General features: G+C 40.5%; 10 protein-coding genes across 19 annotated transcripts in view; 3 read left to right on the forward strand and 7 right to left on the reverse strand.

The window, feature by feature from the left end:
• Nucleotides 1–2,125: 2,125 nt before the first annotated feature.
• Nucleotides 2,126–32,050, reverse strand: LOC115743919 (auxin-responsive protein IAA16-like). Of its 4 annotated transcripts, XM_048282072.1 has the most exons (7): nt 32,014–32,050; nt 22,910–22,926; nt 4,291–4,609; nt 3,156–3,400; nt 2,897–3,032; nt 2,719–2,780; nt 2,126–2,599 (listed from the first exon to the last, which is right to left on the reverse strand). In XM_048282072.1, the coding sequence occupies exons 3-7, from the start codon at nt 4,593–4,595 to the stop codon at nt 2,562–2,564; spliced, it is 786 nt and encodes a 261-aa protein (XP_048138029.1). In that variant the 5' UTR covers nt 4,596–4,609; nt 22,910–22,926; nt 32,014–32,050; the 3' UTR covers nt 2,126–2,561. The 4 variants fall into 4 exon arrangements, with proteins under 4 accessions (XP_048138029.1, XP_048138023.1, XP_030534788.1 ...); XM_048282066.1 differs by lacking the exons at nt 22,910–22,926; nt 32,014–32,050 and adding an exon at nt 8,960–8,974 and having other exon boundaries at nt 4,291–4,622; XM_030678928.2 differs by lacking the exons at nt 22,910–22,926; nt 32,014–32,050 and having other exon boundaries at nt 3,156–3,287; nt 3,348–3,400; nt 4,291–4,621.
• LOC115743921 (auxin-responsive protein IAA4-like) lies at nt 16,216–17,650 on the forward strand. The gene is made up of 4 exons (XM_030678931.2): nt 16,216–16,645; nt 16,746–16,945; nt 17,049–17,148; nt 17,261–17,650. The coding sequence occupies exons 1-4, from the start codon at nt 16,428–16,430 to the stop codon at nt 17,316–17,318; spliced, it is 576 nt and encodes a 191-aa protein (XP_030534791.1). The 5' UTR covers nt 16,216–16,427; the 3' UTR covers nt 17,319–17,650.
• LOC115743918 (transcription factor UNE12-like) lies at nt 18,731–22,902 on the reverse strand. 2 transcript variants are annotated; one of them, XM_030678920.2, is made up of 7 exons: nt 22,623–22,902; nt 22,123–22,251; nt 20,715–20,807; nt 20,413–20,478; nt 20,128–20,193; nt 19,492–19,569; nt 18,731–19,203 (listed from the first exon to the last, which is right to left on the reverse strand). In XM_030678920.2, the coding sequence occupies exons 1-7, from the start codon at nt 22,893–22,895 to the stop codon at nt 18,973–18,975; spliced, it is 936 nt and encodes a 311-aa protein (XP_030534780.1). In that variant the 5' UTR covers nt 22,896–22,902; the 3' UTR covers nt 18,731–18,972. The 2 variants fall into 2 exon arrangements, with proteins under 2 accessions (XP_030534780.1, XP_030534778.1); XM_030678918.2 differs by having other exon boundaries at nt 20,715–20,822.
• LOC115743923 (sec-independent protein translocase protein TATA, chloroplastic) lies at nt 24,926–26,974 on the reverse strand. The gene is made up of 2 exons (XM_030678934.2): nt 26,398–26,974; nt 24,926–25,286 (listed from the first exon to the last, which is right to left on the reverse strand). The coding sequence occupies exons 1-2, from the start codon at nt 26,782–26,784 to the stop codon at nt 25,161–25,163; spliced, it is 513 nt and encodes a 170-aa protein (XP_030534794.1). The 5' UTR covers nt 26,785–26,974; the 3' UTR covers nt 24,926–25,160.
• LOC115743914 (light-inducible protein CPRF2) lies at nt 27,706–32,092 on the reverse strand. Of its 2 annotated transcripts, none has more exons than XM_048282029.1 (6): nt 31,550–32,092; nt 30,383–30,425; nt 29,295–29,496; nt 28,695–28,770; nt 28,475–28,600; nt 27,706–28,226 (listed from the first exon to the last, which is right to left on the reverse strand). In XM_048282029.1, exons 1-6 carry the CDS (start codon nt 32,006–32,008, stop codon nt 27,828–27,830), a joined length of 1,305 nt encoding a protein of 434 aa, XP_048137986.1. In that variant the 5' UTR covers nt 32,009–32,092; the 3' UTR covers nt 27,706–27,827. The 2 variants fall into 2 exon arrangements, with proteins under 2 accessions (XP_048137986.1, XP_030534775.2); XM_030678915.2 differs by having other exon boundaries at nt 30,383–30,476.
• A 3,420-nt stretch (nt 32,093–35,512) lies between these two features.
• LOC115743916 (GDP-mannose 3,5-epimerase 2) lies at nt 35,513–39,278 on the reverse strand. Of its 5 annotated transcripts, XR_007199165.1 has the most exons (8): nt 38,260–38,491; nt 37,487–37,897; nt 37,283–37,376; nt 37,046–37,175; nt 36,818–36,950; nt 36,126–36,333; nt 35,744–35,957; nt 35,513–35,707 (listed from the first exon to the last, which is right to left on the reverse strand). XR_007199165.1 is itself a non-coding variant. In XM_048282041.1 (7 exons), exons 1-7 carry the CDS (start codon nt 39,261–39,263, stop codon nt 35,802–35,804), a joined length of 1,164 nt encoding a protein of 387 aa, XP_048137998.1. In that variant the 5' UTR covers nt 39,264–39,278; the 3' UTR covers nt 35,513–35,801. The 5 variants fall into 5 exon arrangements, 4 of the variants coding, with proteins under 4 accessions (XP_048137998.1, XP_030534776.1, XP_048138000.1 ...); XM_048282041.1 differs by lacking the exon at nt 38,260–38,491 and adding an exon at nt 39,232–39,278 and having other exon boundaries at nt 35,513–35,957; XM_030678916.2 differs by lacking the exon at nt 38,260–38,491 and adding an exon at nt 38,930–39,063 and having other exon boundaries at nt 35,513–35,957.
• Nucleotides 39,279–40,982: 1,704 nt separating this feature from the next.
• Nucleotides 40,983–44,789, reverse strand: LOC115743917. The gene is made up of 5 exons (XM_030678917.2): nt 44,588–44,789; nt 44,190–44,382; nt 43,130–43,324; nt 42,356–42,537; nt 40,983–41,540 (listed from the first exon to the last, which is right to left on the reverse strand). Exons 1-5 carry the CDS (start codon nt 44,687–44,689, stop codon nt 41,238–41,240), a joined length of 975 nt encoding a protein of 324 aa, XP_030534777.1. The 5' UTR covers nt 44,690–44,789; the 3' UTR covers nt 40,983–41,237.
• A 942-nt stretch (nt 44,790–45,731) lies between these two features.
• LOC115743857 (ammonium transporter 2 member 4-like) lies at nt 45,732–47,944 on the reverse strand. Its single transcript, XM_048282709.1, is given in 3 exon segments — nt 45,732–46,302; nt 46,389–46,671; nt 47,206–47,944. Coding segments are annotated over 3 exon segments (1,437 nt in total). The 5' UTR covers nt 47,794–47,944; the 3' UTR covers nt 45,732–45,736.
• A 7,429-nt stretch (nt 47,945–55,373) lies between these two features.
• Nucleotides 55,374–57,833, forward strand: LOC115743985 (neo-calmodulin-like). The gene is made up of 4 exons (XM_030679043.2): nt 55,374–55,552; nt 56,088–56,245; nt 56,363–56,443; nt 57,400–57,833. Exons 1-4 carry the CDS (start codon nt 55,465–55,467, stop codon nt 57,532–57,534), a joined length of 462 nt encoding a protein of 153 aa, XP_030534903.1. The 5' UTR covers nt 55,374–55,464; the 3' UTR covers nt 57,535–57,833.
• Nucleotides 57,834–66,054: 8,221 nt separating this feature from the next.
• Nucleotides 66,055–68,102, forward strand: part of LOC115743856 (calcium-transporting ATPase 12, plasma membrane-type-like) — a 3,251-nt gene continuing 1,203 nt past the window's right edge. The window contains exon 1 of the mRNA XM_030678836.2: nt 66,055–68,102. This exon is cut by the window's right edge and continues 1,203 nt beyond it. Within this exon, the coding sequence (XP_030534696.2) occupies nt 66,055–68,102 (2,048 nt within the window).

Consider the following 68,102-nt stretch of genomic DNA (forward strand, 5'->3'; position numbering starts at 1 on the left):
TCTTCCTTTTTCTCGTCTCAACTTTGCCTTTTTCGGATGATAAAGAAACATTGAATGCCTGGCTCGAGGTCAGGCATTCATGAATGATTTTTTGTTATCTTTTGAAATCTACAAATTCTGAAGCTTGAAATGTGGTGTTGAAGGTTATGACTTGAAGTGATTCTGTGTGATTCCAAGACTCAAGTTAGGTAATAATGTGATTGATGAGAAAACAAAAAAGTCGGGGGCTAGTCCTAATAACCATGTTTTCGCATCATAACGGATCCACGGGGACCGCAACAGTCAACCCGATTTTGCTCGTTTACGTGATGTCGATCACCAACATTTGCTTGTCGAAAGTCTCTTACGCAGGTAATGAGGGAATTCGATGTATCGACGTTACGTTGAGACAATTAAGACAGAGCCTCATCCGGTTCCTTAAGTATAAGGAAAGGACTCTGTTTTCTTAACATTGATTGAAATGTCTCTATCTCTTAAGCTACAAGGCTAATGACAGGTTTGATTCTACTATTAGGAAGTGGGTTCCTCAAAATTGGGGACCTTAACAAAGCATCCATCATAAGCCAAGATGGGAATGTTGTGAATTCACTTACGCACGACGATCGCGAGAGCCGAAAATAGTGGTGAGCACGACGCGGCTGGAAGGCCAAACCAAGCCGAGACCGCATAGGTATGGTTTCACAAAAATAGGGTCCGGAACCAATTCGTTGTACATATCGAAATCAAATCGAACCAAACAGTAACAATCGGTACGGTTCAATTTGACCCGCACCAAATCGGACCAAGAAAGAGATTTCGTCCACTTCAAACAACACCACAAGAGAAGAGTGGATCGTAGTTTTAATCCTGTGGTTCAAATTGAATTAACATGTGTACTTATATAGATAGATTGGCGATTTGGTTTGGTTTCAAAAATTCTCAAGCCAAACATAAACCGCACTATTGCTCTGTGTTGTGGAGTTTCTGAACCATTTTTGGAAATAACACTCAGAAGTATTTTTTGCTCATTGTAAGGGTATCCAACATGGCAAACTGAAAATCGCCAGTAGGAGATTGTTTAATTTAAGGCCGTAAACCTTGCCATGCATCATTACTCATTGGGGGTGTCAAAAATACCCGACCGGATTGATCGATCCGAAAAATTTCGAGTTTCTTCGGATCAAGTCTCGTTTCGATTTGGGTTATGGTTAAGGAAAATAGATAACCGTCGGTTCGAGTCATATATTAGGACCGACCCGAAGCACATTAAACAGAAAGAATTCTGTTTCATGATCCGTCCATACCCATGTGTTCGACTCTAGAACAAGTTACTAGGACTGAGATGTGGAGAGGATGAGGAGGAAATAAAAATAAAATAAGCCGAAAACATTCTCGAAAACCCGAACGAGCACTCCGGTTCGGATTCTGTACAAGTCGAGTCTCAAAATATGTCATTCGTGTCTGGATCAATTTAGTTCTGGTAGAAACCGGACCAAACCGGCCCGTTGATACTCGTGCTACCTACTAGGTAAGCCTATCACTCCAACCCATCACAATACAAGTGGGAAGTCAAAACCGACGACAACACCCAAACTCGTGCCCGACTTTTACAGACTAAACTAGGTTTTTTTTCGGGATCTAGGATTGAAATAGATTGTTGAACTTGTGATCCTCAACTTGAAGTCCTAGGTCGCCTCGATCAATCTTTGGAGTGGTACCTGAAGGCGTAACATAGCTTTTGGTTCCATTTTACCCATCAAGTCACACCACATTCCAAGAGGGGCAAAAAGGGAAAAACAACAGGAAATGAGAATCATAATAAAATAGTCTTCATCCTCCATAATTGAGTCGGATTGGTCCCCAATTTCCCATCTTGTCGCTGAGTTGCGGCCTGCTGTTTTTTTTTTTTTTTTTTTGGGTGGTGGCCCACGTTCTCTTTCAATTATGGAGGCTGAGCTGTTTATTTTATTATTATTTTTTAAAAAAATCTTTTTAGGTGGAGCAAAGTGTTGAAAAGTCATGACAAAATTATATGAAATGGGTCCCACTAGATGGTCCAATCCACATGGACTTGCCTCCCCACTGTTCATGGATCTTGTCCAATTGTCAGATCATAGTAAGTAATAAAAAATAAATAATAAAGAAATTTACAAAATAAGAACAATAATTAAAAAAAAATATTGACAGGCAGGTACAATACACAAGACTCTCATAGTTTCATCATTAGTACAAAAATACATGGCATTACAAAATGGAAGGAACAAAAAACACCAAAGAGGTTAACACTTACGCATGAACATGTCTTATAAACATATTACCAATTTCACAGGTTCTCTTTTCTTCCTTTCCCTTGACAGATCATTCAGTTCTTTCTTCTCAGACTTAATTGAGATTTAAGGAGGAAAAAGAAAAAGAGAGAATAAGGTGTTAACCAAAAAAAAAAAGGGGCGCGATAAGAAGAAGCGTCCAAACTGCGTGCTCGATCCCCCTCTCAAGCCGGTCTGATTTCCCGGTTTCGGCGACGATCGTGAGCACGAGGGGGGACTTCAGCGCAACCGAGACACGTCGGAGCTCGGCGCCCTTCAGCTTCTGTTCTTGCATTTCTCTACCGCTCTTGGTGCTGCAACCGATAGCAAGTCGAAACAAATGTAAGCAAAACTCAACCGGGTTAGCCACGAAATAAAATAAAAAAAAAGAGTGCGAAATCTCGAGTACAAAGCGTAACAGCGGGTTACTAACCAAGTCCGATCGCCTCGGATCCTTTCATGATCCTCAGACGCTTGCACGAATCGACAAACATACTGCAAATTAAACAGGAAAACTTATGTCAATCGTCATCATATATCCACATATGGTTTTGAGATTATGCAAAACTTTTGTCTCAATTATTACAAGCATAGGATGAAGAGGCACTCACTCCCAAGGCACGTCTCCCACAAGCATCCAATCACCATCCTTATCCTCATAAGTGGGGACATACTCAGACCCATTCAAGAGGTCTATCAACTTGCTCTCATTCATGAAGTCCTTCATTCCTCCAGACCCACAATTACCTTCCCAACAACAACAACAACAACAAAATCAGAAAAATACCCAACTGAATTTCTTGAAAAATCAGTGAAAATTTTAGATTATTCTGATTTTTTTCCCCCCCAAAACAAGGAGAGAATGATTACCAATGGTGAAAGAGCTGAACATCTTGGCCAAGGCATCAGAGAGGTCTTGATAGCTCTTGTACAGCTTGAGGTCCACCTTGCGCAGATACGGCGCGCCGTCCATGCTCACTTTCACGAACGCCGCTCCGCCGGTCGCGGCGGCAGAGGCGGCGGCGCCCTTGTCCGCCTCATCGGAGCCGCTCTTCTGGACGGCCATGATGTTCTTCCGGAACGACCGCACGGGTGGCCAACCCACCACTTGCGCCCTGGCGGAAAAGTCAAAAGTGCCACGTCATGCGGTTGCAAACATAAGTACCTCCACCTCTATATTCGAACAAAAAAATAAAAATCCAAACTTTGAGCGGAAAATTCTGAAAATTTCGGACGGAATAAAATTATGGGCATTGGGTAATTTTGATGGTGGTGGTGTTCATGTTCTCTCTCTCTCTGCTTTTTTTTTATATCGAGTCATTTGGCCTTTTTCTTTGGATTATTGTTTGGTGGTCGACGGGGGGTCGAAAAAGAAGTAGATAAAGCAAAGATTCCAAATGTTTTGTACTTTTCCCATGTCTCCCCGACAATCGGCCAAAGCCACAGATGTCAATTCTATCAGGACTGCTTTGTGAGGCTTGGAATTGATGCCAAACTGCAAAAAACTCTTTTTTTTTTCCTAAAGATCCCTGGAAAAAAGATGTTCAATGGATGAGGAATAGTAACTCAAACTTACCCAGAAAGAGAAATTTTCTTGGCCGAGGAAGACCCATTTCCTTAAATTTGTCGCAATCAATAAGATAAATTAGATTAATTTGTTCGATGTTGCTTCATGATTCAAGTAACACGTGCCTAATTGTAGATAATGATCATCATCATCATCATCATCAACTCCTCCTAATCACGCAAGAACAAGAAGGAACTCTCTCGCTCTCTCTCTCTCTCTCTCTCTCTCTCTGAGCTGCAAAATCAGATCTTCATGTAATGATGGAGCTACAAATGAACACGACCTCTCTCTCTCTCTCTCCCCCAGAAAGCTCGCATGAATTCAGCTTAAAAAACACCCTTTATCTTACGATCGACCATCAAAAGGGAAAAACTTTGGAATTAGAGCCGTTAATCAAGCAAAATCACAAGAAAAGAACAAGAGAAACCAGCAACTTACTTGGCAGGAGGCTTTGCAATCTCGCTGGAGCTCGGAGCAGCAGCGACGCTCTTCTCCTTACTATCGTTACTGTTCATCTTCTTCTCCGCTGAGACTGGCGTCCTGATCTTCTCGATGCTCCCATCATCTTCCTTGGAAGAGAGATTGAGCTTCAGATCAACAGTCTCCAAGAACACCCTCTTCCCGTTGCTCCGCGTCGAGCTCTCACCATTGCTGTTAACCCCACAGGCCTTCCCAGGCAAGCCTAGCCTCAGCTCTGTCTCCTCAAAGTCTATAGTGAACTTCGCTGCAGTCTCTGCACTCATGGTGCTTTCTCTCTCTCTCTCTCTCTGCTCGATTGATCCCTCACTCAACCGAATCACCAAAAACCCCACCAAGAAACCTTGGATCACTCCCCAAAAAAGGCCTCAAAATCCAGCTTTCTCTCTCTAATCTCTCTCTCTCCCCTTGTTTTTTATGGATGTCGCTCTGTTTTTCTCTGTTCTGCTCTGTTTTGCTAGAGAGAGGACGAGAATTAAGCAGCGCGTGCGTACAATAATGTCACGAAAGGAAAAAGTTTCGGAGATGCTTGCAATGACCAGGAAGCAGAGAAGAGAGAGAAGGCCCGAAATGGCCTTTTGGCAGATGCTCATAGTGCCGGGGGGGACTGGACGGTTGAATATGGCGACGCGTGGAGGGCTCGGTCGAACCTGGACCGTCCGCTGCTTGTCGGGGGAGTGATGTCATCCATGACGCAATTCGGGGGGGAATCATTGCGTGGAGGCAAGTGGACAGACTATAGGTTGGGGGCGTTTTGTTTGCCCTTTTATTTTCTTTGCCTAGGCTTGGCTCCACCAAACTTGTCCATCTTGTTCCAAAATGATTATTACAATTTTTCATGTTTAAAAAAGAAATTGTACTTTGAACACTTACTAAATTGTATTGAATTTAGAATAATCTGATATATGCTCACATGAATTTTCACTTTTTATTTTTTATTTAATGTTATCTTACGGCTCTGCGCACTTTAAATTCCTTAAATCCTAAACTCCTAAAACATTTACGGCAATCGCGTTAAGTGCGGACGCGTAGATTAACGTGTAATTTTTTTGCATAATCTCGTGACACGTGAATAACACGAGTCAATAGTATCCAGAAAGTTAAAAATAGGTTTGGCTTCTGTTTATATGCAAACAAACTCGCCCTTAAGTTGTCAAAACATCAATTACAAATTCCATTAGAAGAGCCAGTGCAACGAAATTCGTGTCATTTATTTAATTGATTACTTATTTAGATGTATCGCAGCGCTTGTTAATAAAATTCTTGTTCGAATACAAACGATGAATGAGCATGCTTCGGAAATGTTAAAATTTTCATTTGAAGGAACTGGATTTCTTATCGTGTTTGCTTCTCTAACTCTTAAAATGCATTAATAGGTGTTATTTTTAAGTTGACTTAATTGGTGCCTTGTGAACATTTGTTAATAAACTCCATTATAATAACAAATGGAAAATTAAAACATAACAAATTTCGTTGAAAGCGTGCTACTCCTTTATCTTTTGTCCCCCCTATGTTTCCCATTAAATATATGGAAAAGAAGATAAAAGTCCAAAACAAGTTACGCAAATATCTCAACAGAAAGTCATCCATGGTGTTCTTTCCAAACCTTAAGTCGTTATAAAATAGGCCGTGTGTGGTAAGATTATCCTGCTTTGTAAGTCGCACTTACGTGTGAAATACATCATGGAGATGCAACGGTCAATTTAGCTATAAAATTTTTCAATTGTGACAATTAGTTCCCAACCTTTCTACAATTTATCAATTTAGTCTTAAACCTTTCGATTGTCACTTTAATACTAAACGTTTTGAAGATTTGCCAAGTTTGTCTTAAACCTGTTATTTGGATAATTGGCTAAAATGAATACATTGGCAAATCGTCAAAAAATTCATGACTCAATTAATGCAATTGAAAGGTTTAAGATTGAATGGGCTGCCGTATAATAAGTTTAATATTTTTTGGATAATTTTCTCGTACATTACGAGAAAAATAATAGGTAAACATGTTTACAGGATTTGCTTGCCGAGACCCATATTTTGATGCCATACATGTTGTATAAGCATTTTTAGAGCTAATTTTTGAACTTCTAGAAAGCGCACCGGCAGTATATATTTATCATATTTAACTCTTCAAGGTTTGGACCGCCAATTGATGCTAGGACCTATCTTTGGTAAAAGAAAGGTCCATATGGACATTATCAAATAAAGTCACCTCATTTTATTTACGGTCCCAGGAAATAAAATATTTTGAAATGAATAATAGTGAAAGTCTTGTACCTTGCCTTCAATAAAAGGGCTTAATGCTAAAAAAAACTTTGACTTTAGCATATGTTCCATTTATATTCAAAACTTTTCTATCTCACAAAAAACCCCTCAATTTTTATTTTTGTCTCAATTCTACAGGCCTAATACCCAAAAATCCCCCAACTTTAACATATGTCCCAATTATATAAAAAAAAATTTATTGCATAAAAAAACTCCAACTTTTACTTTTGTTCCAATTCTACTATCGTCAACCTTCTGTCCATAATCACCATTCGTTAATCCTACGTTATTCGAATTTTCTCATCAAACTTATCAATGAATGTTCGAAATTAAGAAACAGCGGGCTTCACGGACGACGAGATTTGAGATCGTTCATCCGGATAATCAGATTTTCATGTCTAGCCGTTCTTTGGGCTGTTGAGTGCTAGGGAGAATTCGAAATATGCCATCTTTGGTGGCTCAATATCTCCAAGCAATGTGTAGGGGAATTAGACAACATAAGAGAAGTTTGGGGGATTTTCATGCAACTTATTAACGACATGAAAAGACTACGTAGGATTAACTAATAGTGATTATAGACGAAATGTTAACGGTAGTAGAATTGGGACAAAAATAAAAGTTCAAGATTTTTTATGAGACAAAAAAAGTTTCGGATATAATTGGGACATATGTTAAAATTGAGAGTTTTTTGGGTATTACTCCGGAAGAATTGGAACAAAAGTAAAAATTTTGAGATTTTTCATGAGACCAGAAAAGTTTTGGATATACTTGAGATAAATGCTAAAGTTTGGACTTTTATTGGGTATTGGCCCTCAATAAAAGGAGTTTTATGGCTCAAACCCCCCAAAAAGGTTCTTTTTGAATACAAAGAATTCATGGTGTTGCATGTGATTTCAACCTTATTTAACTTTTCGATAAAATTAAAATTCAGTGAATTATTAAGATGTTCTTGCATGCTCCCCACGTTCATGATTGATGCCACAGAGTGGACGGTTTTATAATGCAACTTGCAAGGATTCTCCCCGATTCTGTGGTCAGATGGATCGTCACAACAATTGATTTGATTTTCATATTTAATCAACATATTGCCTCAAATTTGGGAGGTTGTCCAACCACACCCCTTTTATTTTATGCAAGAATATTCCCTGTACCATTATGCAGCCTATAGTATATTGAAGGAGTAATATTTGTATACAAAGCATATGATAATATCTTTTTTTCTAATTTCTTTAGCTACCTTTCTAGCAAAGAAAATATCTCATTTTGTCTCAGATGAGACCTCCATTTTAGCGTTTCATATATGGATCCGAAGTTGACTAATGAGAAGATTATACCTGAAGTTATGGGAGTGTATTGCTCCTTTTGATGTGAAATATATATACACACACGCCCGAAGTTATGGGAATGTATTGCTCCTTTTCATGTGAAATATATATATACACGTATATCAAAGCTTAATTGATGGGTTCCAAGCGTTGACTTGACATTATATTAATTTGAGAAAATTATCCAATAAGTTATAACATTTCTAATTTTGTTAATTTAGTCCTAAACATTTATGTGAAATTCCGTTGTAATCATTCCATCAATTTTCACTAAAAATCGCCAACGTAGTGTTGCAATCATAGCCAGCAGGCCTACATAACACACCCTTACATTAGTGCTTTACAACAAAAATTGACCAAAAAGACTACATTAAAATTTCTCGTAAAGGTTTATGATTAAATTGATAAAATTAAAAATTTTATGATTTAATTGATAAAATTAAAAATTTTATGATTTAATTGACTAGAAAAACGCATGTATATGTATATTGTAGTCCATGCACCCAAGCTATGCTTTGAAGCTGGTTGAGTGAGTCCTCCAAACATTCTTTATGACACATGGTTTAGATTCCATTTATTTTACAAAAAATAAGTAATTTGCAAAATATTTTTCTGAATGTGACTGATTGTATTAATTACAAAATTGTTATAAATCATCATTTTAAATATTTTTTAAATTATTTATTTTTTTCGAAATAAATGGTTCTTTAATTTTTACCCACCCATCGGTGGCCGCAATGGTTTGAGCCCAATTTTTTTCACGAGAGGTCCTGGGTTTGAAACTCGTAGGCGTCGGTGATTTAAACGGGGGGTCGTGGCGGTGGGATGCTACGCTAGCCACCCCCGAGGACTAGTCGTACTTCACCGCCGATTTGAGCCATAGCTCGCCGGCCGCGCGGACACCTCGGTTATAAAAAAAAAAAAAAGGTTCTTTAATTTCTATGCATTGATTATATACCAAAACTTATGATCTTCTTTGCCCTACAAAGGACAACAACAATGGGAATTAGAGGAAATTAAATGAAAATGGAGTTAGATAGCGCTCTCTCTCTCTCTCTCTCCCCCCAAGATAGATCATGGCAATAATTGTTCTCCATCATAACGATCCGATCCTTATCCTCCTTGCCACTTTGTGTGGTGACCACTCAATGCTTTCACATCATGAAGCGCCTAGTGTGCCACTCTCTTGTCAGATAAAAATGGCAAAAGCATCAATAAGCTCCGCATATATATCCAGTTTAGATGCCCAAACGAGAAAAGAAAAAAAAAAGAAAAAAAAGAAGGAATCAAGGTGAGAGAATATGGAAGAGCTCCAAATATAACTATTCTTCCTCAGGGTGTCTTGGACAGAAGGGCAACGAATTCAACTTATACATCGAAAAGACAATTTGGAGAATGGAGAAAATCAAATTAAAGAAGACGGTAGTCAGTAGAGAAAAGCTCCAATGAGACGAGACACTTCAGTGAGACTTTATTCCATTATAGTTATTTTTTCGCTACGGCAACGGCGGATTTAACGCAAACATATATTATAGGGTACAATGCCTCGCAAATATATCACACGTAAAGAATTTACCATTAGTACATTTCAACCTAAATCTATTTGAAACCCCAATTAAGTTAATGGGTATGTTAATTTTAAAGCTTGCATCTCTTCAAATTTAACTTACAACGGTGCACCTTCTCAATAGGTTAATTAGATACTTATCAGAACACTGTCACTCTCGAGATTGCGCTTTTTGCAAAAAAAACTGTCCTCCTACTCATGCTCTTTCTCAACAGTCAACGTTTGGCCAACATATTCTTTTATCAAAATAAAATGTAAAATACAAACATCAATGATACTATTCATAACTAGTAAGAAATTATATATACATTGATATATATTCAACACAACCTTGTACTTGTTAAATGTAAATCGTATGATTTACATTAGAGAGACCCTTTTCTTAAGGTAATGACCCGGACGTGCATAGTACGAACAGTTTTGAAATAGAAATATTAAAGAGTGGCGTCAAACTTGGAACAGAAATGGTTAAACTCGATAAGTATTTAATAATCATGTTATTGACCTGTAAAATCAGGTACTAATCCACAAAGGAAACCAGTCCGTAAGATGATAAGCAAGTGAGCCCGTAAATAAATAGGACATAGAGACTGGATAAGAAATTCGCACTCAGCCCAATTGGTCAAACCGTACATATAGAGGAAGCTAATTACCAATTTTATATCCACTAAAGTCTTGTGTTAAGCAACGAAGGTCAAATTTTGATACAGAGAGCACTTTGAAGTTTAGTACATGGCGGAGCGTGCCCAATAAGATTGCATTGCGTTTTAGGGAGCGTTGATTTAACGAAAAACGAATGATTTGGAAAACGTTTTCTCAAAAATAATCACCCCGTATAGCTTATAAAAATAGATGAACGAAAAAATATTGTCATTGTCTACGAAGATGTTTAGACAATAATTACCGATGATAATAAAAAATATAATCTAATTATTTCAAAAGGTAAAAATGAATATATTTAACAAAAATATTTTTTAAACCATTCAAATTTTCCGCTAAACAAACGGATCTGCTTTTCAATTTTGGGGAGACACGTCGTCGTCTTAAACCCGTGCACGACAAGAGTTCTATATTTCAAAGGTACGAGGGCAAAGACCGGACTACCGGTCGATAAATTGCCGACCCATTTTTAATTGAAAACATCGACAGCAGAGTTTTGCTACAACAGCGAAATTAATATATATGTGTGTGTGTGTATGTATACATTTATATATAAAACCTTAAAAAGAATTGCTGGGAAATGAGAAAACACAGGCAGCGACGGGGACGATGACTCCTCCTCCTCCTCCTTGGCGTTTACCGAACTCCAGTCCAAAGATGTAATTTTCCCCGGGAGAGGGAGGGGCCCACGCCAACCAATCTGCAGCCGGATTCGCTCGTGTGGGAGGGCAAGACGTGGGCCCCACCCTCTCTCTCTCTCTATCTCTTTCAGTCTTCAGTATCACCATCGCCGAGCCCACACGTGTTGACCCCTTTGAGGGTGAGGACCCTGTCAACATCCGAGGGACACCGCACGTGTGGCATTTTATGAGGTCGACACTGAATGATATATACACATTTGTACGAAGAGAGAGAGGGTTTATTTATCTACCCTTCTGGGCTGCTCTGATGTGCTCGTCCGGGGAAAATTAGGGTTTTGCAGGGCCATTAATGGTGGCCACCCTGCAAAATTTTTCCCATCTTCACCTTGCATGCTTTCTAACATATCCAGTACTGTCCTTTGGACGGGCCATTCTCGTCGAATGAAAGACTTATTTGCACGTACGCATGCATGTGCATGCATGTGTGGAGTCGTGTTAATAGCTGCTTGAAAGAAATCACAAATTTTGCAGTACAATGTGCCCCTCGTCAGGGTCCACCCCTCGAGTCCTACTCTTGGTTTTTCTCGCTTCATACGAAGATATCAATGCCTTCATTCAATTCAATTGGCTTTAACTTACACCGTAAGAAAAATGTGCATATGAGAATGTGTGTATCTCATTTCACTTAGCTTCTTAAACTGATACATTTTAGCCCATCGGCGATCCGATCAGATACAATTGTACATGAATTCGGCGAATAAATGAAAGACGAAAACAAAACTCACAGGGTATTGTGATTTTTTTTTATGTCCATTGCGTCGTCCATAATTTTTCGAGCTTGTAGCCGGTAAAGCGATCTACACAAGGTCAAACTAATTATCTTAGATCCTCATCTTATTGATCACCGGTTCGGTGGAGATTTACGATTTTACAAATTGACATCTAGAATGTATCGGTTTTCTTAAGTGGGGAGTCAGTCGGGACAAACCCAATGTTGAATGATGCGACCGCGAGATGTGCATAAAAAATCAGACGCACGAGCATGGTTTTCAGTCAATTTAGCATGGCCAAAAAGTCAACAATCACTAGTCTCAGTCCAGAATAAATTAATCGGATTACGAATCCCAGGGTCGTTGTCCCTAAACTGTTTCCCGAAAGGTGAAAACGATGTGCGAATTGGAAATAACATAATAGAGGTGCCTCGTCAAGACCGGTCCCATCCGACGTCCTAGCAATCAAAAAAGCACTGGCTACTGCTGCAGTGTAGCATTCACGAGTGGATTGTCTCCCCCCCACCTTGCAGAGAATTAATGCGAGCGCGATGAGGAGAAAGACAAGGCTTGAATGAGTTGCCGGTTGCGTGGAATGTCCCGATTCTTCTTGCTGCGTTCGGGCTCGTTCGGACCGCGAACCGATCATCATCGGTCCATACGAATCATTAACTGCACACACCTAAGTTTCAGATGTCCATCAAAATTTCGCATCTTCCTTTCGTTTTCTCCTCCTGTAATTGCATCATTTAAACGTTTAGATCCATGACGATTCGATGTCCGACTGAGCTCTGAATTGCTGGTGATAATGAGGTTGATGTCGGGTTTGAGTTGTCTTGCCAAAAGGCTGAGAACTAACCTAGGGTTTGAGTTGAAGTATGTTTGATCTGAATGTTTTTGAGCAGGTTCAGATGCATATCTATCGTTGTTTGGGAAGTAAAGAACCCCACCAAGAAGAAAATGATCGGAACCTTATGCTAAATACCTACTTCGTGAATTCATTTATTAACGAGTTGAGTTTTCAAGAGAAATTGTTTTTCTCTAACATGGTATCATAGTATTAATCGAGATTTTGGATTAGGTGACTCCCTCCATGTTCATCGTATGTTTTTTCACCTTACTCGGTAGTTTTATCTGAAGTGATTATACTAATGCTCTCTATTTCCTAACAGAAATATTTCACACCACAGAATAGAATTTGAGAACCCCATTTCTTGAAAGTTTAAGCGTTTGAAAAGGAAAAAAAATTAGGGTTTATATAACAATGATGGGTTCACGTAGTTTTACTCTTCTTTTATGGTATGTATGTATGCTGCAGTAGTGTCTACCAAGGTTACACTTCAATGTAAGACCCACAGGAAGATTATCAAAAAAGTTCTAAACTTATTATAATTATACCAATTCAGTCTTAAACCTTATGCATTTGTACCAATTCAGTTATTCCGGCCAATTTTGACTAGAAATCGCCGACGTGGCAAGACCGGCATTGACGTGGCATTTTTTAAATATTTTTATTTTATTTTATTTTTTTCCCTTCTCTTCTTCCTAAGCCACACCTCCGACAGGCCGGAGGTGTGGTCTCACCCGCCACTAGGGACAGCGAGGTAGCCTAGCCACTAGCAAGGCCAACCTGGCCATCACCAGGCGAGGCTCGCCCTCACCAAATCCGACGAGGCTCGACCTTATTGCCCTTGGCGAAGTCGGCCTTGCCCGTGTGATGGCGAGGCCACATCTCCGGCCGATCGGAGGTGCTGTCGGTTAGAGGTGTGACCGAGGAAGAAGAGAAGGGGAAAAAAAGAAAATAAATTAATAAATAAATTATTTAAAATTATTTAAAAAAATGTAATGTTAGTGCCGACCATGTCATGTTAGCGATTTTCGGCTTAAATTGGCCGAAAGGACTAAATTGGTATAAATACAAAAGTTTTATAACCGAATTGACACAATCACAATAATTTTAGGACTTTCTTGGCAATTATCCCGAACTCACATTTCTAGAGTAGAGCTTGGTATGAAAAATAAGCTTGAGAACCCCATAAGTTTGGTTGGATGGTTAAACATACGTCTTGGATTTAATAGATTTCGTTTCCAAATAGCATCCCGTCGAGATTATCCGCGAGGACTAGACCCCGTTAACGCACGCGTACATCCTAAACCAATGAATATACACGTATACATATACCCGTATACATGTATAAGAACGTTGCATGTCCACATTGATGTCTTATACCATTGCCACATGCACATATGCACAAAATTACTTAATTAATTGGGGGGGTCCAAGCAAAAGCATTATGCAATTGGTAGGGTTGCGAAATAGCTGGCTTCATCGATTATCGGATGAGGAACTAAAAAACAAGGAAGACACCCGAGCAGAAGAGAAGTTATATGAGCTAAGAATGGGGTGTGTGCGCTCATGAGTCTAGCCCCAAAAAAATATTTTTCCGTGTTGGGTCTTTTCTGAAGCACGATAGTTTCCTTGCTTCTCTTTTAGGGTTCCCCGAGGCCACCCGGTGCTTTCAGCTTGTGCGAGGGCGTAGCAACAATGTCACATGCATCTTGCCCATTCGATGCCCCCGTTTGTAGGGCCAAAAGCTTCGTGTTTTGTAGATGCTGATCGAGATCGGGTTCGTGCCCCCGAAGAGTAAATGTATCCATACGCGAATCGAAGGTCGTTTGAGCAGGCCTAGACTTGGATCAATATCGACCGGGACACCGCCAAGGACCGAAAACGAATGGGTAAAAAAAAAGTTAATTAAGATCATATTCGAGAAAGCCTATTACACAAGGGTAACACATTGTGCCCCTCAAGTCGGTTAGCCTAGGGAAGCCAAGAGATATCGAATGTGCGTGTTGCTTTCACTTAGCTCCACAAGTTTAGGACGCAAAAAGTGTCAGAAGAGTCAGAAACTTATTACATTAGTGCTAATTTAGCCATAAATTTTTTGATTTAGAGCCAATTCAGTCTTTTTGACTAATTTTGGCAGGATATTGCTAACCTAGATGCTGACCAACCTATATGGCACGACCAATGTTGATGTAGACATCTTTTAATAACATTTTGATAATTTTAATAATTTTTTTATTTTTCTTTTTTCTTTTTCCTTTCTTTTAACTCTCTCTCTTTTTTGTTTCTCCACTTTCCTCCGGTGCCCGGCAAGGGCAAAGCCGACGAAGCCACCCTTGCTAGATTTGGCGAGGCAAGCATTGCCCGGGCGAGGGCAACCTTGCCTTGGCCCAAGCGACTTTTCGGTGACGCCACATTGGTCCAAGCGATGCCCATCGCCCTCGCCCTCGCCAGCCATGGCCATGGCGGCCATCGGAGGAAAGAGGAGAAAAAAAGAGGCGAAAAAAAGAGTTCGAACGACTGAATTACCTCTAGGTCAAAAGGTTTATGATCAAATTGGCACAATTAAAAAGTTTAGGACTAATTGATACCAATGTAACAAGTTTAAGACTTTTCTGACACTTTTCCACATTCGAAGAACCCTTATTCATCTCTATGTCCAATTGCTTAGCCAAGTTGCATGAAAATGCCGAAAGGCATCATGACGAACATGATTGTGTTCCGCAATGTGACAAAGCAACGCCAAGAACCCTAATCTCGTCGATCTTGAATAGGGACGAAACAGTCGAAGCCGAAGAAAAAGCAAGTCTTATCCCCCATGAATGATGATTGCGAGAATAGCTTTTGGAGCCCTTTTAGCAACATTCAACCTTTTGCTAGCTATTCCCTATTGGGTTATCACCATGTTTCCTGTCCATAAATATTTCATTTTGCTGTATATTTCATAAATTTTTTTTAATGATCACTTGAAATTATGACGACGAAGACCTTTCCAATTTGCCCTAAACCTGCAAAAATCTAGGAGCATCGTGGCCTAACATGCGTTTACTTTCTATTGTCCTAAAACAAATGCTATTTTGACTTGGTTAATGAAAACCTTTACTGAAAAAATAAAAGAAAAAAAATTATTTAAGGAAAACGATTAAAATAGCAATCTTGTGGTTATAGTCCAACAAGATCCTAATCTTATGCTAATATGGGAAACTGATTAGTCTCTTGTGAAACGAAGCTGTTGCCACTAACTTTTTTTGTGAGCAACCGACGCCCACTTTTCTAATTCAATGTTGAGGGAGTAAATGTTGACCCGGCCGGGGCGAATAACAGCCGTCGGATCCGCGTACATTGCAAAGATCTGATGGCCACCGTTGATCTGATCCATGGGTTCCAGGCAAGAACTTATCTGCCATACAAATGCCTTGGCCATCGGCTACAACCCATGTGGGGGTCCGACCCACATGGAATTGTGCACCAACTTCACCCGCATTCGATCCGACGGTCCCGATCCATCCTCGAGGAATCGGTCGGCGAATCTCCACCGTCGGATCGGGGGCCACAGCAGTTTTTTTCCCCTAATAAAAGAGTGGTTGGGAATTTGTCCCTGCCTTGTCCCAAATTTCATCGACAAATTGCCTTTATTTTGCTGTTCTTGTGACAAACACCTCACCTGCCAATGTCCAAATTTGGGACCTAAAATTATTCTTCCCACAATAATAATTTATTAAAAATCAAATTTATTAACTTTGTCAATTAAGTGTAACAATTTAATTTTGTGTCTCTTTGATCAACACACCCCTTCTATAAAAACACACCCTTGGCCCTAGGTTACCACTGGCCTAACACAAGTTTTTTTCTCTCATCCAAGAAGCACAATCAACCCAAGAGGAGGAGAAGAGAAAAAAATTAGTAAGTGAGATTGGATTGATTTGAGCATTTAGCAATCAAGATCTTGCAAGCTTTTGAGAGTGAATCAAGTTGTGCCAAACATTGTTCAGAAATTTTGTCCGAGGGAAAAGAAGAAAGTAAGCTATGGCAGCCCAAGGAGAGGATCTCAACCTCGAAGCGACAGAGCTCAGGCTAGGACTGCCGGGCACGGTGGAGTCGGAGAAGCAGCAAATGCCTCCGAGCGGGCGGAGCATGAAGAGGAATCTAATCGACGTGAACGACGAGCGCGAGTCCAATAAGGAGGAGTCCGATGGGTTGAGCGCCCAAAATTGCGACAAGCAAGATGTGCATCGACCATCTAAGTAAGCGGAAATGAATTTCTATTTTTCTACTTTAGTAAAGATAATGAAATCCGCCAAAAATTCGATCTAATGGTTGCACGGGACATTCTTCCTAATGTAGGGCACAAGTTGTGGGGTGGCCGCCGGTCCGATCATACCGCAAGAACTGCTTCCAGAAGAAGGTGGAGAGCGAGTCGACCGGGGCTTTCATCAAAGTGAGCATGGATGGAGCTCCATACCTGAGGAAGATTGATCTGAAGCTCTACAAGGGCTACTCAGATCTACTCAAGGACTTGCAAGACATGTTCAAGTTCAAAGTTGGTAGGTGTCAATAAGCTTTGGACAATGATTCCAATTGATGGTAATTACTGAAACATAAGCAACTTGGGTGCTAATTGCTTGGCCTTTTACATATTTTGTGCAGGTGAGTACTGTGAGAGAGAAGGTTACAATGGATCAGAGTTTGTACCCACCTATGAAGATAAAGATGGTGATTGGATGCTAGTTGGAGATGTTCCATGGAAGTAAGTTTTTTTGTTTTTTTTAACCTTCCCCATTTTGTCCTTTTTCTTCAATTGCCTCCCTTAATTTTTCATCCGTAATTAATAATTACTTTTTTTTTTTTAACCATTGCAGCATGTTTATCACTTCTTGCAAGAGGCTCAGAATCATGAAAGGTTCATCAGAAGTGTAGAAGGGCTTGGGAATTTGATGGGCATGGCCTTTGCTTCTTTCATCAAGAGGACAATGCTTCAAAAGCTTGGGCTTTCGGAGATTTGAACCTGGGATCATGACTTTAGTTTTCATGCCTCTCTCTTATGAAACATGGAAAAGAGGGAAAAAAAAAGTCAAAATGGTTTTTTCCTTTCTCTTTTTAACTTAATGTTCAGTTGAGTATACTTCCTTTGGATCATTGTACAGAGAGGAAAAATAAAATAAACGACTCTGCTTCTGTGTTTCCCTTTATACTTAGAAGCAAGAGGTTCGAAATACGCAGATCTTGTATGTTGCGATGATTCAACCGTCGATCCCGTCGTTCTTTTTCAAGAGAATGGTATCGCGAAATACCGGCGTCCTGTCCACGGCGGGCTTTGATTTCAGAATATCGACTAATCCCGTGGTTCGGTCTTATTTTCTTCTCTTGGAGAATGGGATGAACCGGAATTCCAAACTAGATATTGGTCCTGAAGTTTAGCTTAACATTAGGGAAGTAATCTACGACTAATTTATGAATCCGGCAACCTTAGCGCACAATTACAATGACTACGTTTTAGTTACTATCTAAGCGAATCTGAATCTAGATATACCCAAGTAATTGTCCTAATTTCATCTTGTAGTTCCCCATATGCTGTTATTATCCTGAGCTTGATCTGCATTAGCTAGCTCTAACCCTCCCAAAGAATAAGAGAAACAATCCAACCAAGCTCATCAGATAGTCAACCGCAATTAAATTTTGGTCAGCCAATGAGTTCGGTCTTCTTTACCGTGCTACAAACTGAGTACACTACAATTCTCGCGAAAACGAGGCGCGGCCATCGGTATCGAACTTGGTCGGTGATTAGTAACATATTTTCTTCTTGTAAGCAGGAAGAAAACACTAAAGTGTGCCAGTTTATGTGATGAAAGCCCGCGAATGCAGCATGAACGAAAGAATGTAGCTTTGATGAAGATGACAAGCAGTGTTTTTAACAATCTTATGGGCTTTAAAGAAGTTTGAAACTTCTGGTCCATGACATGTGTATCCAGTGTTTAGGCCCATAGCTTGGCAGATCAAAGCCCAGCAAGATTCAGCCTGGTGTGCTGTTTGTGCATGATAATGATAAGCATTGAGTTCATTAACCCCTAAATCTATTGCAACTTGCACAAAAGATCTTCTCCGCATCAATTATAGATATATCCTTCCATTCCTTTTATTTGGCCCTACATGAGCACTACCAAAGAGGGGAATGAATAGAAATGATAAAGAAGAAGAAGTGAGGGAAGTTGCCAATCCCACCACTTAAAAGATTTTCTGGTCATCAACCACTCAGCTCAAACCCCACCACTTTGCATAAGAAGATGGGAATTAACAAGCAGAATTTTGCAAAAAAGTTGCTTTTGACTTCGCATTGGATGAATTGAAAAACATGAAACTGATGCATTTTTTGGGACTCTGATAAAGGCATGAGGACCACAAGTTCACACCGATTTTAAGACAGCGACAGTGAACTATGAACAGCAGGGCACTAAGCAACTTGGTTGGAAAAAAGGAGCTACATTGACTTGGGGAGGGTCTCGAAGAGGTCGGACCTGAGAAACCCGAGGTGTTGTTGCAACTATGAGGTCGCCAGGCACCTGTTCAGGGTGCTTCAGGAAGGGGTGCTGGATTCAGGCTTGATGGACCGAGGCATGTCTGGTTGGCTCGTGCTGAAGATTGCGGAGGCGAGCGAAATGGGCATGATGCAGAGCGCCTTGGACTGGAGGAACTGCATGGCAGCCCCAACATCTTCTTCCATCAGCTTAGCCACTTGCTGCTCCGTGCCGTCCGTCAACCACTTCTCCCACGCTGGTTGATTGTTCCCGCCTTCAATGATCTCGCCCTATAAATTTTGGGAGGCCAAACGATAGATCAGGTGAAAAGGAAGCAGATGAAAGTTAAGATCATCGCCTTCAATGATCTCGCCCTATAAATTTTGGGAGGCCAAATGATAGATCAGGTGAAAAGGAAGCAGATGAAAGTTAAGATCATCTTCATGCTTAAGCAAATGCAAATTAGTTAAGATCATCGGTCATCAAATGACCAAGACATGGCAAATTCATCAAGTGACTAAACATAGAACAAATATGTTCAGATCAAATGCTAATTGCTGTTTCCTTTTGGTAACTACCTCAGCTGATGAGACGGGTACATCAGCTACAAGTTGAGCCACGGCACCGGCTCCGCCCAATCTACTCATGCTTAGGACCTGTTTGAGACAGAATGGAAAAAACCACAATTAAGATGATCATAACTTAGACTGACAGTAGGATTGAGTTAAATATGCTAATTCGAGGTAAATATAGGTCCCAACGTAAGATAGGAAATAACACCAGTCTGCTGCTGAAGTGAAACAGATTCCTTGCCTGGCCCGAAAGCGTATCCATTCGGGTCCTAGAGATTCCTCAGAACGATATCACTTCGATATGACGCGGTAACTACTTCACATAGAAATGGCATAACGCGGTTTCCTGGTGCCAGGAAATTCAACAAGATGGGCCTACGAAACTTTTGAGAACTTGAAATTTTTTGGTCTTCAATCAAAAGATACAGCTAGACAACAAGTAGGAATTTGGCTCAATAATGGCGGTCCATAACACTTTGAACCAATCCCTCTGCAATATGTTCAGGAACTGTACGTGATTTAGCAGAAAAAGTCCCATCAACAGTGATACTGGTTTCAGTGACATGGACCGGTCCCGGACACATTTGATTTATCACATTATTACCACATAATAATTCCTCTATAGATCCTAAATATAAGTACCTTGACTTGGAGCCTTAAGAACTTCACATAATCCACGATTTCATCAAGCATGGCTGCTCTATCCGTCTGCGCACAGAAATTTAAGTATATATTATAGCAGGAGAAGCACATTGTACTCGTCGTAATACTATTAAGTTTCTTTTCTATTATCAAGCCAGATAAACGTAGTCTTCAGGGCACTATACTGAGTTGAGCACAGCCTCATCCATAAATCGGAAGTTGACTGCTGCTTATTCATAGAATGACAGTTTTCAGATTGTATTAAGAGATCGAAGAGACAATGACCTTGTTGCAACTGGGAACCAACTCCTGCAATGCCTTCATTCTTTCGTTAATTCTTTCTCGGCGCAACTGCATCCGAGAGACAAAGCAGAGAGATGGAGAGGCATTAGCTGTATCAACAATTTGCTGAATGATACTAATAGTCCATTATTGACTAAAATAGCGACTCTGCTTCTTTTTAGCGATAAGTAGATGCTGGATTAAGAACCAATGCTAGAGCAAAGTCACTTCAGTTTCCTTTTAAAGAGTTTTTTTCTTTCCAATATGAAATTTTTCCAAAAAGTAACAAGAAACGTCGGATTTACCCGCTCAGCGATGCTGTGAGGATCCGTGGCTTGCCCTCGTCTAGCTCGTGCCCTCGGGCGTATAGCAGGCGGGTTCGGCGATCCCGCTGTGGGCTGATTCAAGAAGGCCTGAATCAGATTCGGTGCGAATACATGCAATCAAACATCATAGGTAGGTTAAGGAGAGAAGAAAAACCCGAATTTCATTGGAGCAAGATGTCACAAACAACTTAGCCAAAACAACCTAAGCCAACTTCTGTTCATGAATCTTAATCTTCATTCAGAAGAACTCCCTCGGTGAAGTTCGCGGTCCGACACGCAAAGCACGCACCCCGACGCGCATAGCGCGACATATGGCGAGATGATTTCAATCGAACACAGTCCCGCAAGGTGTCGTTAAAGATTTTATGGGAAATTTTTTTCGTTTTTCTTTCTTCCCCTTGCTAGAAGAGACCATCACAAAGTTAATTTCCTTCCTCGACCAGATGAGAAGCAACCTCTGTCCAAATTCTTCCTAGTACTCAACAGTCAAACATATTACAAGAACAACCCAACAAGAGAGAAAGGAAAAACAAAAACAAAAAAAGAACCCAAAAAGACAAATCGATAAGATTGTCCATGACCACAGAAGTCGTCCCGGGGTATCCGAAATGTCAAGAAACGTACGCAATTTGTCCCCAAAATCATGCACAAAATCTGCCAGAATCTACACAATCTAAGGTCCCGGTCAGTCGAATTGACGGTGTCAATTATTTCTTTAGTGACCCCAAAAAAGTCAACCGTAACGAAAGGACTGGCTCGCACGAAATCAATTCTCTGCCTTTATGTGTTGTGACACTAGCCGCGTTAATCGCGAAATCAATCTTATGAATTGGGTCTTAGAATCCCTGTTCTCCGGAAACAGAATTGCTAATTTTGTGCGGTTTAAAATTCGTAGATAAATTTTCTTTTGCTCTCGAAATTTATGAAATAAATGGGTTAAAAAGCTAAAAACATGGAGTTACCTCTCTACAGTCTAACTACGTGAGAAGCAAAAGCAACCACATCATGCTCACGCATGTATGAGGTCATATTCGCACGTGCGAGGAGGCATTTTCAGTCTATTTCTCGTGTCACCACGCCCAACTGACCAGTCACTTTCCTCAGAAAACAGGAAAATTTACAGATGCCCAAGAAGCCAACAAAAAAAAAAAAAAAAGAAGAAGAACATTATGAACACAGTGGAGTCCAGGCTCAGGTCAACAAAACATAAGTGCAATCACAACCTTAATATCTGCTAATACAGACACTTTCTAATGAGAGCTCATTCACATTCACTCAAAAAATTCAGTGATTTTCTTGATTTTTTTTTTTATATTTTAATTTTGTGGAGAGTGATGAATTTACTATATGGTTCGGTGAAATTAAGTTAAAAAGGATGAATTTTTACCGGGTGAAGTTGAGGAGGCGGGGGCGGGTGGGGAGGAGGTGGCTGAACTGACTGAGCCTGAAACTGTCCAAATGCTGGGAACAAGCAGCTTGTCATGTTGTTGTGATGGACTCCTGCGTCTCTCTCCATCTGCCAAATTTTCACCAGAATCAAACCCCCCTCAAAGCACATGAAAAGATCACAAAACATTCATCATCACCAAAATAATCTACCAAAAACAGGAAAAAAAAAATGAAATTTTGACCATCTTGTCTTGACCCTTCCCTCACTATTCTCCCCCCTACTGAATTCACTTTGAAGCAGGAACTTCTTGAAACATCTCAAGCCAACAAAAGATGGATTTTGCCAGAAGCCCTTTATTTTTTTTTTTTTTTTCAGGAGCATAGGGAAGTGCAATAGAGTTGGTGACAGCAGCAAGTCCATTAGAAAAGAAGGAGAGATGAGAATTGAGTAACATATGATATTAAATTTTGAAAAAGGAAGGAATGATGGAGACTTACATTAATGGCAGAAGTGGTGGGAGATGCACTGGTACTGTTGTCGACATCTTCATGCCTAAACAATCCACCTTGCTCCAAATTCAGCCCCAAGGGCATCATCACCCCCATGCCCCTCATCCCCCCGCCGCCGCCGTCTTCGCCGCCGCGGCCACGGCCGGAGCCGAGTTGCAGGACCATGGGCATGGAGCCACCGGAGTAAGGTCCAGGTGGCACAGCCAGGATCTGCTCAAAGAACTCATCCCCTAGTCCTTCCTGTGGATTTGAGCCTGCCATAAGTTGATGATTACAAGCTCTCTCTCTCTCTCTACAGAAAAGTGTCGAACAGAGATCAAAGTTCAAGATGAGTTTGCTCTAAGCAAAACCCAGTAAAGGTTGGTTTTCTTTCTAAGTGGAAAGATGATACAAACTATAGCTAAACGGAGTGGCGGAGAGAGCCGGAGAGAGGGACATATGGAAATTATTGGTGGGAGAGAAAGAGAATTGTTAAGAGAAGCGGAAGTGGAGGTGGAGTATGTTCATTGGGAAACCCAAAAAGGAAGGGGAAGGTGGTGGTGTTGGTGAACTGGGTGGCAGATCCGAAACCCGATGACCCGATAAAGTGATTTGGGAATTCCAATGGGGTTATGGGTCTTGGGTTTTATAAGTTGTTCTTGTCTCAATGACTGACAGAGAGAGAGAGAGAGAGAGAGAGAGAGAGGTGTCTGAAGAACTCTTCTTTCCTTATAGTGCTCAGGGGTTTTGCTTTTGGTCTTTTGATAAGCGAAAGCGATCCGGGCTTTTCCTCAAAGAAAGAGGCTGAATAGAAAGAGATATGTCGTTTCTGCTTACCAGACATTATCAGTGAGATTTTTACCATTTTCTGGCTCGTGGTATCTGCAATCGCTATATTGGAGATTGAAGAATTCTTCATTAAGCCCTCTCAATTAGTACCTCGGTAACACCCGCAACATATCGGTAATCAGGAGTGATGTCATAATAAGCCATATCGAAGGCGTTGCAACATCAACGGCGGAAAGAGAAGTTATTAGATGACAGGAAGATGATGATCCTCAGCTTCGACTCTTTGTCGTGACCAGCGAGTCTTTATATGATTCTGTTGACATTCTCATAAGAAATGGAAGGCCTCTTCCACTTAAAACCTTACTGGACTTTTAGGAGTACGTTTCTCACGTTCGTGCAATCTTATATGTCATATTGGCTTTGACATTGCCATTAGAGATCAAGTTCTCCCAGTTGATGGGGAGAAACCAAATGAGGAGAGATTGATCATCTGCAGGATTTGATACACACAAATTCATCAGCTAGTGCTTAAACTCGAATAATAAACCGAACTGGAACCATATTCACTATTATTAGACGAAATTACGAACTTACTAGAGCACTTCTCTTCCTTCCTTTTTTTTTGGTGAGTTTCATTGATTGAACACACTTTTAGCTTGTATGAAGAAGTACAAATGATGCTATGGATACCATCCCATCAAAGACAATGTTGCGCTTGCGTGAACGTGAGAATTTGACATCTTTAAGCATGAATGTTGTCTTAATGCAGAGAATGCTGATGAACGATAAGAGAGTGGGCGGCGCTAATTAAGATTGTCCATCAACTTTTTTGCCTCGAAGTCGCTTAAGTCACTCGAGGGACCATGAATATAAGCATCAAACCAAATTCTGTAATGGAAATAAAATTATGAATGTGTTTGTTTCTCGAAAAATGAATAACTTCGCAGATATTTTCCTAATAAAAATGAATAGATAAAAAGAATTTTCATCGTTTACGATAATGTTTATAAACAATTTTTTTGTTGATAATGAAATACTTTTCATTAAGTAACTATATTAACCAATACAAGCAATATTTTTAGGAAAATAATTTCTAGAATCATTTATTTTCCGCGAAACGAACGAGACCTAAAAAAGCAAACCACAACTAAGGATTGTTTATGCCAGAAAACAGTGACTTGAATTGTTGCAAGTGAGCATCAAACGAAAGCACCGATCACAAGAGCAGAAAACTGAAATGTTGCAATAAAACAAAAGATACTTGAGGAGTTATTATCTTTTACCGTGAGAATACCGCCTGCATAATTTTCTGTATGGGGACACAATAAGCATATATCTTGCAGCAGAAACTCAATATGAGAATGTTAAATCACTAGCTAAAAACTTAAGAGGCCTATCTTGAATCCAATATCAACCCAATACATGTTTTTGAAAACCTTTTTGCTGGAGTTTCTGAAATCCACAAGTGAATCTTTGCAGACAAGTTGTACCTTTCAATAAGCCGAGAGAAGTTACACCGATACTGGCCATTCACTAGGATCTGGATAAAAATCAAAATTCTTAAAATAGTACACAAACAAGTTGTTCGACATCCAAACTAGCGGTTGCTCGTGCTAAGCAACCATGATAATCTAACTCGTGCAAGTGAAAATTTCTCACACACTAAATCTACATGAATGTGTAATAACCTGTCGTTGCACCTTACAGCCTTCCAAAGTAAAAGTACCAAAACAAACGACATTCTTCTGATCCATCCACTCATATACTCTCTTTTGAGCTTGAATCGATTTTGCCCTCCTCAGCCACTTCTTTCGGCTTGTCTATAGAGGTTTCTGTCAAAGACTCGGGTTCTTTCTTTAGCTCTGATTCAAACTCTTTAGCTGCCTGCAATAATTGCAGAACATGAGCAAATATCATCCAGTCACGACACCAAGATTGAAAACAGGTCTAATTGCAAGATTGGTCAAATGATCTCATCATTAAACTTGTTAAGGGCCAAGCTATCCCAAATAACTATGAACTACTATACTGCATCTCAACCATCTGGTGCTTGTAGGAGCTGCACAATGAACTGGTTTTTAATAAGGTAACCAACAACAATTCTCCAAAAAGTGGAAGTCACTGAGATGAAAAGGGAGAGAAGGAGGTGTTAATACGGAAGGCAAAGAAAGAACCTTCTTTGGTTTATGAAGGTTCTTAACAGCATCACCCCTACCGAAGAAATCCAAGATTGACTAACCGAAATTCATGTGGCGTTGTCGGAGTCAGCAATTGAAGTCAGTTAATTTCTCTCTCTCTCCAACTTTCTTCGTGGAAAAAGTAGATGTACATAAAGCAAAACCTCAGCCCTTTCGAAGTACAATAACATTTCACTATAATGTTTTCCTATACTAATATATTGACATGTACGAGACAGATATAATAAACTTGTAACCCAGGGAAGCCACAACAAGAAATGACCTCATAGTCCTAGATACTTCACTTCTCCAGTTCAAATCCTTATCCCGCCACGTCAAGGAAACTTAATAGCACAACTTCCGACATGAACCTCTCAAAACCAATCTAGATACCACCAGCTAGCTGGACAATTGATTTCACAGATAGCACATAATCAGATATCACCCGTTCGAAATGAACCGTTGCTGTTGCTAAAAAAGTTGCCCAAAAAAAGATAAAAGAGTCTCGAACCACACTCCTGTAACATTAAGACAATAACATAGGAATCTCTCAACCGTGGTAATGAAGATTCTGGTATTAGAACAATAACAACGCCACCATGTTTACCTTAACAATCAGAGTCCTCAGGAACATCCAAGATGCTCATAATATGGTTATGCACAATTCTCAAATATCAAGTCGAAAAGATCATCTTCGCTACTTGAGACGAAATCTAATTAATGAAGCGACTCTAAAACAAAGCATAATTTCCAGAAAACACCTAAGGGGAAATTAAACAAACACAAGGCGGGCTACAAAGGTAAAATCCAAGACTCGCCTGTTGGAAGCTCTTGACGGTCTTGCCGATGCTCTTCCCGACTTCTGGCAACTTCTTGGGCCCAAACACCAGAGCAGCGACGCCCGCAATCACAACGAGCTCGGGCACGCCGAGGCCGAACAAGGCATTGCAAGTCAGACCCCTCTTCGCCCTCTGATTTCTCCTCCTGCCCAACCCGATAACCGGCGAATTGCTGCCGTGGCGACGCAAATCGCGGGTCTTGATGCTTCTGGAAAGAGACGAAGAAGAAGAAGGAGGAGGAGGAGGAGGAGGAGGGTCGAAGAAGAAGGTGGAGGAGGAAGAAGAGAGCGGGAGTGAGGTTGAAGGTGGTCTTGGGAGGGAAGAGGAAGGAGAGAGAGGAAGCGACAGAGATGAGCAAATCTCCATGGTGGGTCTTAACTTCAGATGTTAAAAGAGTGATGGGGTTTGATAAAGTATGTTCCTTTTTTCTTCTGGGTGATTCTTTTGGTGGACGAAGAAGATGAACGCTAGTCCCCGGGAAGGAAGATGAAGATTGGGTAGGGACGGACGAGAGTTTTGGCGTTTGGCGTCTCCGGAGACGAAGAAAAATGGTTGCTTTTGGAAAATTATTTTCAACAATTTCGAGTGCTTTACCCAAAAATAAAAAAATGAAAAATAAAAATGGGACAAGCTATTTTTAACTGATAATTTGTATTTTATTAAATTTTCGCCGCGTCCAAGGTTACGGTATCCGATAATAAACGATGATATTCATATATTAATATTGCACTTTTTATATTTTTCATAAGGTTGCTGGCGACAAAACTCATCTCACTGAATTTTCTAAGCGATTTCTAAATTCGTTTATTTCGAGCATCTGATTCAACTTTGCGACATAGAAAGCAATCGTAGCTGCATTCTCGTCAAGAAATCCTATCTATTGGGACATCGAAGATCGTAGTATCCATAGCTGCATTTTCGTGTCGACGCGATAGCACGAGAAAGCTAGCTTTCTGAGAGAGCATTTCTCATATTGATGAAGATTCACTGGCTGTAGAAAATGCTTATCATTCTAAATAATGTATATCGTTCATCCTCTGAAGCTTGCTTCTCAGTTGGGCGGATAATTCATCCAGAACCCACGAGCTTCGTTTGACTTTCTCAAAAATGTGATTCACAGGATTCTGCAACAATGCCAATTCAAAGACTTCTCTCTTGAAGCCCAGTGACCCTCAATCTTGTTCAATTGGGTTCTCAGTCAGGCAGGCTAAGCAGGAAAAAATGCTCATGACCCTCTCGAGATTGCAGAAAAAAAGGTTAATTTGCCGCAAAATTCGCAGTGCAAAGGGGGAAAAGAAGGGAAATTTTAAGGAATCTATATCAACAATTGAACCAAAACGATTAGCAGATTGTATTCTTGTGCTTCATTAATGAATGGGTAAATATATACCAAATGATCAACCCTCTTGCTAGTCTATTGCTACTACTGGTTCTCCATCGCACGGGGGGCCACAAGGACTCGAATCCCCACGGATGCGCTTCTGCAAATGCTCCAAACTGGCCACTCTCTGCATAGAGGCCGTTCGTCCCAACTTGCCAGCTCCATTCTGCTGCGCATTTTCATCTGCAGGAATATCCGCCAAGCCATTGTTGACTCTCATATCCTTAGCAGATGGCGCGGGGTTCCCAGAATTGGGTTGATAAAATTGGTGCTTCGGGTCATTTCGAACTGGAACTGCAGCATCCGCTGATGCATCAGAAGGACTGCCATCGAATGGTGGCACACCCACAGGAGACATGTCAGAGATTGCATGGAACATTGGGTTCAGTCCGGTTAGTCTTTTAACCGTCTCCTCAGCCATCTTCACCTGGAGATATCAAACCAAGTTGTATATAATGAGGTAACTTTTCCATAGAGATCAACCCTGTTTTACGTTTGAACTCTCTAGTCTCAAAGCAATAACAAAATAGATGCATTAGTCACTAGTACAAATTGACAAACAACTTCCTCGAAGGGAAATAATTCAGTATTGAGCCAATAGGCAATCAAAGACAGCAGGAGAATGAATAGATAAAAGAAGAGTAAAAGAAAGGGACCACCAATAAAGAAACTTACTTTTGCTCTCAAGGTTTCTACATCAGCTTTCAAAACTCTGTTGTCAACAGCCGCTACATTGTACTTTTGGCTTATGTCCGAGAGACGCTTCAGTAAAGAAGAATTCTCAACTCTTAATTGAGCAACCTAGAGGTGGAACAGAGTTAGGAAGCAATCATGGATATGCAGGAGTAGTTATGAAGAACTATTGTAAGAGAATTTATTGTCCCAACAGTTGAACCTGTGTCTCAAGCTCAGTCAAATGAGCTTGTTTTCTTCTTCTCGAGCGTCTAGCAGACTCTCGGTTGGAGAGCATCCTAAAAAGCACATATGAATAAAAGGAAACATAAGATGTTGAAACCAAAAGCATAACCAAAGCATTTTTAAGCAAACCAATTACAAAAAACAGACCACACAAAAGTATAGTCTTATTTTGGGTTCAGATGCATCATATACGTAGTCCCGTTCAGATGCTGCCACTGAATGCTTATGACCAGACAACCCACAAATGGATCTCCTCCAAATATTCAAGAAGCGGGTTCAATCTCTCTAATTATGGACTATACTTGTGAAGATTAAACAAATCAAGCCAAAATAATGCCCGTATCAAGATAAATAGGACCATCGTGTACGATATGCCTCTTGGAGAAAATCATAACAGAATTTGGACCTACTAATGAAAGCATATTGTTAGACTCGATATTGATGAAAAAGTGAATACTCAATTACTTGGGACACTTTATAATACTGCAAATACACTAAGAATGATGGTAGAGAGTTCAACAAACCAAAAAAGATGATGTATTAAAAGCTACCACAAGTGCTAAATGTGCAATAGTACCTCCTCACACGCTTTGCATTAGCAGGATCCAAATGGTCAGTAGTTGCAGTTTCTTCATCATCGTCTGATAGGTCTCTTGATGATCCGCTTGTTGTTGACCTCACAGGAATCCCAGATTTCTTTGGCACGGTTGTTAAGGAAGATATTCCAACTAACCTGCCAGCATCCTCATCTTGTGACTTCGACAAATCAGGCCCAACTCCTAAATGAAAGAGAAAAAGAAAGGGAATGACATAAAAGAATGGGAAAATTAGCATAAAAAATGGAGATATGCTGTGTCTATGCTTCCACTAGCAGACTCATCTCAAGTTCAGAGACACTTGAGAATGAGTGCTGACAAAAATGCAGGAAAGCATGAGCATACTCAAATATTTTTCCTATCATCCAACTGCCAAAAAATGGTATAAATCATTGAAGTTATTGTAGCTGCTCGGACAAGAACTATTTTTGCATAAGAATCAGGCATATCTGACTTAGATGCACAACTCCCACAAAGATGCCCTACACATAGAAAAGTTTTACATGCCACGAATTATGATGCTCCGCCTAGAAGCATAGCCATGCTTGTTCCCAAGCCAATCAGGGAAAAACCCTAATTCTAGAGCCAATCCTTGGGAAGAATGAAGGGAAAAAAATCAAATCACAGTCTGTGATTATGATGCTCCGCCTAGAAGCATAGCCATGCTTGTTCCCAAGCCAATCAGGGAAAAACCCCAATTCTAGAGCCAATCCTTGGGAAGAATGAAGGAAAAAAAATCAAATCACAGTCTGTGATTTAAACATCACATGCTAGAGCGCATGTTGCCTTCCACTGCATACTGAAGATTCCTCCTGACTGATATTCCTGCATCTGCGATGTAGAGAAGAGGGATGACCCAAAAAGAAACACAAAAGGAGTTGCACAGCAACATGCCATCCAGGACAAAGTATAAGGCAAGTCAGCACCCAGCGGGCAAAAGGTAAGGACGATTTTCAGGATACAGCATCTTTCCCTTATTTATTGAAGAGTGGCTCTGAACGACAAAGGTCATACGTGCATAGCATGTTCACATCACTGTAGAGAATTGGCGTATTATTGAATGACAAACCTTTCAAAGAAGCTTGAGATCCCAGTTGTGATGCCTTCGAAGCCTGAGAGTTGTCAGCTGGAGTTTCAGAAACTTGATTAACGACAAATGGTGCCTATTAGCAAATTAAGATCAGAATTTAGCACAAGGAACTTGAAAAGACAAAATAGGCTTATGATAACTAGTGCAATAATCATGTACTGGGAAGAAGAAGAAAACATTCCACAGACCAAGGTTAAAGTTAAAGGATGATCAGTTTTTTTTTTTAACCAAACTTTGTTAATATCACCATCCTCACAGGTTCAAACGTTTTATCACATTCAAAATCAGTATTTAAGAAGTTCACAGAGATGTCCCTTTCATCCTTGGAAAGGAAACACATGCGTCTGGTAATTCATTTTGGCAACTTAGAGGCCTTCTAAGAGTCTATATCAGCTCCTTCACAGGGTACCTCTCTTTCTACTCTTCAAACTACTCTCCTGGCCTAACTGGATTCTCTTTCCCTCTCTTCTGTCCAACAATATAACATTGGCTGGAAAATATTGCTTTACGTTCAAACTAGCAAGCATCTCTAGACAACCATCATCAGAAAAGACAAGTTCTCTCTCATGAACTCTCCTGCCTCAAACAGTCCTTAAAAACCCAACACGTATACACAACCCATATATGAGGCAACCAATGAAGAGTTGATCTAATCTGGGCATTGAGAAATCACAAAATCCATTCAAATTCACATAGAGAAAGCACAACCAGAAAATGGAGATTAAGTTCCACCAATAGCACATGAACTCTATGACTCATGGATTGCGAGGAAATAAGAAGCTCGTGGAATTGACTAAAAATGAGCTAAGTTCAAGAACCTAAACCGTTTTCTTATGACACCACACAGCCAAGTCCAACCAGAAATAAGGGTATACTTATAATTTAGCTAAAGGACCTGACTTTGCAATCCAATGAACACAAGCATCAATGAGTAAGATAGAGAAAATTCTCCATCTCTCTTCTTGTCAAGAAAACATTGCCTTGCATTAATGACCGCTCAGAAAAAAAAAATTAAAAATTTACCTTCCACTAATTTCTCAGAATCACTCGCGCATGCCTGAACAAACACAGGCATTTGCTTTCTTGCCTACACATCGAGAGAGAGAGAGACAGAGACAGACAGAGACAGAGAGACCAAGAATGTACCCGAGACAGAGCAACGGCAGCGCAAGCCAAGTTGAGCTTGCTCTTGAGGAAAGCCTGGTACTCCTCGGAGTTCGGCGGCGGCCCGTTGAGCGGCGGCTGCGGCGGCGGAGCAATGTTATCAGCGTACGAGGTCGACAGCGGCGGACTGGTATTAACCTCGTTGGTGTTCTTATTTACCGCATTCGGATTGGGTGGTTGTTTCTGGATCGGGTTTTGATTATGGTCCCGACTCGAGCGCGAGCCCTTGATCTCGACTACGTCGCTCTCGTCGCCGCCGGACGCGGTGGGGACGGAGGCCTCTTGGAGGTAACGCTGGAAGGCCCAGACGGACTCGCTCCGGTTCATCTTGGACGACGACTCGTCTGCTTCGGACCGGCAAGACGACGACGACGTCAGCGTGGCCGGCGGCGGCGACCAGAACTGGTCGGAGATTTCATCCACTGAGAACCCTCTATCCATTACACCTCTCTCTCTCTCTCTCTCTCTCCTGCCTTACTTTTTGGTTTTGGATAAAATTCTTTTGAAGGTTTTGGATAATGTTCTGGTGAGGTGTTACATTGGCTTTTAAGGTCCACTAGGGGTGTTTTGGTCATTTCAGAAATTTGGGATTTTTATTTTTGTGGGAATTTTTTATTTTATTTTATTTCATTTTTTTTGGGGGGGTGAGGGGGTGATGAATTTGGGATTTTTCGTTTGCGCCAATTGGGTGAATAGTACAATTTCACGCCAAGTGGGAGAATCGTGCAAATTGAATGTGTTTCTTTTGTGGGAGACAACGAAGTTGAGTGGCCTTGAAGATTCTTGATAAGTTTGCCAAAATATCTCTCTCGATTCAGGTGAGTAACATATTTGCAAGTAGGGATTTTTAGATATTTGATCCATGCCCGAATTTCTATAAGGCCGAACGATTTGGAATCGGATAAGCAAGCGAGGATATAATTCGCGAATATTTCTTCTTTTGCTGATTGCTATCGGCCCAAATTGGCAACTCGGGGGCGCGGGAGCGAGTTTCCAAAAATACCCGCAAATCGAAATTTCACGATCTATCCAAAAAAATATTATGGATTGTTATCAAAATAGTTTAAAAAAGGGGAAGACATGTTGATTGCTTGGAAATCATGGTAATCCTTGAAGGGTGGAGTGAGAAAGAACCGAAGGTGGAGAAAATTGACTTGCGGATTGAGGAAGCAATCTTTGATTCAGACGCCAATGTCTGGTCGATGTCGGGTCCAACAATGGCAAACTGGATAAGTCCTAGTCAGCTGTCCTTCCACATATGCAAACTAAGTATACCACAAGAGCTACCAAGATGGATCTTTTTGATATTTTGTTCGCATGCACATGTGGCGCTGGAACCATCTCCATAGAGTTTCGAGTGCAAATTCGACACGTCGATTTTGTAAATCGGTATTTGTTGCCACGGTTAATCTTTTATCCATTCGTTATCTTCCGATTAAAGGGCTAAAAATAATTAAGAATCCCAACTATATACTCCTAATTAGCCGACTCACGATAAAAATCTCATATTGGGTAATCTTGATTCGAATATGACTCTGTTAGCATTCCATTCAACATTCCGGTAGAATGCATAGTTGTCAATACACGCAACGGACAATTGCAAGACGGATTTGACTCGACAGAATTTGACGTGTGTGGACACATGTGTAATGTAACGGATGATAAATCTAAGTCACAGCAGTTTGGCCGAGTCGGAAATTTTTTTTGGGAAAAAAAGGGTGTCGTGGGCAATTTGAAATTCTTTGCGAGGCGAAAATCGGCTCAATGTAAACGCGTCGTGAATCCACCGGTTCCACGAAAGTTTTCAAGTGTATTGATCGAAAAAAAGGCAAGGGCGAATTTCTGTAGGGCACGACACGTGTCGTCACGAGATTGCACCGGAGGGGTTGGGAGAGGAAGGGAGGCGTTTTCCAAGGACGTAGTGGCTACAATTGGGCGGCTCTCCCGGATACGCGGCGGCGGCGGCTGCTTGAGTTTCACATTCTCGTTTTGTGGATAAATGTTGGGAATCCTGGGTGGGGGCCACGGACACGTCATTCTGATTCATGGCCTTTTTGTCTCGTTGCTCTTAAGGCACTTGACAAAAACGTCGCCTTTGTGTTTTTTGGTGTGTCTGTGTTTTTCCCTCCTCCTAAAACTGGCCACATCCGACAAAAATGATAGCCCCCACAATTGAAGATTATATTATCTACTCATTTAGTTATGTAAACTAGTGGCTTATGTGTCCATTTGAACAATGTCCCATCCGTTAGCATTAGTGCGAAACAATAAATTCCGAAAAGAAGAAATTTTTCTAGCGGAGCATGGACCGGCGAATCAATGAGACGCGGAGGACCACGCACCAATATCATAGCCCCCCGAAAAAGACCTAGCGACCACCTCCGGAAAGGGAAAGAAAAGGAGAGGAACGAAATGAGTGAGCTTCCGAGTCTTGAAGCTTTGTTTGGTTCTTTCGACCACAAGAATTCCAAAGGACCAAATGATTATCCTTTGATTCCCAATGATGGTAACGTACCCGTGCAAAAAAAAAAAAAAAAGACTGTTGGTATCGGTTATTTTCAAGGAAAAAGGCTTCGGATAATTGAATCGATTAAATAGTTTAAATAGTCATAAAAAAAAATATATCGTCTGATCATTGCATTGAAAGATCAGTTTATGATCGTCGATTGTGACGACTCGTGGGATAAAAATGGAAGGAGAAAATCGTAAATCATAAGGTCGGAACTGTGGAAATAACTTAGGACAATCGGATTCAATAGGTCAATCTTCTGAAGATATGCTCATTGAAACATCAAACCAAACAACCCTGAAGAACAAGGTTGCCATGTGATTTTAAATATATTTTTCTTTGAGACTTCGTAAATAGCAAAATAAATCTCCATAATCACATAATTAACCTTTTTCTCTTTATTTGATTATTATTTATGATCAAAGTCAATTAGAAGCGTCCTTGTCAAGTTTGAATCTGGAACGAACATGAAGAAATCAACCGAGGGGGGAGGAATCTCATTGGAGGAAGGGCTTGGTCCTTGGACAATCCGAGTCAGCAAGCGTCGTGTGGTGACGTGGAAGGGGAATAAAATAGACGCCGCTTGGCTGCGAGCTTATCTTCACCTGATTAATTATAGGCTGGCGTTGATTAAGATAGTAATGAACGCGGAAATCATATATTATATGGTGCTTGTTTAAAAAAAGAAAACACATCAGCAAGAATCTCTAGACATCCTGTATTTTAAATTTTATTACGAATACCGAGGAGCAGTTGTTTTGTGACCTAGTTCGTCCGAGATATTTCTTGTGAGCTCAATTCACGCGAATCACTCTATCGTGCGAATCTCATGTGAGGCAAAGTCTAATTAATGGCTAGTTCAATGGCAGGAGAAGGTAGGAGTTGGAGGTGCGGCCCGCCTAGTACGACGGTTCACTTGATATGAAGTTACATGAACCGGGAATAACCCGAAAGGCAAATCGAGACGGGGGTGTTTGATTGATGGTTTTCTTCGCATGGTAAGTTCATCCTCAGCACTTTAGTTTTCACTTGATGCAAAGGTCATGGTTAATTCTTAATTCAAGGCTTGAAGAACCAACTCTACTATCCTTACGCGCCGTAATATCCTTGAATTTAGACATCGAGAATTCTCCGGTGATTTTCGTGATCTCGCCTTGTCAACAATCTTCCGCCGGTCAGATTTGAAACGAAGAGTTCGATATTGCATATGAAAATCTATTCCGGATATGCCGATAGTACACCCAAAAGGATGGGGGGCTGAAAGTAGATGGTTGTATTTATGCCTCTTGCATGCCATTCCAAGGTAAGAGCTCTCTCTCTCTCTCTCTCTCTCTCTCTCTCTTTCGTTCTGGATCAACAGCAACAGTTGGAGATTCTTGCTGAATGCTAACATGTAATGCCATTCGAAACACAATGGAACGTTGGCAAAGAAAGCCACGGAATGAGCTCTTAATATATTGCATATCTCAAACCTCCCATAAACATGAAGCGGATATATAAAATCTAGAGAAGTTCAACAGAACAACTCCAACCCGAAGAGTACTAACGGGGTGTGCCGGTAACTGATGCTCGGCTAATGAGGATACAAACAAGCAGATAATATTGCTGCCATAAAGGGTACATAGATACCATATCGCAGTCGATCGAGCTCTTACAAGGCAATACCGCAGCCATTTCAGAAGTAAAACTAACAGCTGGAGAAGCCACAACACCGGAGGCACGACATCATTCCTTGCCATCAGCAGCTCGGAGCGAACCGAGCTGAACAGGGGCTTGAGTTCCTACAACCTTAGATGAACCATAAATGGAGAGGTCCATCCCTTGAGCCTTTTCTTTCTCAATCTGTTCTTTGATCCAGAAGTAGGTGATTCTCAAGCCATCCTACAAAATTTGTGCATTCAATCAGTTGATCAGTGAGAAGAAGCGAACGGAGAGAAATTCTGGTCGCTCCAAGGGAAGGGCATCATTCTTTTAAGTAGCAATGTAGTTCGAAGTTACAGGTGGATTTAGTGGGAGAATCATTGTCTTTAAGTATAAGCAATGGCCTACCCTCAATCTCATGGTAGGAGCCCAACCAAGCTTCTCCTTGATAAGTGCGTTGTCCGAGTTGCGCCCCCGAACACCCTCTGGACCAGGAATGTGATGAATGGAAAGATTCTTATTCTCAAAACCAAGAACAATCTCAGCCATTTCATTCATGCTAACCATCTCATCACTTCCGATGTTCACCGGCTCACGGAAATCTGACTTTGTCAATCTGACACACCCACAATATAAGCAGCAAACAAAGCTATAATCAAATACACACAGGCAAGTAAAATATATGAATAAATGGTTCATAAGTCAGGTAAAATGCAACACACCAGCGAGAACCATCCATTTTTTTATACAATGACTTGAGTCATATGAACTAGTAAAGAAACAGATACCCTTCCGAACATCAATTCTTGGCCAATTCTGCAAAGACATTAGAAGCTAGATCCATATAAATAAGAACTTGAAAAGGCAAGATTCGCAAGAAATCTCGCATTTCCGGAGGACTTTAGTAATACCAAAGATGTTGGTTACTTGATTTGCTTTACCCTTACCCAGTAAAACATCCATGCACTTAATTTTAAATCATTTAACAAATGAAAGCCGACACTGACAATAAAGTCAGGTTAATCCCATTCAAGACCCAACAGCCTTGGAAAGGAAAGTGAAGAGATATTATCAATAAGCTAAATAGCCGTTGGGCTCACCTAAGAACACCTTCAACACACTCGTCAATGAAAGTAAAAGATCGAGTCTGAAGCCCATCTCCCCACATTTCAAACTTGTCAGTGGAAGTGAGGGCCTTCCTGCAAAAAGCAGCCGGAGCCTTCTCCCTTCCCCCTAAATACCATAAACATCCAAGCCACTTTGTTAATAAAATGCAAAAGTTTGGAAATCATGCAATGAATCCAATAGCTGCAACAAAAGAAGTTCACCTTTCCATGTCCCGAAGGGACCATAAATGTTGTGGAACCTTCCAATGCGGCACTCAATTCCAAAATCTTTGGTGTAATGCTTGCACAATTCCTCGGTAGCGAGCTTCTCCAAGCCATAAGCATCTTGAGGCTGAAATTTAGAACGCGAAAAATGATATGTGGCTTCCCTTCCTAGTTATGTATCTAACCCAAAAGAATAAGGTGTCTTACAAAAGTTTAACTTGAAAAGCAACAAACCTCAGCTGGCCATGCATCAGACTCTTTCAAGCTCACATTGGTCTCCAGTTGCTTAAATTCAGGATAAATACAAGCACTAGAAGCATAGAAAAACCTGCACAGGCATGAATATTAAACAGTTGAAGATGAATGAGGCACTGAAGAAAGATGAAAGAGGACATGTAATTGGAAAGGAGATTGCGAAATTGGTCCAGGTCCAAGCACCTCTTTACTCCATTTATCCTGGCAGCCTCGAGCATGTTAAAGCTGATCATCGTGTTGTTATACATAATGACGGAATGATTGGACTGAATGAAGCCCATACCACCCATATCAGCTGCGAGGTTAAAGACATGGTCGATCCCCTTAGTAACCTTTAAGCAGTTATCCATGACTCTAAGGTCGACAAGATGGAATTCATGGCAGAACATGTCTTCGGTCATGTGCTCGTTCTTCTTCCAGTCTGAAGCGATAATATAGTGGCCCTCGCTCTTCAAGCGCCGGGCAATGTGAGAGGCAATGAAACCGCCTGCACCGGTGATGGAGATTCGGAGTTTCTCGGATGGCCAGTAAGGCTCTCTTTCGAGATTTTCATAGGTGAATGCGCCATAGTCAGTTCCGTCAATGCTCCCCATCCTGCAGTAGGCAAGAGAGTGAGTCCCCCAATTCAGAAGGAAATATTAACAGCTGCAGTAAAGTAAATTCATATAACAGTCATGAAAGGTGGACAAATACACAGGCAGTACATGCTAAATCGCTGATTGATGTATATACAAACTAAATCTTGGGCAAACTCAAGCAGGGTCATATTTTTTTCAAATCTTTGGTGAAGGGACGACAGCCAACTATTGACAAGCATGCATAATATCTGTATGATAAGTGAAGTGAAACAGGACTTCCCATAAGATGTACAATCAACTTCATTCGACAGACATCAGGCAAATGATAGTCTGATGATTAGTGAAGTGCAAACACAAACTATGTAGGCAATATAAAACCTCAGTAAATGCTCTGTTGATGTATCAGTGTAACACACGCCGGAAGAACAAGAAACCACAAAACAAAAAAAACGTAGATGTTGAACCATGGAAAACGAACATTCCCAGCAACATATGTTATGCAATTATATGTGATGCCGACGGTTGTATTTCCCGTTTAAAACTTCTCACAGCATGAAATCTGAACAGAGGTATGATGATCAAGAATTCCTAGACAAAGGTCCTGAGGAGAACCGGAATCACACGTAATGAACAAAGCTGGAAAAATAGACAGGCAAAACGACAACTAACTTCAAGTGAAAATACTACCCTATATCACTAAGGAAAAAATGCAAATTTTATCAAGAATGCGATGAACAATCCATTCAAGACGCCATACTGAAGCTTCTGAAGAAATGATTTTCGGCTAAATTGACAATGCAACGACAGAATCCGAGAACCAACTAGCACACATCATCCCCAACACCAAAGAAAGGACCAAACTTTGAAGCAAGGAAGAGTAACCCATATCACTGATTCGTCGAATTTCGAGAAAAATCAGGCGCACGAGGAACGCCGCAAGCACAAAAATGAGCACAGCACATCAGAGAAATGAAAGAGACAGAACCCATCTGCGGATGAAGCGTAAAAGCTTGGCCAGACAAAAAGGAACAAAGCTTAAAAAAGGCACCTCAACTGGGCGTTTCAAAGTCCCGGTGAATCAATGGAGAAGATGATGTGCAGAGAGCGACAGAGAGAGAGAGAGAGGGAGATGGGATGGGATGGTCTGCGAGCCCCCAATGCTCCAGCTATTTAAAGGCCTCGCAGAGGAGAAGCAGACAAACATGGCCACAAACGTTTTCCCCTTTAGAGAGAGAGAGTATATGCGAAAGAGATCTCGTTCCACCCGTGGTAACTCAGATCTTCAGTACAGGAGAGAGAAACTACGTCTTATTCCTAATTTTTCAAGGGGGGGAAAAATGAGATTTTTAACATTTTGATATGTGAGACGCTGCAGCCCCCATTTACAAAACAATTCGATATGCATTGCTGTACCCTTTTCCCGTCATCATTTTCTGAATTGGGGTGAGTTGGAGTGAATCGATGCGCGAGATTTTTGCTTCATCGAGCGAGAACCTAAAAAGGGGATCTTCGCAGCCATCGTGGGGCCATGAGATTTTTCCTTCAGCAAAACGAGAGTCGTGTCTTGCATTCGGAGCAGTGATTAACAACGGACGATGTTTGGTTTTTGGTGCGTTTTTCTCGCGTGCGTTTGGAGTAACGGCAGGGGCCGCCTCTGAGTGGCGACAGACAGAGGGGGGCTCAGGGGAAGAAAGAAGGTTCGCAGAAAGAGAGGTGGGCTGAGCCTGTTGTTCATGTGTTCCGGACAAAACGAAAGGAAGTTGCTTGGAAAATGCTCAGACCGTTGTAACCCAACTCAGGGCTTTTCATCCAACCAAAAAAAAAAAAATTCCAACCAAAAAAAAAAAAAAATGAAATTAGGATGCTTTTGTTTTATTTAAAGTATTTTTCGGGAATTAGTTTTCCGGACGTTCACCGGGCTTGATTCGTCGAAAATGACCGGTCAACGGAAAACACTTTCCGATCAACGAAAACATTAATGTATAAAATTAGAAAAGTGAATTCCCAAATGAAAATACTTTGCGGAATTGCTCACCTTGAAATTTTTAATCTTTTTCTTTTGCCTTCTTCCTTTGCTGGTCATTGGGCCTTGGCGATGATCGGTGATTAGCCGGAGGAGGTCGAGCCTCGCCATATTTAGCGACTCGAGCCGGCTCGCTAGATCCTAGCAAGGCTCGATCTCGTGTGGCTGGTTGTTAGCCGTCACCGAGGCCCCACAACCTCGTAGGAAGAAGGGAAAAGAAAAATAATTAAAATTATTTGATATATATGAAATTACTAATAAAATAAAAAGTCAATTTTTTTGAAGATAAAGTTATGAGATTGAAATTATTTTCCAAATGAAATCCAAACATTCAAAAAAATTTGGTCAAATATCACCAAACAAATAAAAACTACTCATTTTCCTGAAAAATAATTTTTTGAAAGCATTTCCGTTTATGTTAAGTTTATCATAAACTGTTCCTCTGAACAAACACACTCTTAGTTTTCGTTTTTGTAAGTAGTAAGTACCGGTCAAATCGGAACCCTGCATGAACAAATTTTAAAATTTGGGTACTAAAATAGAGTCACTTTATTCGAGCCGTTGTTTATTCTATATCATCCATCAGTTTGAGCCGTGACACGATGCCATCTGCGATTGCTCTGTTCATGACATAGATTGCTTACCCGACCATCGATCGGGCCGTGACACGATGCCATCTGCGATTGCTCTGTTCATGACATAGATCGCCTACCCGACCATCGATCGGGCCATGACACGATGCCATCTGCGATTGCTACTTTCAGCAAGTACACTGGAAACCAAAGATGGACAACTATGAAGGCAAATGTATGTTTCTGCAAAGATAGTTGGGGCTTAACACGAAGTGGGTTGGTAGGTACCGGGTGGTGTAAGGTAGAAGTCGACATTTCGTCATAATCCAACAGCAACTGTTTCAAAACCTGATAGGAAGGTTCATAGTTTTAACTCGTACCCAAAGATCTGGGCACAGTGAATTTCCATCCTATCATTGGGAGAAGAAGAAGAAGAAGACGTGCTCATGCAAGTCGAAGTGCCGCACTGATGAAAACTTTATCTGCAAGCGAAAAGGGTGCCTGAATCAATGAACAAAATGTCTCAAGTGAAACTAAACTGGTATTCGGCATCTCAATCCCTCATTGTAATCCCATGACATAAATTACATAAGGTGAACCTGGCTATGAGGAGGGTCAGGAGTTGCCAAAAAAGTAATGAAGTTGTATGAAGAAGGTATCTTGCAGGATGAGAGCAAAATGGTCATTGGTGACACTGACTGAACGAGATGCATCACCAGGAAACATGACACATCACCGAGTTTCTCACCACATTTCTCTATTCAATTGCCAAGATCGATGAAAACAGGATCGCTTTCCAGCTGCTCCGCAAACTTCCCCAAGATCTCCTTCACGATTTCACGGATTTCTTCCTTTCTCCATTCCAAAACACTCTTATTGTAAGCAGCACTATAGAATACTGCATTGTAAAGAGCAACTGCTTCTTCAATATCCAGTGGTGGCAACCCCATATCAGTACCGTTTTTCTCCAGATACTTCCTAACTGTTTCGACACAACTTTGTTCATGATTCCCCTCCAATACCTTCTCCGTGACATTTTCCAGTTGCTTTTCGTTGTCCAAAAACTGCAAGTTTAATCAAGAGAGCACACCAAAGATACTAACAGGAGTCACAACAGAATTATCAAAATTCTTAGCGCAGAAAGGAAACAAACATCCTCTAAATTTTGAATCTCTTATACAAAAAATCCAAACACATGCTGGGGAATGTTTTAAGTAGGACCATTTCTACCTCAACACATCGACCATATCTCCAAGGCCAAATATGTATGCAGATGGAGAAGAGGATTGTTAGTTGGATGACCATTCTAAAGAGAGTTGTTTTAATATTTAAGAGACAAATTATCATGCAAACATTGCATCTGTATTTCTGCTTATTCCTTTTGATCAAAGTCTGCAAATTTCTGGGATCTATGTATGCATGTCCTTTTGTGAACGCCAACCAGAAAAACCAAAGTCCCAAAAATATCGAAACAAATATAAAATTTGCCATCTTTGTCCTCTCTACTTCATCTACCAAAGCTACTCAGAATTGTGGAATGATCTCTTCCACCCAGCCATATCTTTAGCTTGATCATTCTTGAACGTAGGTCCTTACGACATACATTGTTTTATGCAGAAATATGTGCATAACCACCCTGGAGCAATAGCGCCTTTTACAATATAACTTCAACTTATTTGACATACAAGTAATGCCTCATTCGTAAGAAAAGCAGGATTTGTAATGGCATGCTCATATTATTAGGAGGAATCTAACAGCATAATGCTTCTGGTGCATATCATGTCACGTGAAACATGGAACAACACAGTAGGATTTCTGTCTATGAATAAGGCATCTCGATAAAATATACTGAACTAATGGACAAGTTATTAGTTATTACCTTTCTGATCTTAGAACCATTGACAACCTTCACGTTATGAGTGACAACGATATGCTTTTCAGCCAGGGTATCTGCTAGTTCATGTAGAACAGGCTGAAGTACTTCCGCAAATTGTGCTTGGCCCACTTCCTCTTCCCCTTCAGCTCCATGTTTCTTCAAGATGTCACCAAGCAGGGGTAACTCTGCTCAAACAATCATTCAACTTTTCAACTTTATGAAACAGAGGCGCCGTTATATGATCATGATTTAGAAAATGGTTTGCCATTACATCTGAATGTCCAATCCTTTGCAAGAAAATCAAGTAAGCCTGCGAACAGACTTCAAGAGAGTATTTTTTTCATTAAAGCATCAAAAGGTTCTTCAATAAACTATATAATGATATGCAGGAAACTGGAGAAGAAAGATTTGCACTCAAGTTTAGATTTTCATAGTGGAAGAGTCACTTGAAAATACATAACAATGGCGCTGACGGAGAACAAAAATAAGTTTCCAATTACGAAGATTTAAGGATATACATTGAAAAACAACAGAAAATACAGCAAACATATAATCTAGGAACAGAAGACAATGTAGTAAACAAATTTGTCACAGGTAATAACAGGAAGAGAAGGCTAAGTCAGGGGCATGCTGTTGATGCCCTGGTGAGTCAGTTTCAAAGTTCACATGCAATCACAAGTCAATAGTGATTACTGATTGTTATTGCAAACTTAATTTTTGAAGATAATCCGAGAGATGAGCCAATTGGTACGGGGGGCAGAACTGGAAAAAACCAACCTGAAGGTGGAGGAACGCCCATGTCGACCCCCATGTGGTCAAGAGCTCTTCTAATCTCACTCTTCTTGATCTTTCCTGTATCTTCAGTATCTAGTTCTGTGAAGAGATTCTCTGCTAACATTGCAAAATCATCTTCATCCTCTAGATATAAGCGTAAAGCACTTCCATCCAAAATTGATACAACAATGGGATCATCTGCACTTCACAGTCGTTGATGAGAATCTTTTGTAGAATTACGGACTTGAAGGAAAGATTCAGTAAAAGCATACACGTGTCTGATTACACGTTATCCTATTATATTAAATGATCATACTAAGAACCCTAAAACTATGTACACACGTGGATGTTGTCATTCAATTAGCAAAATGGAAGCACATGCTTTTTACAACAGGAAGCGCTGCGAATTCGTACTTTAATTGCAGAAAGCGTTTCCTGTCTGAAACGGACAACTATGACACTGAAAAAGAAACACCAACGCACAATCCAGTACATGCTCCGGCTCGAGTACCAATTCTCCTAGATGTTAGGAACAAACACCAAAATGCAATACAACTGTTCCCTAATGATTTCGGCAACAAATCGTACCTTCTTATCTTTCATCTTTGTGGCAACTCACAGATGCACAACTCAGTACACGTTCCATTTCAAGGTTACAATTCTTAACACGAATTCGAAGAGTAGTGATGTCCGAAAAACGGATCAAAAGAGTGGTCCGAACACTCAACAGATGGCACAAATTTAAATTTTGCAAATTTCAAGGGCTATTTTCTTGGTGAGATAGTCACAATGTGGTCGGCTTATTTATTCGGACTCCAAATCATCTTCCAAAGTTGAATTGTCTCTCTTTTACACCTAATTTGTGATGGAGAGTGGTCACGTAGTCGGAAATTTCCATCTTGAGATGATGCGAAAAGTCTATGCTCCCAGAGGAACTACCTATTCCTTAGCAACAAATTACCAACCAATTCATCAATAAGCAGCACTCAAAAAGTCAGCATTAACTACGTCCGCTCCCAAACATACTCCAGGCACGAACACACAATCCATGATAGCTCATCACCTTTCAATTGATCAGCGATCGCAGCGACATACTCCTTGAGTTTCTCCACAGCCTGATCCCCGTCCAGCTTGGCTCCTTGGAAACTGGCGCCATCGACGCAACCGACGCGGCCAAGAGCGCCGGACCTGATGGTCTCCGGCAACGAGAGGCCGTACAGGCGATCGCTAACTTTGGACTCCGCAAGCTCAATCACCTGTCAACAATCGGATGCTTTACCGACATCAAAATTCACGCGGCAAACAATTTGCACGACCAATCATCCCAAACGATCAAACCGTATTCGTGAACAAATCGACCAGATTAACGCGCAAGGCCAACTCAGACCGTAAAGAAAAGCGCGATCGAAGTCATGATTCAGGCGATCATTCCGGAGTATGCGCGCTCAATCCGCGACTGACCTGAGCGCCGGTGAGAGCGGAAGCGGGATGATCGGGGAGAGAGAGGTCAATGTCTCCGAGCTGCGAGCCGTCGAGAACTGCGAAGCCTCCTCCGGTCGACATTGCACAGAGAGAGAGAGAGATTTGAATTGGATTTGTGCGTGAGTGCAACAGAAGAAGACGAGAAATGGTCTTTTTGCTCTGCGTTGTTTCTTCAGAGGGAAGGGGGACATGCGTGCAGGTGTTTAGGACTTGGAGTTCTCCAAAATTACGAATGTGCCACTTTCATTTTGTGAAAAATGATTATTTTTTTAAGACAACACAAATCAATTGTCGAGAAATTTTGATCACCGCAATACAAATTTTACCAAAACTGGAAATTGACAATATTTTTTTTCACGGATCAAGAGAATCTCAAAAACTCTCAACCACGTATGAATAACTTATCCCTATAACTCCAACGAGATCAATAAAGCGTACCCAGCAATATATGTACGATTTCAATCTACAACATATGTATGGGCACGGCTCTTTTCGGACCGAGCATGTGCGCAACGAATTGAACCGATCTTAGACCGCGAATGTTATGATTTTACAATTCCATCTTACTCGAATTTGAAACGTGATTTTATCGAGGAGGGCCTCGGTTTTAGTCGACGCCTTTATAAAATGGCGAATTATCCATTTTTGAAGCTAAAATAGATCACCAAAAGATAGCACGTGGAGTTTCACTTTATGTGAGGTACAATCCATTCAATTTTAAGGCTGGGGTGGGGGTACGTTCCGTAATTTCGGGGCAGACGCGAGGGCAAAAGCGTGTTTGGGTGCGACGAAACTAAAACGCGGAGGCCGAATGGGATCTCGCGGGGTCAACGGTCTTTGGCGGGCAATGAATATTTTTCTTCCCCAGTGCCATTGTTTCTCCGCAATTTCTTTGCTCCTGCGTTACTTCACTCCTAAGAAAATTGGCCTGCGAACGCGGTAAATTGACGGAGAATTTGACGCCGGAATATTCAGAACATCGGCACGATGATCGGCGTTTCCCGGTTTGATAGGAGAAGAATTTTCGAAAGATACGTAAATTGGCACGAGATTTAATCACTGCTTTGTGAAATGAACGGCGCCTTAATTTTTAATTGGACTCAATTTTTGACTTGAAAAATTGGAGTATTATACCTTCTGGATATCTCCTAGAGATTTGGATACGATCGAAGGAGGCTCGTACTCCATGTTGTAAACCGTGTTGTGCTTGGCAATCTCGAACCTCTCCTCGTCCCCCACGAGCGCGAACCCTTGCTCCCCATGGACCGCGTCGTCCTCGACTTGCATCTCCCCTTTGCTCACCCTAAGAGGCACCGCGAGCCGGACGAGCCGGCAGATCAAGCTCGTCACGGCCACGTTGAGACATGTGACAAAAACGATGCCCAGGAGCTGGGCCCCCATCCGCTTGATCCCGGTGTTGGTGGTCGTCCTGTTCTGGAGGCCGTAGGCGAGCTCGATGTACTTCTCCCAATCAAGCACCATGTAGAAGAGGCGACACAGCCTCGGCACGGCAAAGAATCCGGTGAGGATGCCACCCAGGGTGCCGGCAACCGCGTGGGTGTGGAGAACGGACATTGGGTCATTGACCTGCCTCAGGAGCCCGACTTTGTCGTGGAGGACCATCATCATGTACCACGGGACGCTCCCGGAAACGACTCCCATGAGGATCGCCGCCCAGCCTTGGACCACTCCTGGCACATCACGAACTTGCGTTGTGTTAGGTGTTCACCGTAAAACCTATTAAATTAGTGCCAATTCACGTGTTATCCAAAGATATTTAACCTAGGAGTGATGCAAACCAGGCCGGTGACCATGCCATTGACCGCACCGGCCACGGAAGGCTCGCCAAATAGGAAGGAGTCGAGGATCAGCCACATCAGCGAGCTCGTGGCGGCGCACACGTGCGTGTTGAGGACAGCCAGAGATGTGACGCTGCTGGCGGCGAACGGGGCTCCGCCGTTGAAACCCGTCCACCCCATCCAAAGCAGGCCTGCCCCTGCGAGCATCAATATGAGGTTGTTGGGAGGGAAATTTTCCCTGTCCTTGTCTGCTCTTGGACCCACCTAGACAATGGAATTGAAGGCAAATTTGAGTTGATTAACGTGTGAAAATGGGATGACCGTAATGATTTGTAAACGAAGTGAGTGATTTTAGATTGAATTTTAGTAAGTCGAAGGGCTTAGTGAATAGATATCACTATACTTTGCATATGATATCTAACCCCATACTTAGTTTTCTTTCATATGTACGTGCAAAACACGATCGGACAATAATAAATCACTACATAACCCCGATCACTTTTGCAGTCCTGCTAATGTAAGATCCAATATATTCTCGTCAAGTCCTTCGGTCAACAAATTTTGGTATCAAGTCCTATTATTTCTAATGATGTTATGATATGATATGTTGCACTCCGACTCAAATAAAAATGGGAAAAATGACATGACCGTTCTTCTATCTGAAGGGTGCAATCTCAAATATAATTGACATTAACTTGTCATGAAATGATATGCATGTTACACGAGAATTAAAACAAATTTTGACGAAATCAGTGTCATCAAAAAAGATCTAACATATGTTTTTCTAGGGTTTCTTACCCAGTAGGCAGCCGTGAATCCGCCAACACCAGAGGAAAGGTGGATCACATAACCTCCGGAGAAATCAATCACTCCAAGCTTAGCCAACCATCCATCCGGGCACCATATGGTATAAGCGGCTACCGTGTGCGAACATGTCAACCACAATGGCACAAACACCATCCATGCCCTAAAGTTCATCCTCCCCAGGAGGGCGCCAGCGACCAAGATCAACGTGATCACCGCGAACACGCCTTGGAAGAACACCATCGTCGCCGTCGGGAACAGCCCCACGAAGGCTTGCCCCAGTAGATACTCCTCGTCCAGTGTCACGCCCAGTTCCCCTAGGAAGGGCGCCAGCCTCTCCCCGAATGACATTCAGTAGCCCCATCCGACCCAGCAGATGAGGACCGCCGCGAATGCGTAGAACGCCATGAAGGCTGAGTGCACAGCCCACTTCCCCTTCACCATGCTCCCGTAGAGGATCACGAGGCCCGGGATGCTCTGGAGGCCGACGAGGGTGGCCGCCGTCAGCTGCCACACGTTGTCGGCCTTGTTCAACCACTTGGGGCTCGCCTCGTCCGGCAAAAGGTTCGCGGGGAGCGCCATCGGAGGGAACGAGCTGATCACATCTCACTCGGACTGATAAATAAGAAACGGTACCGGGACCGAGAAGTCGGAACTAGAAGATGGATGTAATAGCGAAGATAGGCGTCACAGTTTAGAGAGAAGTGAGAGGACAATGTGCCCTAAGGACATTGCTTGCAAGTGTGCTTGAATTAGATTTAAGGAACAAAGGTCGGGTCGGGGAATGAACAAGTCGGATCATTTAGATTTGGTCCTTGGGCATATAACTCGATCAAGAAATGCCATATAGAAAAGGTTCAAAATGGACCCATCAGGCATCAATTGACTCCTTCAACGTCTCCAAGGAATGGCAGTGGCACTCACCTTGTTAAACATGATTAATCAATTAATTAATTTCTGTTCTTGGATAGTGACCACAAAAATCAAGATGACATGAAGTGGTGTTTCTTTCATAAGGTGACTTAATTGCCTTGTTAGGTCGTGCCGGCGTTGAATGGCCAGGTTAATTGCGTGATCAAATTGGTAAAAACAATTCTACGCGTTCCTTTTCATCCGATAAGATGAGATATTCTCTCACTTTTTTTCTTGGTCAAATAGTAATCGATCGATCTTCTGCTGTTTCATCTGATAGTCATACTTGTGATCAAAAGATACAGTTAATAAGGAGAATCCTTTATACCTAAGAAGTATGGGAGACAGTGTCAAAACAGTCCTAAAGTTATTGCATTAGTGTTAATTCGGTCTTAAATCCTTTTTTTTTTTTGTGCCAATTCAGTCTTAAATCTTTGGCCTCGGTGCCAATTTAGTCTTATACCTTTTATTAAAGCCATTTTTTTTTTGCCAGTATTGATGCCAATTAGTCCTAAACATTTTGCATTAATGCCAATTCGGTCTTAAACCTTTTGCATTTATACTAATTAAGCCAATTCGGTCAATTGGGAATACAAAAATGTTTAAGACCGAACTAACATCAATAAAAGGTTTAGGACTAAATCGACATCAATAAAATGTTAAGGACTAAATTGGCACAAATGCAAAAAATTTAAGATTGAATTGGTACTAAAAAAAGTTTAGAATTGAATTGGCACTAATGCAATTGATTGAGGACTTTTTCGACACTTTACCCTAAGAAGTATGGGAGAAGTGTCGAAAAAGTCCTAAAGTTATTGCATTGGTACCAACTCGCTCTTAAACTTTTTTTTTTGTGCCAATTCGGTCTTAAATCTTTTGCATTGGTGCCAATTTAGTCTTATACATTTTATTAAAGCCATTTTTTTTTTTGCCAGTATTGATGCCAATTAGTCCTAAACATTTTGCATTAATGCCAATTCAGTCTTAAACCTTTTGCATTTATGCTAATTAAGTCAATTCGGTCAATTGGGAATACAAAAATGTTTAAGACCGAACTAACATCAATAAAAGGTTTAGGACTAAATCGACATCAATAAAATGTTAAGGACTAAATTGGCACAAATGCAAAAAATTTAAGATTGAATTGGTACTAAAAAAAGTTTAGAATTGAATTGGCACTAATGCAATTGATTGAGGACTTTTTCGACACTTTACCCTAAGAAGTATGGGAGAAGTGTCGAAAAAGTCCTAAAGTTATTGCATTGGTACCAACTCGATCTTAAACTTTTTTTTTTGTGCCAATTCAGTCTTAAATCTTTTGCATTGGTGCCAATTTAGTCTTATACATTTTATTAAAGCCTTTTTTTTTTGCAAGTATTGATGCCAATTAGTCCTAAACATTTTGCATTAATGCCAATTCAGTTTTAAACCTTTTGCATTTATGCCAATTAAGTCAATTCGGTCAATTGGGAATACAAAAATGTTTAAGACCGAACTAACATCAATAAAAGGTTTAGGACTAAATCGACATCAATAAAATGTTAAGGACTGAATTGGCACAAATACAAAAAATTTAAGATTGAATTGGTGCTAAAAAAAGTTTAGAATTGAATTGTCACTAATGCAATTGATTGAGGACTTTTTCGACACTTTTCCCTAAGAAGTATGGGAGAAGTGTCGAAAAAGTCTTAAAGTTATTGCATTGGTACTAACTCGGTCTTAAACCTTTTTTTTTGTGCCAATTTAGTTTTAAATCTTTTGCATCGGTGCCAATTCAGTCTTATACCTTTCATTAAAGCAATTTTTTTTTTTTGCCGGTATTGATGCCAATTAGTCCTAAACATTTTGCATTAATGTCAATTCGGTCTTAAACCTTTTGCATTTATGCCAATTAAGTCAATTCGGTCAGTTGGGAATACAAAAATGTTCAAGACCAAACTAACATCAATAAAAGGTTTAAGACTAAATCGACATCAATACAATGTTAAGGACTGAATTGGCACAAATACAAAAAATTTAAGATTGAATTGGTATTAAAAAAAGTTTAGAACTGAATTGACACTAATGCAATTGATTGAGGACTTTTTCGACACTTTTCCCTAAGAAGTACTTAGGATAAATACAATTTCCATTCTTAAATTCACCACCGTGTTAGCCCTGAAGATATTCTAACTAGCTTCATCCTTGACTCGGTGCATGCGGGATAAGAGAAGTAGTGAGAGTCCTCACTGAGTCATGTACTCCATTATTACCAAAATCTATTTCAAGTAAATTTCTAGCAATACACACACACGCGTAGACGTACATACACCAACGAGTATAATCTCCCGATGCTTTAAGATCTCATAGTAACAACAACAAATGTACTAAACTATTAGCAGGAGTAGAAACTACAGCGATTAAGAAGTCGCATCATTCCAAATAGGAACCGGCCAATTCATGGATATACCAACCAACCACTTAAGGCGGAAGAGTAATAGACCGGACCAACCCACAAAAACGAAACGGTCTCTAATTAACAAGTCATCCGTAATATCAAATAAAACATTTTCGTCTTTGGTGAATTAAAAGGAAAGTTTGTTTTGTAAACTCCGAAAGAAATATTGTCCATGTGTCATGGATTATACATGACCTACTATATATGTTGAGATGCACTTGCTAAGCAAATTGGACTGCATCTCCCTGAAAAACTTAAAAGAATGAATTACGAGCTTAGTAAGTCAAAACTATGATGTCATAGATGTCACACACGTACGTATATATGCCAACGGATTCAGCCTTGCTGATTATCTTACATACATGCGCCTTAACAATATTTGAAGTTTTCCAGACCATGATGTTGTTCGACTTGTGAACTATTTCCTTTCGATCGTTCCTTTCTGGATACTGTACAAACATCAATGTGCTAGATACGAGATAAAAAATGGTTAAATCAGATATAACTATGGATCACGCCTCAATTATAAGCACAGGGATCTGAAACCTTACCCATAGCTAGCAACAAGAAGCGCAAAAATCGGGCACGGTCTTTTCACTAACTTAAATGTCTATTCAAAACTCCGTTTGTTTGGCAATTTTTTTTTTTTTGTCAAACAACATTTTCCTCATTTTTCGATATTCAAATAACTTGATCCTAGGCTGAGCTCGAGACCCTAATACCCATGCTTAGGTACTTGGTAGCTCTGCCCAAGTACCTAGCTCTAGCACCCAAGTCATTGGCGCTTGGATTTGGGTCAATAGAGGCCTGACTCGAGTCCATTGAGGCCCAGTCCAGGTGTGAGGAGCCCGTCCTTTACCCCATTTCACTGATGCTAGGGGGGTCCCACGATGTCCCAGGCCGTCGCGTTACTAATGGACTCTCACTTAATTTGTTATAAATTATAAATCGGGAACACATGCGAGAAACACTATGGAAGCCTTAAGGAGGGGCACACCACATAAATCGAAGACATGCACGCACATAATTAGGGTAGGTCTTAATAGGGTTTATCTCGCACACCTGTCATAAAATCATACATTTACACGTAAGCTCCAACCCACACTTTTTTTCACACCGTAACACAACTCATGCCTTGATTCTTTAGATGCTATGCAACCCGACACCGCAACAAGATAGCCCAAGAAAGTAAGACATCACACGCCCCACGCACGGACAAACACGAGCAAAAACCATTACTCACACTTCCCATTCACCATGCATGTACACGATCGAGCCCCCCAAGGGTTAGGCGACTCAAATTCAAGCCATTCAACAGAAATTCACACAATCGAACCACACAATCAACATAACCATGACTCACAATCAACATAACCATGACTCACAATCAACAATTCAAGCAATGGATCATCAAATTAAAGTCGCTTCCTAGCTCATGCAAGACGATCTTCATTTTTAGATAACCATTTCCAAAATACCGTATCGTGGCCAATCGAACAATAAATCAGCAAGTAAGTAGAAGATTTATAAAGTTCACTTGTCCCAAGATAGAAACTAAGCGATGATGAAGTCGATTCACGGCTGAACGGAGCTCGAGTCTTCCTTTGGGTTGCGGGGCCGAGAGCTCGAGGGAGAGGGACGAATGGCATCGAGGCTTGAGTGACAAGTCGGGGTCATAGGGGTGTTGCCGAGGTAGGGTGTCCGCCGCCGTCACTGTCCATGGTGAGCTTGAGCGGATGAGAAGGGCCCGGCGTGGATCTCTCGGGTGAGGGGCGGATCTCACGAAGGGGAGGGAGGCATGCGCGAAAAGGAGAAGGGGAGGAGAGAAATGAGGAAGAGAGAGAAAGGAAAGGGCTTATATAGGGGGTCTTAAGTGGGTTCGGTCACGATTCAATTCGTGTTTCAATCGCGCTCTATTTCCAGGACAAACTCAACCGGATCAAAACATAATCTTGTAATATTGTCCACAACTCATAATCTCATGTGACATAACATTAAGCCTCAAAATCACAATTTATTTAACTTCAAATAATTCATCATTTGTCACATAATTGTCATTACAAGACTCGTTTCGCTTGCTAATTAAACAGACAAAAAAGTTCGGGCCATCACACTAGGTCCACAAAGGCCGGGTTGGGACTGCGACAGCCATGTCCAGCTACCCAACTCCCATGTTGAAGTCACAATCGCCCAAGGCTTGGTCCACACAAGTTGTGCTCGGGATTCCAGTGCTCGTGTCAAAGTCCTTGCAGCCCCGCCCGGGACCTCGATGCCCGTGCCTTGGTCCCCACAATCGTGCTTGGGTGCCCAACAACCATGCCTAGGTACCCAGCTCCTGCGTCCAAGCCACCGGCTCTCGGGCTTGGTATTTCGACCGCCGAGCTTAGGTCCACAAAGGCTAGGCTCAAGTCCCTCGAGGCTAGGCCTAAGACCCGATGCTTGTGTTTGGGACATTAGTGATCGTTCCGAGGTACGCACCTAAGTCAACGACACCCGAGCCCGACTCCATCAAGACTAGGCCCATGTCCTTGGCACCTATGCTTGGGTTCCCGGTGGCTGGGCCCGAGAAACCTCGACTCATGCGAATGGGATCCGGGTGTCCTTTATATCATGCAAACAGTGCATCTCTCCTTAGAAACAAAAGAAAGTTTTCCTTTATAAATGACGAATTGTTATTCCCAATTCACTTTCGAATTTCATCCAAATACCACAAACAAATGTTTTCCTTTTCCCGAAAAGTAATTTTTTTTTAAAAATATTTTCTAGAAATGTCAAATATCTGCGAAACAAATGCAGCCCGAGTGTTGATATGAAATTAACAAACTGTCGTAATCAAGCTGAATGATTATAATAAAATTGCTAAAAATAGTTTAAAGCGCGCACCAAATTCCTTGGCGGTCTCACAACCCTTGTACGAAATTCCTTCTATACCTCATTATATAGTCCAAACCCTAACACGATTCCTTTTGTGTAATGGGAACCACACGACTTTCGGCCATATGGTTGTTCACATTCATTTTCCACCCAGGCTATAAAATAAATGATTCTCTAACGTCGGATAAAATAAAACAAAATGGCATCTTTGTGCTCTTTCTCACCTATAAAACACCAGAAATAGGTCGGTCACCCGAATTTTACGGTCGTGCTCCTATCATTTCTCTTTGACCATAAAATTTCCATCTTCACGACCATTTTTCCGGCGAAGGCCATGTCTGAATATCCATGGGGAACGACAAAGTCAAAGGTATACGTGAGAGGAAAGATTGCACAGGCTGTCTCTAATGACTAATACGCAATCGTTGGGAGACATTTGCACGAGGAGCTAGTTTATCGACCCTTTTCAGACTATCCCTTTTCATTTTTACGTAGAAATTCAACTCCGCAAGCTTGTGACATTCATTCGCTCGTCGCCGGCAAACGGCGAGTGTCTCAACCAATTCCAAACCTTTCTCTCTTTTTAAGTGCAAAATGTATTGTATGTGGGTCGAAGATAGAGCCGTCGATTCGGGTCCATGACCTATTTTTTTACTCATATTTTGTACAAATAGGTTGTGTATGAGTTGTGAGTTTTTAAAGGGCAAAATGAAAATGGATCGAAAAATTTAAAGTTGAATTAGATGGGTAGAAAATGGGCTACATAGTTTAACCCATCTTCGACCAATCTAAAAAAATTAAGTGGTTGGACTTGGCGTGGGTCAATGGGCGCCAAGTATATCAGTTTATATTTTTTATCTTTATTTTCTAAACTAAAAGAAAGAAAGAAAATTAAAATTAAAAGATGTAAAAAATGTTCAAGAGATGGAGTGCCGCCGCCATCGCCGGTCGTTGGAGAGAAAAAAAATGGAAAATAAAATATAAAATTAAAATGAAATACACCTTTTTAAAAAATAAGAAATTATTTTTTTTATAAAAATTAAAAAAAAACTTATAAAATTTTTCTCTAAATTTGTATTGCATGAAAGTACTTTAGCGATATTTTTTTTATTGTCAAATTATAAGAAAAAACTATTCGGTGATTTGGTTAAATATAGAAGTGTTTAACTAATACGGGGTCGGGAATGGGTGGGGTATAGGTTGGGTCAAGTCACGCATGAAAATGGGTCAAAACGTGTCAATATGGATCAAAACGTGTCAACATGGGTCGAACCATATTCGACTAGACCCGACTCACCCGTTCGACACCTCTAGTCGTAGATACCCTGTGCTTTACCCTAATCCAAAAATCCTTTTCATGTTGATCTTCCCTATCTTTTATTATCCTTTGTGCGATGACAGCTTAATTTCTTTGTGAACGGACCAATATCCAATGCAGGTAATTTTTGGTACTCATCATACTCCTAAATTCTTCATTTGTGAACCGGCAGACGTGGAAAGTCAAACTTACAATGTGAACTTCTCTTTAAACAGGGAAAAACTTGGATCAAACTAAGGAAAATTGGTGGTAGATATCAACCCTATCTGCAATGAATTTCAAATGCAGCGGTTCAATAAATTACTCACCGAACTCGTTTTGAATCTCGTTTTCCTCTGCGTCGTCAAAGTCACGTTCGGTGGGAGAGAATTCGAAGTAGGTTTACAGATTGGTCGCACAGAGGAACCCTTGGCCAATTTGACATTCTTCTCCGTCATTATATTTGAATGAAAAAGATTTGACAAAGACACCTCCAGAAAACCCGTCCAGATAAATTCTAGTAGATGCGTATTTGACCGTCTGAAACGTGTTCTTTGTTCCAAATTTCCCAGTCTAGTGTAAATAACGAAAGAGATAGCCCATCAGATGACAACCTTTGGAGACTTTCAGAATAAGAACTCGTGCAAGAACTAACTGGGGTTGTATCGTCTCAGCTTCTCTCTCTCTCTCTCTCTCTCTCTCTCTCTCTCTCTCTCGCGCTGCGTCGATCAATATGAATCCGATAAGAGGGGATGCGTTAACTAAACAGCAGATTGATGAGTTCCAGGAAGCGTTTTGTTTGCTGGACAAGGATGGAGATGGTAACCCTTCGTTTTATTTGTTTTTGTACATGTATTATTATCTTTAAACCATCTTTTCGTGTACTCACTTTGTCTGTTCGCTAGCTTTTTTCGATTCATTGCTATTGCTTGATCTGCTTCTTCATGGGGTGTGCCATACAGTTCTCCGTGATCATTTCGGGGTATTGAAAATATGTGTGTCTGACAGCGTTGTCCGAATCGTTTACACCATTGAAGATCGACCGGCTTGTTGAAAGTTTGATTTTTCCCATTTTCATGGTGCTTTATGACTTGAACCTCGGTTGTGAAATCCTGAATGCTAACATGATGATAGTGTGTTTATTACATGAGAATACAACAACTGCTTCAACCTTTTCTGATCTCTCTAAGCAACTGTGTAATTATGATAGATTCATCTTTCTAGTGCAGAAAACTGATTTTATGTGATAAATTTTATGATTCCTCCTTGAGAACATAGAAATATTGTGTGAATAAGGCATTCTAATTATGATATTTCAATACCCTAAGCGTGTTTATTGGCTTGCTTGGTAACTAGGTTCCATTACAATTAAGGAATTGGCAACTGCAATAAAATCCTTGGACCAACATCCCACAGAGGAAGAACTTCAAAGCATGATCAATGAGGCCGATACTGATGGCCATGGGACAATAGAATTCGGGGAGTTCTTGAATCTTATGGCCAGAAAAATCAAGGTAGTATCTTTGTGCACTGGTCTATATATCAATCGAAATAGCTAGTTTCGCTTAGATTTCATATTCGCAAGTACTTGATTGGATGAACATGTATGCATTGGTGATATCTATGTTTAGGAGACTGAAATCGAAGAGGAACTAAAGGAAGCTTTTAGGGTCATTGACAAGGATCAAGATGGCTACATATCTCTTAATGAGGTTTGTATTTTTTTCTAACCCTAAATCTCCTTGTTCAGCTTATAATTCATCAATTGTAGCTTGTTGGTAGCTTAGAGCAATTCCTCCTGACCAAACGACATTAAAAAGAAGGGAAGGTGACAGAGAAATCTTGAATGAAGTTTTATGAACGGAATTCATACCCGTAAAATCTCGACCTTTAACGAGGAATCCCATTTTAGGTAAGTATTATTTCCAGACCCGTGAAATATCGCACTAACCGCAAAATGTCCGACATAAATTACCAGCTTATTGAGGGTTCTTATCCACTGTATTATCTGTAGATGAAAATAAGAACAAATAGAGCTACTTTAAACGTGAGAATATGGCTTGTTTTTCTCTGTGCTTTCCTTCTCTTCTCTAATCACTCAACTGATCTTGAACGACCTTTCTGTGGTTAGCTTTATTTACTCTGCTCGACGTCTCTTTCCTTAATTAGGGTTTTCAACACGATCCACTTAGTCTTTGGTTTTCTACCTAAAAGTTGCAAACCCTTTACTTATCTTCCTTCTTTGGGACTGGACTATATTAACCTTAAAGAACCAGATATTAACATGAAGAAGGGAGAGAGAGGATGAAAGTCCCTGACAAAAGTTTTCGCTGATACTTATAAAATTCTTGTACTTGTTGCTTCTCTCGAACTTCACGATGTTTCGAAGAACTTCCACTGATCTGCGCAGAAGCTTGCTGGGGAAGACCCTTCCTATGCTTTAAGTCGGTGAACCGGAAGATGAAGACAAATTCAGTGTTGTATTAGTGTGATTATGCGAGACCTAGAGAACTTACATGTGTTCTCTTCTACGTATACACATGCTCGTTCGATCATATTAAAATCGCCCTGAGTGATTAATCTATTTGTAGTAAATATAAAGCTGAGTCAGTAAACACATTTATGTCTTTGGACTTGAAACTCCTCTTAATCGGTGGGTTAATTGCAGTTGAAGCGGGTGATGATCAACCTGGGAGAAAAGTCGACGGAGGAAGAATTGGAAGAGATGATGAGAGAGGCGGATTTGGACGGTGATGGCCAAATTAGTTACGAGGAGTTCATCAGGATGATGCTAGCTTTCTGAAAGGACAAGCGCAACTGCTCATGCTTCATGCATTTCATATCTTAATGAATTTTTAAGAATCTATGTTTGCTAAAAACTCTACATCCTATTCTTGCATATTCAATTGTATTTTTTTTTTACGAGTTATATGATCATAAAACCCTAATAAACAGGAGGAAATATCATGGGAAATTAGCATATATCGTTTTCCGTTTGGTAACTTATTGTGTATCGCAGATTCAATGTGCTATTATGTACCATCTATTTCTTGTTAAGAGATAATCGTAATTAAGTTCTATGATGCTATAGGTTTTGCTCAATTGTACTCTATTTTTAGAACTAGCAAATGTGCACACGTTTTACGTCTGCAAGTTATTGATATTTAAAGGATTAAGTATATTGCAACATATTTCAATCGTTTAATAAGTAACCGAAATCTTCATAAAGAGAAGTATTTCGAGATTTGAAATCTTTTTAAGAAGGTTTTTGTAGAATAAAAAAAAATATCTGAATCCTATTATTGGAATACTTTAAAGATAATGTAGAATTATGAGTTTGCACATTCTTCCATGAATATCATATTTGTAAAAACAATGGAGACCGCTCACCGAAAAATTGGAGTCTATTTTTACTTTGTACAATAATAGGGTAGATCAACAACTAGAAGCAGATTTATGTGATCATAATATAGTAAAGAAGCAAATTTGTTGTTCATCTTTAATTTAGCAAGAGATTTAAAATTCTCAACATGATTAAGCGATTGATCACCTTGGAGCACAAAAGCCCAATGGGCCATATAGCAAGCTTTTTCCAACTGTGGTTCAGAAAATTTGTATTACTTCTAATTTGGACTCTATTTGCCATGATTAAGTTAACCATATAATGATTCATGATGACGATCGCATGATCTTCCAGTCGTGACGCTATTTGGTCCATAAATTTGGTTCTTGTGAGGTACGATATTGACTTAATTTGAACGTGTTGGACAATTCTAAAAAGAATAGCTAAGTTTGAATATATTGGTTAGTCATTTACGTTTCGTGCTTCACCGAAAATCTTTGCTGTGTGACAAGACATTTGATCGTAAAGTGGCCAAACAAATATTTTCTAAATGGCAGTTTCTCGCTGAGTGAATTACCAAAGAGACCTAAATCTATTATAATTGGGCCACTTTAGACCTAAACCTTTTTTTTTTTTTATCAATTCAGTCTATTTGGTCGGCAGACGTTGACGTGAATAATTCTTAATAATATTTTAATATATTTTATTTCCTTTTTGTTTTTTATTTTTCTTTCCCCTTGTGGCCGGCAAGCTATGGCACAAAAGCAAAAAGTTTATGATTGAAATTAAAAAAATATAGAGAAAAGAAAAAAATAGAAAAAATAAATATTTTTAAATTTTTTCATGTCAACATTAGCTGATCAAATAGACTGCACTAGCACAAAAGCAAAAGGTTTAGGATTGAATTGATAAAATAAAAATTTGGGACTAAATTAGCAAAAAAAAAATTTAATATTAAATTGGCATAACTTATTGAATTTTAGGATTTTTTTAAAGTAATTTTTCCGTTTGTCTCGATGCTTCTTTTCTCGTGAGATCAAGGCTCCGTGCCTTATCTTTTAGGATATCTCGATAAATTTGTTTTAATTTCTAGGACGCGTACATTAGCCTTTTGAAATAAAATGGATTCAAATTCCAACATTTGGCATTTTTTTTTTCCTCGTGAACGTTCTTGTCCCCTTGTATCAATGTCAAAGTTTCGAGAAAATAATGTAGCTTCTTTGAATGTTCAATCCAAAACTTGAAATCATATATTAAGCAAGATCACATGTATATAAAGAGCATATATGCTAGTATATAAGTGTCGCGAAATACGTTAACATCTCCTATTACGTGCAATGAGATTAGGAACGGCACGTGAAATTTGACGAACGGAGGCCGCACATGCGAAATAAAGCGTATCGTAACTTAAATCCGATACCATGTTAAAATGTGCAACTCAAAAGCATAACTTTATAAATAAAGAGAAATCATATGTATAAAAAGAGCATGACATATCTCGGCATAGCTGTTTTCTTGTGGGAAAGGGAGTCGAATGTTAGATGCAAAGTTCCGTGGAGGCTTTCGACCAAAAGAAGGAAAAGTTCCATGGAAACTTATCAACAAATGACAAGAAAGCTAAAAGGAGAAACTTGTCTTTGAAGAATGACAAGACATATGATTAGTGTTCTAGTCTAAACGACTATTGGAGTCACCACGCGTATCACTAATTATTATTGTCTCATGGGCCCAAAGTCATAACATGACTTGACCTCCTTCTTCATATGCAAGTATTTTTTTTTGTTGTTAACATCTACTAGAGGGAGAAAATTACTTTCGGATAATTAAATATAGGAAGTGTTTATTTTTTTAAAACAAAACCTAAAATCAGAAGCAGATTTATTTGTCCATAATCGAAACCCACTTGGTTTTTTTTTTTTTCGAGTTTTAACCTAAAACACGAACACAATGCTGAATTTCAAGCATTTCCGAGATATTGTTTAATCAAGGTTCTAGGACGTGCTTGTGATAAATTGACCAAATTCGCAGTGTACGTTGCATGTTTGCTAGCTTTCAAAAATAAATTAAAAAAAACCGCAATAGCACTCGGACATATGAAAACACTATTTGATAAGATGATTTACTTCAACTATTCATTATTTGGTGTAAGCAAACATCACTTTTGCTTAGGAAACACTAGAAAAAGTTAAAGGACAAAGTCACGAGTTTTATATCCTGGTTTCGTACATTTTTCAGACACACAACTCTAGCATATCGAAGTTGAATATATCTATTTTCCGTAAGATTTGATAGGTCGTAAAAAAATACGAGCAGACCTATTTCTGGAAATTAAAAATTCCTACGCATAAACTTGGAGAGAATTGCCAAAAAAAAAAAGCCATAAGCATATTGAAATTGTGCTAGTTCTAACCTAAACTTTTATTTTTTTCCCAATTCAGTTCTAAATCTTATGCAATTATATCAATTCAGCAATTGACCGGCTAGCGCCGATGTGACATTGTCGGTGCCGACATCAGCATTGGCCTGTCAAATGGACTGAATTAGCATAATTGTAAAAAGTTTAGGATTGAATTGGTCAAAAAAATAGTTTAAGACCGAACCGACACAATTGTAATCGATTTATGAAGGGAAAATTGAAAAAAAAAAAAAGTCTAAATCTATTGTATTTTTGTCAATTCAATGCTAAAACTTTTTGCATTTGTATCAATTCAGTCCTAAACATTTTATATTTGTGTCAATTCAATCTATCCTGTCACTGACGAAGCAAATTGTAATAATAATTTAATATTTTTTCCCTTTTCTATTTTTTTATTCATCATCTTCCTCCGGCCAGCGAGGTCAACCCTCGCTGGCCAACGGCACCGTCCCCGTTGGGCGACGCTGGTGTCGCCAGGGAATCTCAGCCAGCACAGTTTTGCGTTGCCTTTGTCCCTGTCCAGGAATCACTGCCACTGCTTCTGTTCCAGCATCTCCATCCGTTGAGCACCTCGCTATTTTGCATATTCGCCATGGTTGGAACAAAATCTGCAAAAAGGAGACAAATCTCTTCTTCGTTTTGCAGATCCGACAAAGCCATGGCTCACCATCGTTGGGTGAGAGCTCTAGACGGCGGATGCGTCGGACTCTCTCATAAGTTGCAGCAGCCCGTCGCCATGGCTGAGATGCTGTAACAGAATCTGCAAAACGGAGACAAACTCAGCGAGGTGCTTAACGGATGGAGATGCTGGAACAGAAGCAGTGACAGTGATTCCAAGGCGACGCAAGCTGTGCTGGCTAAGATTCGCTGGTGGGCGCCAATAGCTGGCGAGGTTGAGCCTTGCCGACCGGCTGGAGGAAGAATATGAATAAAAAAAAGACAAAAAAAAAATAATAAGCACCGGCCGGTGTCCATGTCAACATCAGCAGGGGAAAGTTGGTCGGATGAATTGAATTGGCACAAATATAAAATATTTAGAACTGAATTAGCATAAAAAAATATTTAGAATTAAACTAGCACATATTCAAAAGGTATATGACTGAATTGGTAAAATTAAAAAAAGTTTAGAGCCGAATTGGTAAAATTACAATAGGTTTAGGATTTTTTTGAAATTTTTTTTGGATTAAGATTATTTTGGTAATTTTTCCCATAAACTTCACCATGATAAAAAAAAATAGAAATCTTCCTGCGAAATTTCGGTTTCTTAAATTGGCAAAAGGGCAAATCAAAATTGCCGCATTTTTAGCCGAGTCAAGTCAAAGTCCCCTTGCATTGACCATATAGATTGTCCAATGCGCTGTATCCACCCTTAGTCACGTATGCGTACGGGTCTCTTCCTCGTGACAATGACTTCCATGGTGATCCAAAACAAGACTAACGTGCCGACGTGTCGAATCTTACACCAAAAGCGCATGACGTGTACGTCCCTCATTGGAGGAACTGATGTAATAGTCGAACTCATCATCCAAAAGTCGGACTCATGATAAACTCAAACTCTTTTTGATAGACGAATCGTTAAAGACTTTGCCATTCAATTTCCGGACATTTACTGCCGGAAAAAAAGATGAAAAGAAAAGAAGTTCTCCATGATAAATATAGCAACACATACTTAAAAATAGCAAAATCGATCGGTCTAGAATCCATATTAAACTCATATTTAATAGTGGTGGGCAAAAAATGGATTGACTTAAATCTTAAGTGAGTTATAAATGGATTGCTTAGAAACTTAATAGGTCCTAAATGGATCATAAATGAATTAGTTAAGATAATTATTTTAAGAGAGCCATAAATAGATTCGATGAATATTATTAAAAAATTAATTTTTATTAATTAATTTTTATATTAATTTTTTTCTTTATTTCTCTTGTTATTTTATTTTTTTCCTGCCTTGGCCATGGCGAAAAGAAAAAATTAATATAAAATTTCGAATTATTAGAAAATTTGAATATTTTTAAAATACTCGGAAAATCTATTTATAACTCACTTAACATTAGGTGAGCCTCGAACTCATCGAAATCGGTCGTGTCTGTGGCTGGTTGCTAGGTTGCCGATCGCCACCGAGGCCCAACAACCAACGGAGAAAAGAGGAAGAAGGAAAAAAAAAAAAAAAAAAGAAAAAATTGTAAATTTTCTAGAGTTTGTAAAAATTATCCATAATGTCTTAGGAATTTTTTTTTTCAAAAATTTATAAGAAACAAAATTTCTTAAATATAATTAAATATTGAAATGTTTGAACAATATGAGTCGGGTCGAGTATGTGTCGTTAAATTTATATTGTATGAAAGCGGGTTACATGGATCAATATAGGTTGACCATATTTGACCCGACTCAAATCCGATTTAACCCACCCATTTGACTCTTCTACACATACTCGAATGGACCACGTTATGTTATTTTTACAAGGAAGTCTTCGGGGGTCGGAGAGAGAACCGCGAAAAGAGGAGAGGCATGTCGGGTTTAGAGAGTGATGAAAAAAATCTCATCTACTTTCCCTTTTTTATACTGTGGTATAACTCTTTCCAAGCTTTATTCCTCCTTTTGGAGTCAATTTGAAGATTTATATCTGTTGCGCCGTGACAGAAAATACGATGTAGTTTCATAAATCGACAAAGGAAATTGTAAAATTTGCTTTTAGGACAAAGTGCTTTTCGGATGATAGTATAACCTAACGACTCTATTTGTAGCCAATGTAAGAAAATATAATTCCAAGCGAATTATAATTTCTATGGCCATAACGTAAACTATTCAAATTCCTCTAACTACAAAATCACTCATGGAACATTAAGCCGGTGTCACTAATACAACATGCCTTTTCCAATCGGGAATCGCTTGTTAGAGAGTTTATCGTGACCTTCTTTGCGTGTTCGTCATCTCGACCCAATCTTTTATGCTTTTGAGTCGGGTTCATTCGAGAGTTTTCGTCGAATCCAAGGTTGTGCATGCACAATGAAAAATCCTAGAAACAGTGTACGAGGTTGTGATGAATGACTCAAGAATAGTCCAGTAGCAGGAATATTCTAAGGTGCTTGAAGTACGATGTGGTTCAAGAATAGTCTAGTAGCAAGAAGGCTACCCGGGACGACTGGATCAAAGCAAGAGCAAAGTAATGGTAATCAAATAGCATGAAATAACGAAAGGTGAAACGCATTCCACGAATTTGTGAAAGAATCGAATATTGGGGATAATTATCCAAAAAATCTTAAATATATTGGTCTTATACTAATTTAGTCTTAAATATTTTCATTTGATCAATTTAGTCCTCAATATTTTGACAATTTATTAATTGAGTCATTTCGACTAATTTTGATCGGAAATCGTTGATGTAGACGCTAATCGTCATTGGCGTTAAAGTGGACTTTTCTGCAATTTTTTTTAAATTTGAATTTTTTATACTGCTTTTTTTTTTTTTTCTACTAGGCTACTGGTGTAGGTCAGTGATGACCCTCGTTGGCACAATGGGGGAAAAAAAAGCGAAGAGAAAAATGAAAAGAAAAAGAAAAATCAACATTTAAAAAAATATAAATATTGTTCACATCAACGTCAATCGTGCCACATAGGACGAGTGACATCAAAATTGACCGGAAGAACTCAATTAGAAAATTCTCAAAAATATTGAGAATTAAATTGGCTAAATTAAAAGGTTTAAGATTGAATTGGAACAAGTGTAATATGTTTAGGATTTTTCTAATAATTTCCCCGACAATAATGTAATGAGATAAAATAGAAAGTATCTACCCGATGATAAATTTTTGTATTGTCATAATTGACTACGGACCCCTCCCCCTCCTCTTTCAAAAAAAAAAAAAAAGGGAAGAAAATCTGTTTTATATATGCATTAAACTTTCTCAAACCGAACATTCACACTTTGTGGGTTTTCCATCTAAGCATCATTTGCATGGGAAAATGGCATTCTCGCGACAGCACTTTCAAACGTAAAGATGTACGGCAAAAACTTGTCCAGATTGAGAATTAAGTCGTACGTATTCTCCACAAATTTTGTAAAAATTAAATGGTTTTGCGATTGCTAGGGGGTCGGACCGGCCATGATCCGGGAAAGTATATTTCACGATTGACGATGGAAAGCTCGACGTGAAGACGGGACAAGAAAAGGATAACTAAAGGTACGAGAAAGGAATCAGATTACTGATGTGCCAAGTAAAGAAGCTCGTGAGATTAACGTCGACGGGAGAGTGACGTGAGATGGTGTCCTGGACATTCGAGCCCTCTTCAGTCTTCAGGACACTTTTGGAATGCTACTGAAGCACCATGTTTTCATCAATCTTCGAGTGGATCAACCGGAAAAAAAAATCATTATTTTGATGCGCAATTCTAAGTATATTAAAACCAACATATAAAATCGGTATAAAGAGCGATACGGTAGGTTCATAGAGATAAAATAACTGGTTATATCGCCTACAAAATGAGTGCACGAAAAATATCTCCATGGTTGACAACATTATATGCCTAATCATCTTTGTTAATGATGAAAACATGTGTCATTCATTCATTTTTGTAAGCGATACAAGTGATTATTCTTCGGAAGATATTTTTCAAATCTTGAGTTTTCCGCGAAATAAACGCACCCTCCCTTATTCAAGTATCCACTTCTCGTGGTATGGACTGACTTCATGTCCAATCTTGTTATGTACCTAACATCATGAAACTATATTAAATGAGAATCTGTTACTTGACGTGTAACGATTGACTTGAGTGAACCCCACACATGATGAGGAAAGCACCTAGAAATTCGTTCGAAAGATCCTGCCACTTGAATTTCCAATCCACTTCTCGTGATACGGACCAACTTCATATACAATCTTGTTATACGTAACGTCATGAAACTATATTAAATGAGAAGCGCTTGCTTGACAAGTAACGACCGACTTGAGTGAACCCCACACATGACGATGAAAGCACCTCGAAATTCGTTCGAAAGATCCTACCACTGGAATGTTTCCAATGAAATATATGAAAAGATACACGGTTCAATATCTTATTTTGAAAGGAGATTGATGCTGCGCAAACACGTTTTCTGGATTCACAGTTTTCAAGTTACTACATCTGTCATCACCCAGTTTGAAGAAACTTTAAAAGGGCACAAGGTTTTACCAGATCCTTTGGCGAATACCAATGGGAGTGGTAATTTCCGAGAAGGTGAATTCATAATTACTGAATAGGAAAGAGAAGATAATCACATCAGATTTAAGGCAATTGTCGTTACAGATCCGATCCTTGTTCGTGGAAAGATTTAACTCAAGAAGCTACAGGGAACTTGCCCATGAACTTCAAGCAGAATTTAAGCTCTCCCACGCTGCACTATATATGGAACTGGGAACACAAAAACCTTTCAAAACCCATCAAACGAAATCCCTCCCTCCCTCCCTCCGTTCAACCCCAGTCAATCAGTGTTTTTTGACTCCCCAAGACTCCTGTCCATCCTCTGAACCAGACACGTTTTGCTAACCCAAGCAAACCCTTTCGTCTTCTCTTCCTGTTGTTCATCCATGTCGTCTTTGAGGCTCCGTATACCTAGCGAAGCAGGGACCGATGCCGTGCTCAACCGCTGCAATAGCCTGGCGAAGATTGTCCACAGGCGAAGGTGGCGCTTGGCTTACACAGTCATATACTTCACCAGGGCTCTCGAGTCTCTGTCACAACAGGTCCTCGGGAGGAAGACGGACCTGTTGCGGTCGCTCTCTTACGTTGCCATTGACATCAACCTCGGAAACGATGGTAACCCACGTGAAGGAGATCGCCCCTCGCTTCGGGATGTTGACCCAAAGATCCTGAGTAACATGGTAAGAGAGAAAAGGTTAGAATCTCTAGCTCAACTCGGTGGCATTAAACAACTCGCTTCAATTCTCATGACAAATCCCGACAATGGATTGAGCGGAGATGAAACCGACCTCATGCAGCGAACCGATGTTTTCGGTGCGAATAAGTACAATAAGCCGCCGGCAAAGAACTTTCTCAGTTTTGTGCTTGATGCACTCAAAGACATGACCATAATCATTCTCATAGCATGCGCTGTTCTCTCTTTAGTATTCGGCATCAAACAACACGGCCTCAAAGAAGGTTGGTATGATGGTGGGAGTATCATCATCGCCATCTTTCTAGTTGTCGCCGTGTCTGCTCTCAGCAACTATAAGCAAGGAAGGCAGTTCCAGAAACTTTCAAAAGTGAGCAGCAACATAAGAGTGGAGGTTGTGAGAGATGGCAGGAGGCAACCGATCTCCATATTTGATGTCGTTGTAGGCGATGTCGTGTTTCTGAAGGTTGGCGACCAGGTTCCAGCTGACGGGTTGTTTGTGGATGGCCATTCCCTGAAGGTTGACGAGTCTAGCATGACCGGTGAAAGCGATCATGTCGAAATCTACAGCGAGAATCCTTTCTTGCTCTCGGGCACCAAAGTGATAGATGGCTACGGTCGCATGATGGTTGCTTCTGTCGGCATGAACACTGCATGGGGCGAGATGATGAGTTCCGTGAGCCGCGACTTAGATGAAGAGACCCCGCTCCAAGCCCGTCTAAACAAGTTGACTTCCTTCATCGGGAAGGTTGGGCTGTTGGTGGCTGTACTGGTGCTTCTCGTCTTGATGATCCGCTACTTCACCGGACACACCCAAGATGAGGCCGGACACAGAGAATTCACCAGCGGAAATACCAAGTCCGGTGACGTGATGGATGCAGTCGTGCGCATAGTTGCCGCAGCGGTGACCATTGTGGTGGTGGCTATACCTGAGGGCTTACCCTTGGCCGTCACTTTGACGCTGGCCTACTCCATGAAGCGCATGATGGGCGACAATGCCATGGTCCGGAAGCTCTCTGCCTGTGAAACCATGGGTTCTGCGACAACAATCTGTACGGATAAAACCGGGACTCTCACGGTAAACCAGATGAGAGTCACTGAGTTCTGGATGGGGAAAGAACATGTGAGTGTAGATGCATCCAGAAAAATTGCAGCCAGCATCCTTGAAATCCTACTGCAAGGAATCGGCTTGAACACAACAGGTACTATCCACGTGCGACCTTTGGTTTCTGCTCCTGAGATTTTAGGCAGTCCAACAGAGAAAGCAATACTTTCTTGGGGTGCGCTCGAATTGGGTCTGATGATGGATCAACTTAAGCAAGACTGGGAGATAATCCAAGTCGAGGCATTCAATTCTGAGAAAAAGAGAAGCGGGGTTGCAGTGAGGAGGAGAGGAGAGCTGGTCATTCACATACACTGGAAGGGAGCTGCTGAGATGATCTTGGCATTGTGTTCAGATTATTACAGCCAGAGTGGGACGGTGAACGTCATGAATGATGAAGCAAGGTCTGAGTTCGGGACAATCATAAAAAATATGGCAGACAAAAGCCTGCGCTGCATCGCATTCGCCTACAGAAAAATCAATGGTTCGCTTGCTCAAGTTCATGGGAGACTCGAGGAAGATGGACTTACATTGTTAGGGATAGTGGGGATAAAGGATCCATGCAGACCGGGTGTCAGGAGCGCAGTGGCGTCTTGTAGAAATGCCGGAGTGAACATCAAGATGATCACAGGAGACAATGT

Source organism: Rhodamnia argentea, chromosome 1, assembly GCF_020921035.1.
Source record: "Rhodamnia argentea isolate NSW1041297 chromosome 1, ASM2092103v1, whole genome shotgun sequence".
In the NCBI taxonomy this organism is placed as follows: domain Eukaryota; kingdom Viridiplantae; phylum Streptophyta; class Magnoliopsida; order Myrtales; family Myrtaceae; genus Rhodamnia; species Rhodamnia argentea.

Excerpts from the sequence above, each read along its gene's own strand:
- LOC115743919 (XM_048282072.1), bottom strand. The coding sequence starts at position 4,595 with ATGAGTGCAGAGACTGCAGCGAAGTTCACTATAGACTTTGAGGAGACA. Across the intron at positions 3,401-4,290 it reads ATTGCAAAGCCTCCTGCCAA|GGCGCAAGTGGTGGGTTGGC; the intron begins GTAAGTTGCTGG and ends CTTTTCCGCCAG. Across the intron at positions 2,600-2,718 it reads ATCCGAGGCGATCGGACTTG|CACCAAGAGCGGTAGAGAAA; the intron begins GTTAGTAACCCG and ends TATCGGTTGCAG.
- LOC115743921 (XM_030678931.2), top strand. The coding sequence starts at position 16,428 with ATGGCAGCCCAAGGAGAGGATCTCAACCTCGAAGCGACAGAGCTCAGG. Across the intron at positions 16,646-16,745 it reads GATGTGCATCGACCATCTAA|GGCACAAGTTGTGGGGTGGC; the intron begins GTAAGCGGAAAT and ends TTCCTAATGTAG. Across the intron at positions 16,946-17,048 it reads CATGTTCAAGTTCAAAGTTG|GTGAGTACTGTGAGAGAGAA; the intron begins GTAGGTGTCAAT and ends TATTTTGTGCAG.
- LOC115743918 (XM_030678918.2), bottom strand. The coding sequence starts at position 22,895 with ATGGCAGGCTCAAATCCACAGGAAGGACTAGGGGATGAGTTCTTTGAG. Across the intron at positions 20,479-20,714 it reads CTCACAGCATCGCTGAGCGG|TTGCGCCGAGAAAGAATTAA; the intron begins GTAAATCCGACG and ends TCTCGGATGCAG. Across the intron at positions 20,194-20,412 it reads TGGTTCCCAGTTGCAACAAG|ACGGATAGAGCAGCCATGCT; the intron begins GTCATTGTCTCT and ends TTCTGTGCGCAG.
- LOC115743923 (XM_030678934.2), bottom strand. The coding sequence starts at position 26,784 with ATGGAGATTTGCTCATCTCTGTCGCTTCCTCTCTCTCCTTCCTCTTCC. Across the intron at positions 25,287-26,397 it reads CCGTCAAGAGCTTCCAACAG|GCAGCTAAAGAGTTTGAATC; the intron begins GCGAGTCTTGGA and ends CAATTATTGCAG.
- LOC115743914 (XM_030678915.2), bottom strand. The coding sequence starts at position 32,008 with ATGGATAGAGGGTTCTCAGTGGATGAAATCTCCGACCAGTTCTGGTCG. Across the intron at positions 29,497-30,382 it reads ATCTCAAGCTTCTTTGAAAG|GAGTTGGGCCTGATTTGTCG; the intron begins GTTTGTCATTCA and ends TCTTTCATTTAG. Across the intron at positions 28,227-28,474 it reads TAGAAACCTTGAGAGCAAAA|GTGAAGATGGCTGAGGAGAC; the intron begins GTAAGTTTCTTT and ends TGATATCTCCAG.
- LOC115743916 (XM_048282035.1), bottom strand. The coding sequence starts at position 38,348 with ATGGTTCAACATCTACGTTTTTTTTGTTTTGTGGTTTCTTGTTCTTCC. Across the intron at positions 37,898-38,259 it reads TCAACAGAGCATTTACTGAG|GATGGGGAGCATTGACGGAA; the intron begins GTTTTATATTGC and ends TGCCTACTGCAG. Across the intron at positions 35,958-36,125 it reads CTCCTACCATGAGATTGAGG|GATGGCTTGAGAATCACCTA; the intron begins GTAGGCCATTGC and ends CAAATTTTGTAG.
- LOC115743917 (XM_030678917.2), bottom strand. The coding sequence starts at position 44,689 with ATGTCGACCGGAGGAGGCTTCGCAGTTCTCGACGGCTCGCAGCTCGGA. Across the intron at positions 43,325-44,189 it reads GATCGCTGATCAATTGAAAG|ATGATCCCATTGTTGTATCA; the intron begins GTGATGAGCTAT and ends TGTGAAGTGCAG. Across the intron at positions 41,541-42,355 it reads ATGGTTCTAAGATCAGAAAG|TTTTTGGACAACGAAAAGCA; the intron begins GTAATAACTAAT and ends TTAAACTTGCAG.
- LOC115743985 (XM_030679043.2), top strand. The coding sequence starts at position 55,465 with ATGAATCCGATAAGAGGGGATGCGTTAACTAAACAGCAGATTGATGAG. Across the intron at positions 55,553-56,087 it reads GCTGGACAAGGATGGAGATG|GTTCCATTACAATTAAGGAA; the intron begins GTAACCCTTCGT and ends CTTGGTAACTAG. Across the intron at positions 56,246-56,362 it reads TTATGGCCAGAAAAATCAAG|GAGACTGAAATCGAAGAGGA; the intron begins GTAGTATCTTTG and ends ATCTATGTTTAG.